The following is a 72,089-nucleotide window of genomic DNA, read 5'->3' as shown; positions in this document are numbered from 1 at the left end:
GCGCGCACGGTGAAAAACCCTTAAAAAAAAAACATTTTAAACTGTTTATAAGTTTATAGAAGATATTAACTATGCTGTTCAACTTTATCCAAAATAAAAAAAAAAGAGCTGAGCCATTCCATATTACAGGATACAGTCAATCTATAACTATAAACATAGGTAGTTTATTGTAAAATAAATATATAAAAAATATAATAATACATACATAAATTAGCATTTAAAAAACCTTACAAATTCACAAAAAAAACCATAGGTTTCACACACGTTCTAGTTAGAAATTAGCATTTAAAAAACCTTGCAAATTCACTGAAAAAACCATAGGTTTCACACATGTTATAGTTAGCTGGACATTTCACTCGTAAAAAACCATTGAAATTCCCCCGTTATAGTTAATTCAGCTAACTATAACTCGCGCGACCGCAATCCACTGCTGATGACGTCACATATTACATCTCTCATGACATGGTAAGTGACATCACTTATGACATCACTGATGACATCTCAAATGACATCACTGATGACATCATCCAGTGAATATGTGTCTTTCTGAAAAATAAATATTTTTTATATTTGTATATCTAAAGGTTAATGGAAGAATAAATGGGTAAATAAGTGTCTAAATGGATGTTTTTTTTTGTAAAATTAATTGTATAACTGACTTATTAACAGTATCTTAGTGAATACAGTGATGTAATATGTGACGTCATCAGCAGTGGATTGCGGTCGCGCGAGTTATAGTTAGCTGAACTAACTATAACGTGGGAATTTCAATGGTTTTTTATGAGTGAAATGTCCAGCTAACTATAACATGTGTGAAACCTATGGTTTTTTCAGTGAATACATATATATATATATATCCACGCCGTCTTGAGTTCTCCAACCGGACGCCGTGCTCTTTTTAATGGTGGTGTGAGCCCACCGGCAGGGTCGAGCTGGTAATAATTCTCAGAGTCTCGCACAATGTGCGATAAACGGTAAACACACTCACTGGGGTTCTGCTGCAAACTTCTTTATTTGTGCAAAAGAACGGTTACCATGCCTAACGCTTTTCGGTCCTTCCCTCGGACCTTGATCACAGGATGAAGAACATTTGACCTTGGGCGTCGTTTATTTCCATTCCCACAGTCCTTTCCTGTTTTGCCTCATTGCAAGCTGGACTGTGTAGTGGCAAAAACATTTTAAAGTGACAATGTGCTTAATATTAAATAGTAAATCAAGTGCCGAGGTGCTTATGTGCTGTTATTAATAGAACATTATAGGATTTGAAAAAGGCATCAATTTATCATTTCATTACTCGAGGCATATATTTTGATTTTGTAATGACTATTCGATTCACATGTCGACAATATTATCAGTTCTAATTACTTTTCATTCTCTAATGAGTTTGATAGTAAAATTCCAAATGTCATTAATTTTGGAGCATAATCCTGTGTTGGACGATTTGTATTTAAAATTAGTCAAAATACATCATACTTAATATCATTTTTAGCTCTTTAGTGAGCATAATATTTCTGTCTTTTCTTTTCTGTGGTTATTATTCACAATCTTTGTTTATATCTTGAGACCTTCCCACATTTAATAATATAACAGGACACCCAGTGTCTTTCGCATAATTGGTCATTGCTATTTCATATTATCAGTGGTCTCAAGATTAGAATCTTAGCATAAAGTTAAACTGGACATTGGTTTTCAGCATATGATTTAAATTTTTTATAAAAGAACATAATGTTCTGTCCTTATGGAGTTAATGTTCTCATTGATACAATTTATCTAGATTCCTTTTGTCACAGGAGTTTTTCCCGACTGCCACCTCTCTCTGAGGCCAGTATTTGTTCAATGGCATAATATTACAAATCCTCCCACTTGCTTTCATGAATATTTTCCATATGCTTTGCAATAGCGTTGCTGCGATCTTTTTTGTTTGTTGCTCTTATGTGTTCTGGTATACTCTTTTTGATCTCACATGTTGTACTTCCAATATATTTCATTTTGCATGGACATTCTACCACATAAACAACAAATTTGCTCTTACATGTTATATGTTGCCCTATTATCCATTTTGTCCCATTATCCAACCCCACTTCTTTTTTATGTATAGCAATTTTACAGGCTTCACACTTTTTGCAAGGCCAGAAGCCTTCAGATTCTGTCCACGTGTTCCCTTGTTTTTCTCTGAAGTGGCTATGAATTAATGTATCCCCTAGGTTTCATGTTCTTCTGTATGTTTTGTGGGGGTGACCCCCCGTATTGTTGAAACAACTATAGGAAGATGATTCTATTGAGTTAAAACCATCAGATAAGGGTGGAAACATCATTTTTCTAAATAAAATGGATTACACACGTGTGAGAAGTTGGCCTGGCATATGCTGGTCACTAGTTATAGTGGCCACCTTGCACCAGTCCAATTCGACTCTTATGGTAGATAGGTTTAAGACAACCTTTTAAAGAAAGCTATCCTAGTGGTTGCTGTGGAGAGCAGCCTTCAGGCTAAGACTCAGAGGAATGTAAAGCAGCTTGTTTTACCTTCTAATCTCTTGAATTACCAAATGAAAGGACACCACACAGGTATATATATCAAATATATATGTATTTATTTCTAGACACACTCTGCTAATCTCTTTATGAGATTAGAAGCCAGGAACACATTCAAATATCAACATTTCACAATAAGTTAAGCACAAATATGGCTGGGGCCCTAGGGGCGTACCAGACCATATACTAAAAAAGAGGTTTAGGAAAGTCGACTTGCAGAATGACAAGGCCTAGGGCCTGTAGAAGTGCTGGGGCTTCACTAATGCAGCAAAAACAGGTAAGTAAAAGACCCACGGGAGACGCGTGCAGTGTGGGAACACAGCCGCGGGTTCCCTATTGATTACAATGGAGCAAGTCGCGGTTGGATTTTTAAAGTTTTAGGGTACTTCGAGGAAGTCTACAATCAAGCCACTTACAAGGTAAGTAATTCGAGGGCCAACACACACAAGGGCACCAGAGTGCACGAGTTACCTCACCCAGGGAAGCCGGGTGCATAGGTGTCTTTTGGTGTTGGGTCGTGTCGCTGTTTTCTATGGAGACCAAAGAAGATTTGCTGCTTGTGGCGACTGAAGAAGACGCCTCTTGAGGAAATGCTTCAAAGGTTCAACGGTCACTCGGGACGGGGTAGGCCTCTGATTTTCGCTGCAAAACCTGCTGGAGGCTTGAGCCTGAATTGGTCCAAAGCACAAGTTCGTAGAACGTCGTGAAGGGGTTGCACTCGACAATAGTGCACGGTTCCCAGGTATTGCGGTTCCTCGTCACTCGTGGGGTCCACTCGCCTCAGCTCTGCTGGAGACTCACAATGGCCGTCGTGAAGTCAGGAAATCCACTTCCGGGGCTGCAGGGACTTCGGCCTCCGGCGGGAGCGAGAAAGTTTGCGACCGTTGATTCAAGTTTTGGTGCCTGCCAAGCAGGGGAGTCACTCCTTGACTCCAAGGGAGATTCTTCTGTCTTCCAAAGGTAGTGGAACGTCGAAGGACCAGGATTCTTCTTGTAAAGCGTCGTCCAGGGTTATCTATCTTGCAATGGCAAGGTGTACCTATCTCATAGTAAAAGAAAGGGAGGGACTAGCTCTATGACCACTCCTCTAGGAGGGTCAGGGGGGTAGGTGGTTACACCCACTTCCCTTTGTCCAGTTTCGCGCCAGAGCAGGGGCTGGTAGCCCCTGAACCGGTTTGAGCTGGCATATGCACAGAGCAGCCTACTGCTCCCCCAGTGCAGGACTTCAAAGCACTCTAAGAGTGCACCCACCCAGCTCCAATACACTAAATCCTGTCTGGAAGGTGGTGACACCTCCCTGTGACAGGATGCCTATTGTTGGGCCTCCTCCACTGCGAGTTTCAGTCAGCAGCAGTAGGGCAGCCCAGTGTCTGTGCTGGTGGCATCCATTTTGTGATGCCAGGGTTCTTTCAGATTTCTACTGTGTTACCACAGTAGGTACATGTCATCCCCTCTAGAACGGTGGGATCATACTCCCACACCAGTTACGGGTGTGGGGGTATGATTCCAAGATGTTTGACACCAAACACGACATGTTTTGATGCAGTCATTCCAAAGTTAGCATTAACCGGGCGGTTATAATGCACTTAAGAGTATATGGTTTAACCGCATCCACAAACAGCCACAGGGAATAGACCCTACCAGCTGCAGAGAGGCCCTGCTCAGGCAGAGGCACCCCCTCACATTGTAAACCAAGCACCCTGCCCTCAGGATTGATAGGGCCTGCCATAGGGGTGACTGATAGGTTTATATGTGTGTGTATGGTGAGATATAGGAACCTATACCTCTGTGAGGAGTGCTAACACTACCTCACCCAGGCTGCAGTAGCAGGCCTGAGGTGTCAGATTTAGTCTGCTTCCCAGGGGTGGCATAATACATGCTTCAGCCCCTGGTAGGCCTGTAAAGTACCTATGCCCTTGGTACCTACGGTACCATATACTAGGGGCTCATAAGGCACCACAGTAACCAATCACTAGTGCATCTAATATGCACTCCAAGTCGTTTAGAGAGAACAGAGAGACTGGGGCCCTGATTAGCAGGGGCCCAGCCTGACTATAGCCAGAAACCAGTGTTAACATCAGAAAAAAAGTGGGGGCAACATAAGTGCAGATCCTACTCTCCTACAACACGTCAATACTGATTTGCATATGGCTGGGTCCAAACTGGGGTGGCATGGTGAGCAAAAGAACAATGGATTTAACCCGGATCTTTGTGCCTGGGGGTGAATGTTTTGATTTGTTCTGCATTCCATCCACCAATTGTGTGTCTTTTGCTTTCTTACCCTAATTGTGCTGGGTATGCCCAGAAGTGGGTCCCGGGTTCCCTGTGCCACTGGAGTCAAGCTATCCTGGCTGATGAGGGAGGAAACCCCCAAACCGGTCCTAGGATGCTTGTTTACAGTCCAGGGAGGACCTGGCTTGGCCATTCGGGCTGGACTGTTCTCATGAGGCACAGCGTTAAGACTGATTTGAAATGGCCAGGTCTAAACTGGGGTGACATGGTGAGCAAAAGAATGATGGATTTAAACCAGACTGGGGGTGAATGTTTTGATTTATTCTGCATTCCGTCCAACAATTGTGTGTATTTAACTTTCTAAAAGTGGCATTTTCACAATTATGACTTAAAATCTTACTTTACCATTAAAGAGGATTTTAAATTGCAATTCCCTAGGCACCAAACATGATATTCCTACCTGCTCCCAACCAAATGTTATCACTTATTGAATGTAATAAGGTAACCCAATGTTATCCTATGGTAGAGGTGGACCTCACAGTTTTTCACTATTAGGACATGCAAAACATAAAAGAACGTGCAATTTTTAAAATACAATAAACCCTGTCATATGGGCTGTTTAGGGCCTATCTTAGGAGTAACTTGTATGTATTAAAAAGGGAGTTTTATGGATGGCAAAATGTTTATTTTGCCAATTTTTATCACAAGTTTTAGACTGCATACAGACTACAATGGCAGGTTTGAGACATGTTTCATGTGTTACTTCAGTGGATGGAAATATAAGTGCTGCAGGTGCCTCTAGTAGCATTTAATTTACCAACCCTGGGACATCCTTGTCATCCAGGGACACTAGGGTAACCTCTGCTCTCTCCCCCACACTAACTGGATAAATCTCCTTCCCAAGTGCTTCACTAGTCAACCTGGGGGTCTGCCCACCAGTAGGGGGCTGTGCCCTCTTTGGACACTTAGTACCCCCTTTCATGTGCCCAAACTTGTAGCACTCCTGGCACCTGAGGACATACTTACCTGTCTTCTCATCACAAAAGCTGTTGCTCTTTTGGTCAGAATGGGGTTGGGTTCTCTCCCCCCAAAAATTGGTTTGGGGGCCTTGAGAGGGTTCCTTGCTTTTATTCTTCTTTCACCCCTCTTTCTTCCGGTGGGGACCCTGACCACCCTTCGGGGAATTTCCCCCCTGATGCCTTTTTGGCCACTGTGGTGCTGACCCAGAGGTCAGCCTCCTTAGGAAGCTACCTGGGGTCAGCAAGCTTACCGTCAACTAGGTGATGGTGCTTCTCTGTAAAACAGGTTTTGAGCATGCAGCCTCTCAAAATCAGATTGAACAGCCTAATATAGTCATTAACTTTGCTGCCCCTCTTCCAGCTGCTCAGTGCCATCCTGGACTAATACAAGAAATCCACCTGGTTTGGGAGTTTGCAACAGTCCCCGAACTTATGGTGGTATCTTTCAAAGGTCAACCCAAATGTATCAATTTAAATGGACTTCATGAGAGCATACTGCATCTGTTCACCAAGCTTTAAACGGGTGTAGCTTGCTCAGCAGTGTCCTTCTGAGACCCTGTTCATTCTGCTGGAAACCATTTATCTATATCAACCCCACTACCTAGCTGGGTGCCTGGTCTTTTGGTTTGCGGACTATCACCTCTCCAGTGCACACTTAGGGTATGTTGCCACCATTGTTGCTGGTCTCTATTTGTCTGTATCAGAAGTCCAGGTCTCTGAGACTTAGTTCAGGGCCATTCTCCTTTCCTCCATGGCCAACTTATTTTCCTCAAGGACCCAGGTAGCTTCCTTTCCCAACCTCTTGGCAGGAGCCTCCTCCTTGGCTGTCTCCAATTGGAGCTTGGCCAGCAGCAGCTTGAGCTCCATCTCAGCTGTACTGTCCTCCAGCTGCTCTTAGGAGAGACCTCAGGAAGACACACTGCTCCCAACCCTGACAAGGGGCTCCACTGCTAGGGGTGAGTTGTCCTCCTCCTCTGAGTGCTGTAGCTCAGGACCTGCGCCCTGGTCCTCCTCTTGCTCATACATTGTTGCCTCCTTTTTGGAGCTCTTTTTTGTTGGAAGCCACCTCTCCTATCAGAACTCTCTGTGCTCATCTGCAGAGTAGCTTTCCAGATTGCTGAGCTCAAACTCCATACTTGCAGATAGAGGAACAGTCAGGTAGGATGGGAGTACATTTGGAAAAAAAGAAAAATGGCCACTTAAGAAGAATTTAAAAAGAGATTGAATCTGGTATCCAATTATTTATCTGGAATTTTAGTGATCTACTAATCACTGTATAATACTGCACAAACACAAGTCCTGGATCCCCCACCACTGACCACCAAAGTGAGAAATCGGGTTGTTGGTTGAGGGGGTGGCGAAACACTACTCAAGCAACAGCCACAATCCTTGCCAAGTGAAGCACAAAACAAAATCGCTAAATTAACTTGTGCTTAACCCTCTGGTAGCAGGGCACAAAACAAGTCAGGCTTAACTTAGAGGCAATGTATAAACAAAAATCCAATCAGTAGAACTGAAGTTAAGAATTTTAAAAATTTTAAGTGACATCTAGGGCCTAAAAAATCAAAGGGCCAACAGTGGACATCTAGTTACACAATACTGAGAAAAAAGCTAAAGTTATGGCTGATGCGATGGAGTGCTGTTCGGATACACAATGTGGATTGGGCTGGGTATCCTCTTACCTTCGGGCTTAAAAGAAATTTCAAAGTAAAATGTCCGAGAAGGTAAAGTTCAGCAGTGCAAGGCAGATGGCGGTGTCCAAGGAGGGGATGTCATTGTTGGGGAGCTGCTGAACAAAGTTGCAGGGAAGATTTCTATGTTGGACTTAGTCGCTTTATTTGGATGTTGAAAATCTCTAATGGGACGAAGCTGCAGGCTGTAGCCAATGAGGGCTCCACAATGCCATCCACGAGGCCAGATACACCAGTGCCACTAAACAGGATTTGCTGCTGCAGAGAAAAGCATAACATGAGCTGCTGCAAAGTCAGGCCGACCAACGATGACTCTTGGGAGGATCATCCAGCAGGTAGGTCCTAGTCTCCTCTCAGTTCTCAGAGCACTTTTTGGCAGAAACTCTTCCAAGTCCCATGTTTTTGATTGGGCTCATTTAGCACCACTTCTAAGGGTCAAGTATTGGGGGGGTACCACATGGTGGGTCAGGATTCACTCATGCTGGGTCCAGGTGCAGGTCAAATATGGTTGGAACCTTTTCTGTCCCTTAGGCTCTGATCAGGAGGCTAGCCAACTAGTACTTGCAGTCACTCTTGAGGTTTTGGGTTCAAGCAGGCAAGCAGGTCTCCAGTAGCAGGGCAGTCTTCTGAGGGTACAGGGCAGGCTTCAGGCAGCAGGGCAGTCCTATTGGTGCAGAAAATAGGTTCTTTAAAATACACAGTAGGCAACCGGCAGCAGGGCACTCCTCTGGGAGTCCTTCTGCAAGTCCAGAAGTGAACTGAAGAGTGGGTCTGAGGGTCCTATTTTAGAACCTGGTGCCCCCTTCAAAGTGGAAGAAACTTCTGGAGTTTTTCTCCAACAGAAGTGTCTGGAATTTCCTACCTCCTTGCCTTGGTCCCAGTCGGTCTGCAGGCACAAATGACTAGTGTAAAGTCCTTTGTGTGAGAGCTGAAGCAGAGGCTTTGAAGTGCAAGTGGGGCTAAGCACAGCCCCCCCATCCAGTCTTGGATGGCCCATCCTGACATAAGCAGGCTCTCTTATCTCTGTCTGGAAATACAGCTGGCACCAAATGGTTAGGACAAGAAAAAGCCAACTTTTTAAAAGTGGCATTTTCAGAACTGTGACTTAAAATCTGACTTTGCTAGTAAAGAGGATTTTAAATTACAATGCTTTAGACACCAAACATGATATTTCTATGTGCTCCCAACAAATATTATCGCGTATTAAATGTAATAAGCAATGTTCCCTATAGGCTGCGTGTGTGCGCACGTGCACAGCCTTGACTTTTCTTGCGCCCAGACTGTCTCTGGGAGCGCCCTGACCACTTCCAGGAGCAAAAGGGACAATAAAAAGACATTTTGCCCTCACCACCTGGCAAATGTTTTTACACCGGTTGCGTGGCACCAATGAAATGTCCTTTCATTGTCCCTTTTGCTAGGTGTGAAATCTCACTCTTGTGCGGCAGGCTGCACTGCAGGAGGCTCAGCCCAGGACATGCACTGAAGACAAAGGAGTTGAAATAGCAGCTAAGAATTGAGCATTTCGGGGAGTGGCCAAGCGCCGGAACGAAATGGCCGCCTGAAACCTCGGCTCCTTCGGTGCCGTCCCCCTAACTGAATATCCTGACGTCCATCCTGCCCCATCAGGTCCTTGATCGGTGGTGGAAAGCAAGCGGAACCGCCCGCTGTGCCTCGCACCCCTGGACACCACCCGGGGCCGGAGATAAAGGGCCCGTTTACCTAGGCCTGGCTGAGCGTTGCGGGCCGGGTGCTGGAGTTCAGCAGCGGCAGGCCGGAAGTGAAGTGGAGTCGGCCGCCCAGACCGGAAATCGCCGGTCAGCGTTGGGCCGGCGGAGCTGGGGACATCGCTGCTGCCTGAGGCGGTGGGGCTGAAGACGTTCACAGTGACGCGGTGGGCCCCCTGCCTTCCTCGAGACCCTACACAGTTGCAGCAGCTTCGACATTGGTGGCGGCCCGGCAGGGTCGGAGATTGATGGCCCAATCTAATAAGCGGCGGTGAGCTGCGCGCCCCCCTGCCTTCATCCAGTGATCTGGTGGCGTCCTCTGGTGGGGGTGCCTGGAGCTGGGCCCGGTTTGCCTCTCTGTTCATGAGTGCCTGCTGGCCCCCCCAGCAGATTGTTGACTGGAACAATTCCCGGGTGTTGGAGCACAGCATTGGGGGCGTGGCCCTATGTGGGAGCAGTTTCCCGCTGGGGCAGTGCACCTTGTATTAGTGGGGGCAGTGGTGCAGTAATTTAAAACAGGCTACAGTATAGTGGGTTTGCACCAGGGCTGTCATCTTCGCTTCCTCACCTGGGACTGCTCGATACACAGTGTGCCCCTGGGAATTGCCCACTGTGATCCTGGGTAGTGCCGCAATGACGGGGTGAATCTTGGCCCAGACTGGCATAGTAGGTGGGCGCACCTGTTGGATTTGGAGGTGATTGGCTGGCGCCCCCCCTCCCCTGCACCTGCAGCTCCCAAACTGGTCATCTGTAGGAAAGAGGTCAGTTCATGCACGGAGGGTTCTCCCTCCCAGCTGTCACCCTGGGTGCCCACAGCAAGTGACATTGTCCTTATTTTACTGGAGAATCAAGGGGCACTAACAGAAAAAGGCTAGTAAATTGGACGCGGACAAGTGTCCTGCCAGGGGTCCCAAGGGCACGAGACTGATCCAATCAAACAAATTGGACCGCTACACCCTGCCAAAGGGCTCGCAGACAGACGCACGCCAACCCCTCATGGTGGTGGAGGATTCTGTGAGCCCACCCTGCGAACTGACTCTGCAGGATGTTATGGCGGCCATAGGGGGGGTCAAATCATCTTTGGACACTATCTCCATCGAAGTAAACCTTATTCGGACCCATCTTACTAAAATCAACAAAAAAGTCAAATCCCTGGATATAAAAACGGCCAGCTTGACGGACAACGTGTCGCAGCTCCAGCAAGAAGTACAGGATCTTAAATCTTTCTGCGCCACGGCCGAACACAAACTAGATGACTACGAAGGACGATCCAGACGCAATAACATCCGCATCCTGGGGGTGCCCGAAAAATCAGAAGTTCCAGCCCCTGACCTGTTCGTCGAGGACCTCATCCTAAACCACCTCAAACCTAAGGGTCTTGGAAAAATTTTCACCATTGAACGTGCGCACAGAATCGCAGGTGGGCGGCCTAAGCCCGGCGCGCCTCAGCGTCCCTTGATAACCCATGTCCTAAATTTTAGAGACAGGGACGCTACCCTGCAAAGTGCTCGGTCTGCGCCCCCAGTGCGAAATGAAAACGCCACCCTTTCCTTTTTTCCAGATGTCACACAAATGGTTCAGAGACAACGCAAATCGTTTCTGGCTGTCAAGAAGAAACTCAGAGACAAGGGACTGAAGTATGCTATGATGTTCCCGGCCCGCCTCCGCGTGGAGGTTGGGTGCAGGGCCTGGTTTTTCGATAATCCGGAGGTGGCCTCGGACTGGCTGGACAGTCGACGGCCCCGAGGGAGGAGCGGAGGCGAGGATCAAGATCTGCAGGACCAAGAGTGAACTTTGAGGGACGCCCTAGCCGTCCACATGGACATACTAAGGTACCAGGGTCAGTGAGGGCCCATAGTTAGACATGAGTTTGCCTATAACAGTAGTGCACCAGGGAACTCCTGACCTGCACTTTTTGAGGGTTGGGGGGGCAGAGGGACGGAGTGTTGGCCTTCCTCCTCTTTTGTACCTTTAGTTATTTTCTAGTGTTCGTATATTGGGTGACAGGCACTCTGCCAGTTTGTGATGGGCAGTTTTAAGTCCAGAGGGCAGGGAATCAGGGTGGGGGGTTGTTGGCAGGGGAATTGGTGGGGGGAGGGGTTTCTTATTGTTATGTTTCATCATCAACGCACGACCATGGACATTCATAAGGTACAAAACGCTCACTATGGTTTTAACACACACACACTGGGGGAAAAGCCTTAAAATAATAAGCTGGAATGTCAACGGGCTGGGGGACAAGATAAAACGGAGTGTAGTCCTGCAGTATATCAGGAAGCAGGGCCCGGATATTATGCTCCTTCAGGAAACCCACCTCATGGGGCACACCTGTAAAGCAATGAATCGGTACGGTTACAAACTAGCTGCACACGCGGGATTCACGACTGGCTCCAGAGGGGTGGGCATCATGGTTAGGAACATATTCCCACTTAGCATTAACTCCTCTTGGACTGACAACAGGGGGCGCTACGTAGGCATATCTGGCTCCTGGGAGGGGCGGATGCTCACCCTGTTTTCTATCTCTAACCCACCTGGCCTTCAATCGACCACGTTCCAAGACCTCCGTACTGCGATTCTCTCCCTACCGGAGGGTCTGTTAGTGTTGGGGGGAGACTCCAACTCAGTGTGCTCCGGGGCGCTCGACCGACATCCACCTCGCGAATTAGGACCCTCTTCCCATGGGCTATCAGACTTTCTTGAGGCCATGGGCCTAATAGACGCCTGGCGCACCTTCAACCCCAAAACAAAGCAATACACATTCCACTCCAGGGCCCATCACAGTTTCTCCCGCCTTGACCATATTCTGGTACCTAGCTCTCAAACGTCGCACATCCGGGAGGTCCGTCACTTAGCTAGAGGCATCTCTGACCATTCACCGGTTTGGGCTCATCTACTCCTAGATCACATGTGGGTGGGTCGAATCGCCCCAATCAACCCCTGGCACCTCTGCGATCCCAAAATACGTAAAGACCTCCTGGTCGCCACAGACAACTACTTTACGGATAATGTGGGCACCGTGTCCTCTTGCCAAACACTCTGGGAGGCCTTTAAGACTGTGGTCAGGGGGGAAGCTCTGTCTTTAATATCAGGCCATAAAAAAGAACAGCAAAAAGCAGTGACTGACATAGAAACTTATATCCTTCGGCTGGAGGGAGAGCTGGTTAACAGTGACTCCCCTGATGCGCTCCATTTACTGCAGCTTAAACAGTCTGAATATGAGGCCCTGGTTACTGACGCAGCCGTACCCTGGAACAGGAAAAGCTTGGGCAACTTTATGACTTGGGGGACAAGGCGGGAAAATTGATAGCTTGGTTAGATAAGTGGGAGTGGGTGAGTAGACTGGTCCCGTTCCTCCATGATGCATTAAACACCGACATAGTGGACCCTCAAGATATAGCTTCCCGTTTTGCTACACACTTCGAGGTGGTTTATAGGGCGGGAACGCCCTATACAGAGGCGGACTCTATCGACCTACTAAAAGATATCACATTGCCCACCCTTACCTTAGCGGATAGGCAACTCCTGGACAGCACTCTAACCACGGATGAAATTGCCCATTCCATTAGATCGCTTCAATCTGGAAAAGCCTCTGGCCCTAATGGTATACCCATAGAATTATATAAACTCTGTCCGGATAAACTATCAGCACACCTTAAAGTCATGTTTGAGGAGAGTAGGGAGCTGGGGGACCTTCCACTACACTAGCGCATAGTTAACATCGTCGTAATCCATAAGGAGGGCAAGTCGAAGACCGACTGTACTTCGTATCGGCCCATTTCATTTCTTAACTCTGAACCGAAAATCCTTGCGAAGGTTCTCGCAAATCGCCTGGTCAAGGTTATATCAACTCTTATACATCCTGATCAGTCAGGCTTTATTCCACGCCGGAATACGGCACTAAACCTTTGCCGAGTCCACGGGGTACTCGGGAGAGCAAACGCAATACGCAAACCGGCTATTTTGGTCTCTTTAGACGCTATGATTACGTTTGATATGGTTGAATGGCCCCATCTCTTTGCTGTACTCCAAAAGCTGGGATTTGGCCCGACTCCATTGGCTGGGTCCGCCTTCTGTAAGCTGCGCCATTAGCAAAGGTAGTTGTTAATAACAAACAATCAGACACCTTCGCCCTGAGCCGAGGCACCTGTCAGGGTTGCCCGCTCTCCCCCCTCCTATTTGCCCTGGCACTAGAGCCACTAGTGGCCTGGATCCGACAGGATCTGATGATCCGAGGATTCCGCAAGTCGGCGGACTGGGAGGACAGGATATCTCTGTACGCCGACGACATCCTACTATATCTCACCAACCCTCGAAGATCTTCAATTGTCCTAATGGACATATTGGCAATCTTTGGGAGGTATTCTGGATTCAAAATCAACTAGACCAAGTCTCACCTGTATCCACTTCATAGGGGAGTGCCCGCTCTGCCCTCCATCTGCCCAATTCAAATCAGTACATCGGGGTTCAAGTATTTAGGGATCTTCGTATCCTTGAATCCTGTACTCCGCTATAGCCACAATCTCCTTCCCCCTCTCCATCGTTTGCAGAGGGACATCGCAAGTTGACAAACTCTCCCATTGTCCCTATTGGGGAGGGCCGCCCTTTTTAAAATGATGTCCCTCCCCCGCTTCATCTATGCCCTGCAGAACTCATAAGAGGCCGTTCCCGCCACCTATTTTAAAGAAATTGAATGACTTCAGAGAGAGCTTCTGTGGGATGGGCCACCGCGAATAGCCTTCAGTAAACTGACACTGAAGTGGTATGACCGAGGAATCGCCCTTCCTGACATTAAGAAGTACTATTGCGCCGCCCACCTGGCCGCCATCAACCATGGCACCTATGGAACACCTGACGACCCCGGCTATCGAATGGACAGGTGGCTACTCCCGGGGGGTAATTATAACAGAATTCTACATTCTAAACCTGTTCGCCCAGTTTTAACCGGCCCCACAGGGCACTCAGTGTCTGTCTGGCATGCTGCCACCAGATCTCTGGGCTGGGAGGGTAAACTGATGCTGGCCACCCCCCTTTGGGAGTCTGCAAAATTGGGAAACCTATGGCAAACAAAGGGTTTCAACAAATGGGACATGATAGGCATCTCCCGTATCCAGGACATGTGGGATAAGGGAGACATTAAAACGTTCGCATCCCTACAAGAACAACATGAGCTAGCCAACACAGAACGCTTTCGCTACATACAAATAAGACATGCCTTGCTATCCCCATGGGTTCCTCCCCCCCTGAGTCCTCCCCATTGGAATCTAGGGTATTAGACGGGCACCTCCCAGAGAAATCGATCTCCATGATTTATAATAAACTAATACATAATATGGAAGACCCCCTTACACAGCTCCGGCAAAAATGGACGGCGGACGGTATCGAACTAGATGATGAGGACTGGCAGGAGGCAGTGTCCAACCCCAGAGTGGTGGGTATCTCTGCTAGACCGCGCCTGGTCCAACTTAAAATCCTACACAGAATATACATGACTTGACCTAGACTGGTGTTGATGGGCAGGGCACCCACGGGGGATTGTCGCAGGTGGTATGTTCTGTTGGGCACGTTCCTACATATCATCTGGGAATGTCCAGTTGTTCAGTCCTACTGGAGGGAGGTCCACCGAGTAGTGGGGACGGTGTTGGGAGTCCCCCTGCCACTGGAGGCACGAAGGTGCTTGCTTAATGTGTGGGAGCCCACAGACTTGAACACGCACCAAGAACACTGGGCCACGCTTGGTTTTATGGTGGCCAAAAGGAACATAGCCCAAGCTTGGGGGGCAATTGCTCCTCCTTCACTAAAAGACTGGAAGACCAACATAGATTGGAGTATGTTCTGCGAAAAAACTGTTTATGTGGCCCGAGGCTGCCCTAGGAAGTGATCCCGGATATGGGGGCAGTGGAACCAATATAGAGGTGGCATCTGCACCCCACCATTGCAACCAACCTCCGAAGACATGCACTCTCCTTTATTTATCTCAATGACTGTGATGTGTTATACTGTGAATCAAAACTCTATGTACGTGATTGAACTGTCTGTATGATTATACTGTGTTCTATTTCCTCATTGTAGTTGATGATTGTTAATAAAAAGAACGATGGTTTAAAAAAAAAAAAAAAGAATTGAGCATTTCAGGAGGCCAATCCATGGCAGTTAGAAATAAAGGGTTTGAATAGGATTATATTGTTTAGAGACTCTGCAAATACTTTTTTACCGATCCTCTTGTTCCTTCATTATCGCATATAAGAGCTCCGTCAAATACATGACATCAGGATGCTTGTTGAGCAAGTCTGGTTTTAGTGTTGTGCTATGTGCTCAGCAGTTTTCAGGCAACAGTAAAATGTCAAAATGACTCTGGTGATTAATGTTCCTGTTGGAGAGAGATGGATCTTTGTCTAGTGGCAGTTTTGATTTTCATAAAGTAGTGTAGAGGGTTAATGTGCCTGCCTGCTGCAAAGAACTTCTACCATGCAAATCACAGAACTGTATCTATGTGGAAAGCTCAAGTGGTTACTGCTTTTTCACAGAGATCTTTTGGTTACTTGCAAATCATAAGTCTCACAGTACTAATATAGCACAGTGACCTATAAATTGTTCTCAAAGAGCTGCATGCAAACTGCATGGTATAGGTTAGAACTTTATGCTTTTTTTCCCCGGGCTTTCATTATCCTAATTTTGCTAAAAGGGTTTGTTTGGCTGGAAATAGTCTTATTAGTAATGCTAACCCCATCCACTGGGGCCAATCCCAAACCACTGGGGTACGTTTTAGATCGTGAGCTTATGCTTCTTCAGACTAAACACTTTTAAAATATACTGTCTACTGGTATCGATAACATGTGATTCCTATATCCTTTAATCCTCATTGTCTTATGTAACATTTTCTATAGAGTGACACACACATGATTCATTGTCTCTGTATAATGTACATGTATGACATAAGTGCTCTAACACCCAACACTGGTATGACGGAAAACTTCCATTACAACGCAGTCATTGAAACGACCTACCTTTACAACACAACTGTAACAACACAACTGCCTTTACATTGCATGCCATTACAATGCATGGCATTACAATGCATGTCACTACAACGCATGCCATTACAACGCATGCCATTACAATGCATTATAATTTTAGTATTAGGGTGGGTGTGGGTTTTGGGGTACATCGGAATAGTAATCCAACACTTTCCCTACTGTTGCACTCACTGGAGTTGGAATAGTAATTGTTACTGCTATACTATCCAACACTTACCCTACTGTTGCCCTAAAAGTATTATGCGTTGTGATCGAATGCGGTGTAATGGTAGTTTAAAATAATGCATTCTAATGGTATGCGTTGTAAAATCATGCTATGTAATGGTAGTTGCGATGTAAAGACTGCGTTGTAAAAGCATGCATTGTAATTGCATGAGTTGTAACGTCATATATTCGGTATGAGTAGTGCTATACTAAAAAATTATGGTGTGTGAGAGAGGGCACTTTAGAGGTGAAGTACACTGTTGCAGGGTGGTAGTGAGGGAATCCATTGAGAAGTAACCCTGGGCGGAGTGGTGCTCCACGTAGTTTCACAGAGTTTTAAAAAACTCAGTGGGACTACGCTACACTCCGCTCCGCACCCTCCCCCCCTCCCAAAGTTATTAAAAATAATTAAAAAGGCACTTACCTGACGTGTCTGCCTCTGCTGCCTCCTCCTCGCAATGGCTGCTCTCTCCTGCCTCCTCCTCGCACTGAATAACCCCTATGTTGTACGTCTTGCACATTCGTAAGAATTATTTTTAATAACTTTGGGAGGGTGGAGGAGCTGGCTAACTACGCTCCACCACAGAGTCGTAGTTTTCCCTGAACTCTACGTTGGCAGCGGAACGTGGAGTAGGCAAAACTACCAAACTCTGCTGGTGGAGCGTAGTTACCCACCCGGGGTTATTGAGACGAAGGTCATTAGGGGAATCGCTAAAAAAAATTGTCGCATGTGCGCCACCACAGGTGCTATGAAAGTAGTGTGTTGCTCATCATAGAGACGTACCATATATACTATGAGCTCAGTGCTGCTTTTTAAGGATTTGCCTAGTCTCATTCCCATTAATAAGTCAGTTTTTATTTTATTTTTTATAAACACAATGTACTTAAACACTTTGCAAATGTTTTAAAAGTGAGCCCATAATTGATATGTGAATTTTTCAAACATGTGATTTTTTTTAAACAAAATATATAATTTTTACATTTTAAATTGAATAACTGTTTTTATCTCAATGTAAAATAATCACTGTACTTGGCTTTGATCCAGGTCAGGCCCTGCACTTCTGTCAGCAGCCGCAGCTAGGGCTGGAAAAGCACAGCTCTAATACCTGTTTGTGCTGTATGCCTCTGTTTGGAAGGGGCCATGAGGTGTGATCAGTCAATGTTGAAATGTTAGTGTTTTGTCTGGAAACTAAATCATGTTTCCCAAAGAAGTTGCCCAGAGTGAAGGAAGTGACCCGATTAGGATCACCCGGGTCACTCCTGACCACCTCTCAGCCTTCCAAACAAATGAAGAGTCGGTCAGACAGTAGAGAATACAAACCAAAGTTATTTATTTTAGTCATACACTCAAGTGGAGTCCAGACTAGCCAGCCTCCTTGGATTGCTGCAGAGGGACTGACAACATGGTAAGGCATAAAGTACATTTCCAATACCCCTGAAGACACGCCCAGACAGGAATTTTTCAGTCTGATAGCTGGTGAACAAAGGTGATACAGAAGGATGAGCTACAATCCTGGGACCAGGTACACATTATCTTGCCTTCAAGGTTACTCTGTCTGCCCACACCGCTCTGAGCTGTGGGAGCAAGCCTATCTAGACGGAAAGGTATGCAATTATATGAACAGTCTATTCATTAGCACAGCAAACTCAACCTTGAAGAAATACACGTACAGAGGGCACATTGGCAGCTGCTTTTCAGTGAGGCAGACATGAGGTGAGACAGAAGTTAGTTTCGATCATTACTCAAAATGGCAGTTTATACAAAATGGTGCAGCAAATGCTAACTTAAGTCATACAATGCAAAGGGAAGTCGATCAAATGTTTTTTTCATTCCAACAGACCCTCCCTTTAGCATTTGCTAACACCTTTTTTTTACTGTCTTTAAGCTTGAGGTCTTGTATATCCTGCATCATCATGGCTGTTGTTTTACTGTCAGGTACCAGGAACTTCTGTTGTTAGAGTCTTTGCACAGTGAGCACAGCAAGCAGGGAGACAATGTATGCACAGGCAACAGGTGAAAATTATACCGGCGACTACAGCTAGGAAAATAAGAATCTTCCAACCCCTGGATGCGAACAGACCCCAAAACCATCCAGAGAGAGACCAAGTACCATTTTCTTGGTGGATGTCGGATGCAAGCCTGTGTAACTTTTGAATGACAGAGTATACATTAGGGACGTGGCCAGGTATGTACGCGCAGCAACTGCTGCCAATGATGCGACAGGCCCCTTCCGAATCAGCAAGGATGACATCTAACACCATTCTGTTTTGTAAAGTAACAAGCCTCGTAGCCTGGAGCTCAGCTGTAATATTTGTCAGAATCCCAGCTATTGTATAAATGACAAGGGGTCATTAATACAACTCTGGTGAGCCGACAAATGTTAAGACTATTTGACATAGGACCCCAAAACGATATAATACCCTTCATGGCATCTGTAAACTGCTGGAAAGTGAGGTCTGTCTGATCGATATCTTCTGTATTAATAACCCTTCTAATGCGGGGCAGTTGTGCACTCCTATGCTGTAATCAATGGTCTTTATGGTAATTGGATGGTGCTATATACACTGGGGGAAGAAGGAAAGAGCGGTAGCATGTACCTGACCATCCCCTTGGAAGCCAAACATAAGCTTGGGACCCACAAATGAAATAAACATTATGTGGTGGGAGCAAAGGGGGATGGACTACAGGCCGTGCTCAATATATAGGTGTAACTGCGATGGCTCTCTCCTACCTTTACCTTTCCTGTTCCCTGGACACAGAAACCAGCTGTTGTGTTGACTACTGGTATTGGCATCACTTCATCCTCAGTAATGTTGCGTGCTCGGAAACAATTGAAGTATTCGGTAGCATTGAACCTCTGGAAGTCTAGCATTTCATTTCGAAGCCATGTTGCATTTTTTGCTGTTCATATACATTCATGCAAGCTGACAGGGAAAATGTATCAGGGACCCCGTGTTCTCCTGGAGTAAACCCTTAGTGAACATGTATGTATTCTAACACCGTGTGATAATCCGCAGATGTCATATTCATAACAGAAGAATGAAAATGAATATATTTCATAGTAAACAGTTCAAACCACCCCTCACAGCTCCCCAGATATGATAATGGCAACGATAACAGGGTATCGCTTCTATGCGTAGGTGAGGGGAGTAAGCCACAGATCCGACAATCAGTGACATTAGACATACCATGGGCCTGGTGTAGCATTTGCAGAAAAACATTGCCTACATAGGTTTTGCAATGCTCTCCTTTATGAGGGGCCAAATTAACAAACATGTGTATTGGGGGGAACAGGCGTTGTACCCACCAGGGAATGTACTGGGTATTTCTCTTCCAAGAACCATGTTACTCCAAGTTCTGTTATTAAGAAACTAACAATGATCAATACAAAAACTATTTTGCTCTTTATGGACCAGCCAGACCAACTAGACTCATCCCGTTGTAAACACGGTGCTGCAAATGGATGCTCCTCCTGAATAATGGGTCGGCCAAATGGGTACATGATGAAATCAAGGGCGAAAAGAGCACAAGAAACTAAGGGCAAGAATCAAATGTCCCCAGTGTCCGTTAAAGCCTCACTGGCAGACTCCTATTGTTCATCAACATTGACGCTGTTGAGCACCGGTGGTGGAGCTGTCGGACCAGCTCTTGAAGAAAATCCCACATCGTACAGGACAAAGTACCTCCTCCAGGGTAGCACGTTCAAACAATCCTGTCCATTGTCCGAACAATGCACCAATCTTGTCTGTCCCTATGCTACTGTTGCCTGACTTGTCGAGTCCATGCCTGCTAATCTGGCTTTTCCTTTGGTGCACTGTTCCTCCGTCTGGGGCGTAGATTGTACCTAGCTACTCCAGGCACAGTAGTGTCAGAAAAAAGGGGCTCAAGGGGGTCACACACAGAGGGGCCAATAGACTGGGGCTCAAGCAGAGATGGGCCAGTAGAACAGGGTTCCAGGATGGCCCTGACCTCAGGGGGCACTACTGCATTCAACACTGCATCATTCTCCTCCTCCGTTTGGGTCCATGTTAGCTGGACATCTGAGAAGGGGACAAAGCGGCGCAACTGCTCCCACTCTGAATCCCCAATGCCGTCGAGGGCCCACTGGTCGTAAGGCAGAGGGAGAAGCACTTTCCGACAGTGTTGGCAGTGAATACAATTCTTTCGGCCAACAACCTAGACCGCCGTTCGGGTGGCGAGGAGCACTTGGGCTGCCCCTTCCAGCGTGGCTCCAAACTTCCTTTCCTCTGGAAGTTAAACATCAGGATAAAATCCCCAGGCCGAATGTTATGCTCGGACCCCTCAGATGCTGACGGAAGCGCTTGGTGGATCTGTTGGTGAATAGAACGCAGACTATTAGTTAATTCATACAAATAATCTACCAACAGAGGATATTCAATTTCAGAGAACCTTCGAGGTCGCGGGACGCCCAAACATTTGCTGGGCGCCCAAACACGACCTCGTAAGGTGGGCCGTCATCCTGGTGGACAAGAGAGCTAATGATAAAGCATCTGGCCACTGCAACCCTGTGCTCTCCTTGATCTTTGCCGATTTCAGTTTGAGAGTACCATTCTACTTCTCAACGAAACCCGCTGACTGAGGGTGATTCACAGCATGAAAATGTTGTTTGATATGTAGTCTCTCACACACCAACTGAATCACTTTAGCATTGAAGTGACTGCCATTGTAACTCCAAATCAAACGAGGCAAGCCAAAGCGAGGAAAAAACTCCTTCAGGAGTACCTTTGCAGTCGCTATCGCTGTGTTTTCTTTCGTGGGGTCAACCCATTCACTAAACGCACAAACAACCACCAACACATATTTCAACCCGGTCCATTTCTATATAATCAAGTTTGAGGACCTCAAAAGGGTAAGTGGGGGGTGCAAAATTCCCAGGTGGCGTAGGGGTACCTTTTCCAGGATGGTACATCATACACACCATACAATATTTGACTAAATGGGCGGCTGTCTTCGTGATGTTATCATTCTGCCATACAACTTACAAATACCCTTAGCACTGATATGAGCTGGCCCATGCGCCATGGCGACTACGGGAAGAACATATGCATCTGGTAACATCCATCTCTGTTTCCTGACTTATCAGTCCAACACCCATCTTCATCCAAACGTGCTGTGCTTTCCTGCCATACCGCTAGTTCCTCAATAGTTGCCTCACTTTGCATCTCCTTGAGACTTTCCAATGTGTCCTCGAACATGGTACCCTTGGGCACCCACCTGGAGGGACTTGCTACAAACATCTTTTTTTTATCTTCGTTCGGGCTGTCTCCTTAGCTGTCTGATCGGCAAATGTATTCCCTTTACCCACATTGTCAGTGATTGCCTTAAGGGCGCTGCACTTCACTATCGCTAATTTCTTGGGGAGTTTCAAAGCTAACAAAAGCCTATGTATCAGGGGCCATGCTGGATACTCATCCATGGGAAGTGACAAACCCCCTCTCTGCTCAGAGCCGTCTGAAATAATGGGCGACTCCGAAAGCGTACTGGCTGTCAGTATAAATATTGATAACCAGTCCCTCACTCACAAGCTCGAATAAGGGCAACGAGCTCTGCAGCTTGGGCCGACTGATAAGGGACTTGTGATGTCTTGACTACTGTGTGTAGTGTTGTGATCACATATGCTGCAGTTGTAGTGCCATCTGGTAACTTGAAACAAGAGCCATCGACATATAGTTCCTATTGGGGGTCAGATAAGGGGACATCAGTCAGGTCTACCCGTCCCTTAGTTTCTTCCTCTGTCCGAAAAATACAATTGTGTATATCAATTTCCTCACTCTCAGAAGGGAGGGATAGCAGCGTGGCTGGGTTCAGAGTGGCACATCTTTTAATTGTAACATGCGTTGCAAAAAGGGCCAATTCATAATCGGTCGGACGTGCACTGGTGAGGTGCTGTGTCTTGGTTTTATTCAAAAGTGTATCCACAGCATGAGATACCATGACTGTGAGGTCAGTATCAAGTAAAAGCTCATCCGAATGTCGTATAGAGATGGCCACTGCCGCGACTGCTCTAAGACAGCTCGGGAGGGCTCTTGCAACAGGGTCAAGAGAGCAGAAAAATAAGCACACGGCCGTTGCTTACCTCCAAAGGCATGTGTTAAGTCAGAGAGCGCACAACCGGCCGTCTCGTCTACCTACAGCATGAGTGGCTTCATGTAATCAGGCGTACCAAGCACAGGTGCAGAGCAAAGCGCGACATTTAATTGCTCAAAAGACTGCTGACATTCAGGCGTCCAAGGCAGAGGATCATGCACATCTATAGTGGTTAGCCCAAGCAGGGGCTTGGTTAGTAATGAATACTTAGGGATCCAATGCCGACAGTAGGAAGTGATACCAATAAAAGCACGCACATCCCTCTAAGTATTAGGGAAAGGCATTTTAACAATGGTGCTGATGCGCTCAGTGGTCAATTTCCTACCCTCCTTCGACAGTAGGTGACCTAAGTAGGTGACTTCCTGTCGACAATATTGAAATTTAGAAAGGGACACATTCTGTCTGTAGTGAGCCAAATGCAACAACAACTTTACCGAACTTTCTTTGCATCCCTTTTCAGTGTCAGAAGCAATGAGGATATCATCCATATATTGAAGCAATACGTTACCTGAGGGACGCATAAGGGAATCCAATTGGGCTTTTAAGGTTTGACTATATATACTAGGACTCTCAGTATAGCCCTGAGGAGCTCGACAGAATCGAAATCTTCTGCCAGCGAGGTTAAACCGAACAAGTGCTTGCTGTCGGGATGGATCGGAATACTAAACAATGCATTTTTCAGGTCAATCGCAGAAAAGAACTTAGCAGAGGAAGGAATCATCGTCAGAAGATCAGTAATGTCAGGGACCACCGGAAACTGAGGAACCACTATTTTGTTAACTGAGCGCAAGTCAATCATAGGCAAGATGGTGTTGTCTTTAACTTTAATGGAAACCGAGGGAATTTGCGATGGTCCTACATCCATGTCACCTGTTGCCCACAACGTGGGCGGCACATCATTAAATTCAGCAGGGAGGGGTGCATCTTTGGATAAACACTGGTTAGAGCTGACCATATTCAAACCTATTGTCATGTAAACACAGTCTGTGAAACAATAGATTATCGCATGCAATTTCTTTAGTAAATCCAAGCCCATCAAATTCTCTCCGCAATTAGAGGTCAACAGAAATGGCGAATCCACAATAAAAGGACCCATAGTCAATGTGAGTGGTTTGGAAATGGGGTTCACAACCGGTACACCAGAAAATCCTACCGAAACATTATTATGGCCAAACAGAGCTGCCCTGGGGACCAGTGAATGAGAAATGGAGCTATTCATTACACCCGTATCCACCAGCAATTCCTTAGCTGAGCCATGCAAATCCACAGTAACTTAAGGACCGCACTGATCTACAGGTATCGGAACTGGTCCCTCACTCTGCCCTTGGCTGTCCTAACTGTGAGACATCCCTGTTGCCTCATCCAAATCATAATCATCATGATAATACTGTCCACCCCTGGTATCGTCAAAGTAGTTACCACCCAAACTATTCTGTTTGGCCTTAGTTGAGCTCAGTCCTGTCCACCAGCTCCACGACCCCATCCACGAGAGCCTCGTCTTCTAGGGGCCGCAGCTTTTTACAACAACACTCGCTACACCAGTGTCCCTCCTCTTTACAATATGCACACTGATTCGGTCGTACTGGCGTAGTAGTCCGGCAGGTACACGGAAGCTGCCTGTCCAAACCACCACATCCTCTACCATTCCCCCTGGAAGTCTGCTGCATCACCTTCGTCTTCAAGTCTTTATGCTTTTTCCACCTTCTCTCTGTTCTCATAGTACTGTGCCATACTCTGTATTACAGAAGGGGAGGAGGTAGTCCAAGTGCTCTCCGAGGCCTGCAACAAAGTCGCAATTTTAAGAAGCAAGTTTGTAACGAACCTATTAATGAATAATCGGACACCCCCCTCCACCGACAAATCCTGTCCGCTAAAATCCCAAAATACACCTTCAAACCAGGTGTAAAATCTGACACACTTTCATCTTTCTTCTGACGACATGCCGTTAACTTATCCCAGTCTACCCTTCTCGGTGGAATAAGAGAGTGCATATACGTAATAATCTGGCCAGGCAAAGCTAGTATATTGGCCTTAGGCTTCCTCTCCTGGTCCCATGCTTTAATCTGATCCCAGGTACCACCCAATTCCACAACATAGTACTGTGTGTGCACCTGTCTCCAAATGTCCAGGGACACCAATAGACCAAAGAACATCTCAATATCCTCTAGGGTCATCATTGTCGATGAAGCGGCCTCTGTCAATTCATTATAATGGGCAGTAGGATTTTTCCTGGGGTTGGGTAACTGAGTGTTAGGGGACGAAACCTCACTACTCTTCCATGGAGCATAAACCCACTGCTCTTGGAATCGAGCCTCTACCCTTGGTCTGATAACGACATCATGCTGGTCCCGTTGCTCTGGTATTTCAGGGTGATATATGGGTTGCACCTCCCTCATCAGAAACTGAGACACCATCTTCGGTCTCTTATCAAGCAGCCTACTCCGATAGGCAACCAACGTCAAATAATCAATCAATCATAGCATTTGTAAAGCGCACTACTTACCCGTGAGGGTCTCAAGGTGCCGTTGGGGGGAATGCTGCTACTGCTCAAAAAGCCAGGTCTTGAGGAGTCTTCTGAAGGTCAGCAGGTCTTGGGTCTGCCATAGGTGGATGGGGAGGGTGTTCCAGGTCTTGGCGGCGAGGTGGGAGAACTATCTGCCGCCAGAGGTCGCTCTTCGGATGCGGGGGACTGTGGCGAGGGCGAGGCTGGCGGAGCGAAGCTGCGGGTGTGGGTGTAGAAGCTGAGTCATCTGTTGAGGTACGCTGGGCCGGTGTTGTGGAGTGCCTTGTGTGTGCGTGGGTGAGGAGTTTGAAGGTTATCCTCTTGTTGACGGGGAGCCAGTGCAGGTCTCTCAGGTGGTGTGTGGTGTGTAACGTCGCAACATTACCAAACACCTGACCATGAGCCATATCAGTTACGTAGACATGATCCTTAATATCATAGATAATATGTGGCGCTGCCTCATTAAAACACTGCTCATAAAGCCCAATCAAAGTAGCCGACATATGCTTATGGTCATGCTCCTGGACAAAAGACTCATAATCTTTCGTCACAACCCACACATCCTCCACACTGTAACTGGGTTACGAGCCCACTGAGCTGCCTGATTAGCCATTACCTTTTTCTCGGCCTCCCCCACATCGGATCATATCAACGTCCGTCCTAACCGGTCCTTGAATTTCATCCAGTCCTTGTCCTCTAGGCCATGTACTGGTGTCTCAATATTCTGTGAGATCGGGGAATAGGGGAAAACAGTGGGAGTGATAACAGAGTTACCAGGCAATAACGTCACTACTGGCTGTGTTGTGGGCGTAAGAGCTGGTGAGAGGGATGCCGAGGCAACAGATGTTGCCGGGACACCAACAGACGTAGTTGCCACAGACGGCGAAGGCAAAGAAAGGACAGGAGTTGCCATGGCCAAAGCAGACAGAGCAACAGTAGCAGAGACAGAGACAACAGAAACAGAAGAACCTGGTGACTGAGGCAGTGGGGGAAGTACAGGGTACACCCTCTGCAGGGCATATGGAGGCGGGGGTCGAGCATCCTACAATTCCTCCACAAAAGTATAATTCTCATCTCGGGCAACATAAGACTTATCAACTTGTAATTGAAACCTCCTATCAGCACACTCTATTCCTTTTTCTATGTTCTCCATATCATGCGCTATAGCGTTCTGAGTCAATGTCTGCATTTTTCACTTCTGGGCCTCTTTCTCTGCTTTCATTCATCTCTGCCTTGTTCTGAGGGAATCGAACATAGACTGTCTCCTTATTGCAGACAACTTATCCTGCAGGAAATTAATTTTCTGTTCATCAAAAGTGCCCGTCAATGGCTACTGCCACTCGGCATTGTCCCTCGTATATTTGTGCCATAACGTACTAAACATAATAGGGCCAAGGCCATGTTTGACATACATATCAAAGTTAGGGGTGCCTTCTGGTGGAACTGGCTTACTTTTTTCCAATTGAACATCAGTAGAACAACAACGACAGCCCAAACAAAACATTTTCATGGCACATGGAATCTTTCAAAACGAGAACAAGTTCACTATTGATGGCCGAGCAGATATTTGCAAATATCTTACCAAAATTGGTCCTGAGACCTCATTAAATGCAAACCAAAGTGGTACCATGTTCACAAGGAACTTAAACAAATTCAAGCACTTGTCCAAAGACGGTCCTCAGAGTGTGCCAAATTCAAACCAAAAATGGCGCTATAGCCACAAAGAATCAAAGCAGACTCACCTGGTGCACACAGGTTAAACGAGTTTATTCTCCACTGCTGACTCTTCGGACCAAACGGTCAGATCCAAGGGTTTCGCCGTCTAGGACCCCAGTTAGGATGATCACTGGACGGGGCACCGCCCGGTCAGATAGATGGGGCAGCAGCGAGTTCAAGACTCTCATGCAGAATTCTAATTTAACTAATAAATAAGTAGAGGGAGGGGAGAGGGAAGAGAAGAGAGAAAAAGAGAGGAAAGGCAAAAAAGAATGCAAACAGACAAAGGAGAAATCTACAGTTTAGTATGAATATCGCCGCCGTTCTGGCTAGATTAACATATATTTAACCTGTAATTTTGTTTAGTCACACGTCGGGTGGACCCTGCCAAAGGGCGTAAGCCCAAAGAATAGGGAGGGTTCCCCAGGGGGTCGAAGTGTGGGGGGGATGGGTAGAGGGGAAGGGAAGCACGGGTGGGGTAGCAGTGGGGGAGAACAAAAAAAAAATAAGTCCTCTTTCCATTTTCTCTTATTTTTTAAAGAGTAAGTTCTTTTGGGGGTGTTTAGTTAAAGGGGGGGAGAAGAGAATAGTCAGACATAATGACTGCTAGGATAGGGTTTATTTCGTGGAACGTTAATGGGCTACGATGTCCACGAAGACAAAGGTTGATCGTGACTTTTTTGGAACAATCTTCAGCTCAAGTGTGCCTCTTACAAGAGACCCACTTGAGTAATCTTGAGAGTAAGGTTGTCTTTGGAAAATATAGATGGGTTGAATTTTGTTGTTGTTCTGAGCAGGCAATACATAATAAGGGAGTAGCTGTTCTATTTATATTAGGAGCTGGTGGCTCCATAAAGTCCGTACTAACAGATCAATCTGGCAGATGGATTTTGGTGCTGGCAGATATCCGGGGTACCGAGATTGCTATAACATCTTACTGCGGCCCTAATGTTGATGACCCGGCTTGTTTGCTCAGAGTACAGACCGAATTGGTAAACGTTACTATTCCAGTTATAATTGGAGGGGATTTTAATGTTCTTCTTAATCCAGTTCAGGATAGGTCGAATTGTAGCCACTACGTGGCGGCCCCGCGTATGCGCCGGGCAATGACCAATATGATCTGTGAGCTGGGATTGGTAGATACATGGAGGGCCAAGAAGGGAATAGAACCAGGTTTCACCTTTTTTAGTAAAAAACATGGGCACTCCTCTAGAATCGGTTATATCCTTATGGATAGATTGGGGTTGGAGAACCTGGAGAATATTGTTACTCTCCCAAGCATTCTATCTGATCATGCCTCTATAGCTTTCTCATATCTAGGAAATAAGCCAAAGACTAACTTCACCCCTAGGTGGACATTAAAAAGGGTAATGTTATCCAACCAGGAAATAATTTGTGCCATTTAAACATCTACTATTAACAATTTTTTTGATAATACGGGCTCGACATCATTAGACTATGTATGGGACGCGTTTAAGGCCCAGATCCGTGGTCTGTTACACAGTCTGATATGTGCTAAGAATAGAGAAGAGGCGTCAGTATTCCAAAAACTGGAAAAAGAGATATCCAATTTGGAAAGAGTAAGGATGAGCTGTCAAGCTGATAGCATTGCACAAACTCTTAGAGACCTGGAGCATCTCCAATTGGAGTATAGAGGAAAGTTAGATCAAAAATTAATAGCACAATGGTTGGTCCATAATGTGGAAAATTATGAATATGGAGAAAAAGCTGGTGCTATCCTGGCAAGGAAAGTAAAGGCGGACCGAGTAAAAAATAACATCAATAAGTTGATTATAAACGAGACGGGGAAAACCTCTTATAATCAAGAGGATATGCAAAGGTGCCTCCTTTCTGTGTTTTCTAATCTTTATCGAGAGGAGACATCTTCAAGTCCCAACAATATTTGAGAATGGTTAAAAAATAAGGCCTTACCAATATTGACAGCAGAGGGGCGCGATATGTTAGATGATCCCATCACAGAAGAGGAAATTAAACTTCATATTAAGAAGATCAAGAATAATAAGGCTGCTGGGACGGATGCTCTACCGGGGGAAGTCTATAAGGTACTCCAGGAGGTGTTAGTTCCTAGGTTACATGAACTTTTTAATTACATCTATTGTTCAGATGGTAGGGTTCCCCCCTCGTGGAAAGAGGCAACAATAGTACTTGTCCTGAAGCCGTGAAAGGACCCTCTTAAGGCAGACTTTTACAGGCCAATATCCCTGCTTAATGTGGATTATAAGATCTTTACCAGCATTTTGGCGGGGAGGTTGGTCAGGATAGTCCCACGGTTGATTAATGTCGACCAAAAGGGGTTTATCCCGGGTAGGTTCATTCAGGAGCAAACTCTACAGTTGATAGGAAGCATTGATTTGGCATTGGCATTGGCACTGTCGGAGCTCTTGGCTGTGGCTGCATATAACGCAGCCAAGGCGTTTGACCGTGTTAATTGGGCCTTCCTATGGGAAACCTTAAAAATGATGGGATTTGGTGCAATATTCATACAAACCCTCATTAAGTGCTATGAGGGCGCCTCTGCAGTCATTCTCTTAAATGGTCTATTGACAACCAGTTTTAGTATAAAAAGGGGTACCCGACAGGGGTGCCCCATTTCACCCCTATTGTTTGATATCTATATCGAACCCCTTGCACAAGCATTGAGACTAGATATACAAATCACCCCCTTTCAAGTTTTAGATTATAAGTGCAAATTAGCCCTTTACACGGATGATTTGATGGTTTACACCAACAATCCAGCGGAGGTGCTTCCCAGGGTAGAAGTTACCCTGAAGGAATTTGGTCTGTACTCTGGGTATCTGGTTAACTCCTCCAAGACTGAGGTAATGTGTTGGGGTGTCGATAATTGGCCTGAAAATAGCAGTAAGGAGTTTAGGTATCTGGGGATAACTATAGTGCAGGACTCATGCAGTATTCCACTGATTAACTTGAAGAAAGTGGCTAAGGAAATTGACCATCTTTTTTCTAGATGGCAGAATTTACCTCTTACCATCTACGGCCGTGTACATTTGGTTAAGATGGTAATTCTGCCTAAACTGACGTATTTATTTAGCACTATTCCTCTTGAGTTCCCAGGTAAACTTTTGGCAAAAATCCAAAGTAATATAGGCAGCTTTATATGGGTTAATAAAAACTCCAGATTATCTTGGAAGAAGCTAAAACGAAGACTGCTAAAGAGTGGATTAGCCCTTCCAGATGTGCTTTTGTATTCCTTTGCCTTCCAGTTTAAAAATATACGGTGCCTCCTCTTTAGTCCTGCTGATACTAATTGGGGGAGGATTTTGAGGGCTATGGCTAATTTAGAGGGTGGGGGCATTGGATTCCTGTATAAATTTGGGGCGCCAAGGTTTTTCAAGAAGGTCCGCTTAAAGGCTTTAAAATCAGCACTTAATGTGTGGTATAAAATCAAGACGAAATGGGGGATAAGATACTACTCAGACTTTGCTCCAATTTGGGACTCCCCGGGACTACCTGTATGTCTGAAAGACAGTTTGGCTTCCCCAATCAGAACGGCAGGAATCAGTATTTGGTCTGACCTCATTTCGTCAGATGGAGTTCTTCCCTGGGAGGTGTTAAGATCAAGAATAGGTGACTCCTTTTCTAGATTCAAATATCTGCAATTGTGTTCCTGGTTTTCAGCAGAGAAGGAGCTCATAGGTGGAAATTGGGAGATTGAGACTATACTTCAGAATGTAAACTCAAGAAAAAAGGAGGTCGGATTTTGGTATAGGAGCCTATTAGACGCCAAGGATTAAGAGCTTCCCCCCTCTCATCTGGTATGGAGTTCCACTATAGTGGGAGATGCATCAGCCGGTTTATATACTTTGTCTCTCCAAATTTTATATAAGTTTGTAAAGCCAGCCTCTCTTAAAAAAAACATATCTACGTGATTAATAGGCTATATTATACGCCTAAGAAGATTGCAAAATTTGTTTCTTGTCCATCTCCTAGGTGTCCCAGATGTGACTTGGTTGAAGCCGATGATATGCATATCTTCTATGATTGTACACACATGAGAGACTTTTGGCGTAATTTGGAGTGCGCTATGGAAGGCGTTTTAAAATTTAAGCTGCATATTAACTTGGTTTGAGTTATCTTTGGATTGGATAATGACCTTATAAGGCAGCTCTCTACGATGCAGGTGGGTTTATTCTTTAGTTTGATTTTGATTGCGCGTAGAGAGATTTGTAGGCTAAGGAAGGATCCTAGACCTCCGTCTTATGAGAGCTGGTTGGGTGTAGCACTGGGCACAGCAAGATTGGATCAGGGCATGTTGGACAATGAGGATAATAACATCTGGTCACCATTGATCCTTTGGGGCAAGGAAATGAGGCTGGTTTAAAGCTTCATAGGTCCAATGATTACACCAAGCCTCGAACAAAAAATGCTGGCCTGGTTGGCCTAATGCATAGGCAATAACATAAGCCCAGGGCACCTAGGTTGAAACTGGGTTTTATTGTTAATTTTGCTGATGCAGATGGTGAAATGAGGACTTAGGAAAAAAAAAAAAAAAGAAGACTCTCATGCAGGGATACACGGTCTGCCCGTCTGACCTGACGTGGCCCCAACCTCCTCACCCGTCCACAGGCAAGGAAGGGTCACTCACCCGATGGGGTCCCTGTTCGGGCGCCAACTGAAGGATGTGTCCCAATTAGGGTCACCCGGGTCACTCGCGACCTCCTCTCAGCCTTCCAAACAAATGAAGTCGGTCAGACAGTAGAGAATAAAAACCAAAGTTATTTATTTTAGTCATACACTCGAGTGGAGTCCAGTCTGACCTTGGATTGCTGCAGACAGCCAACCTTAGGCAACATGGAAAGGCATAAAGTACATATTCAATACCCCCGAAGACACGCCTAGACAGGAATTTTCCAGTCTGGTAGCTAGTGAACAAAGTAGATACAGAAGGATGAGCTACAATCCTAGGACCGGGTACACATTATCTTGCATTCAAGGTTACTCTGCCTGCCCACACCGCTCTGAGCTGTGGGAGCAAGCCTATCTAGACGGAAAGGTATGCAATTAAATGAACAGTCAATTCATTAGCATAGCAAACTCAACCTAGAAGAAATACACATACAGAGGGCACATTGGCAGTTGCTTTTTAATGAGGCAGACACGAGGTGAGACAGAAGTTCATTTTGATCATTACTCAAATTATCAAAATACAAAATGGTGCAGCAAATGCTAACTTAAGTCATACAATGCAAAGGGAAGTCGACCGAAAACATTTTAATTCCAACAAGAGTCTAGTCACTTTAAATAACTGGGGATCCATATCACGCCCGACTCCGAGGATTTCATGACATTAAATCTCCTAGAACCCCTACAGAGGTTGCGTAGAGACACCAAACATTGGCAGGCCCTACTGTTGACACTTCTAGGAAGAGCAGCACTCTTCAAGATGATGGCACTCGCCCGTTTTTTATACGCCCTACAGAATACCCTGTTCCTGGACCCGGCAGCCTACTTTCGAGCCATTGACTCGGATGTGACCAAAATATTGTGGAATGGGAAACCGGCCCGAATAGCCATGACTAAACTGTTTCGCTCCTGGTATGATGGCGGCATAGCGCTACCCAATATAGAAACGTAATATTGGGCTTCCCAACTGACCGTAAAAAAACAATGGATACATGTCCCACACACCTATCCCGCTTACCATCTGGACAGGCTTACGCTGGGGATAGAGGGACTTAATCGGGCACTGTACAACACTAACCGGCAGAGAGCCCTGGTAGGACCGACTAAACAGATGGCCCATATATGGCACACAGGAAGCTTGGTTGGAACAAAAAGATCACACAGGCGACACCCCTCTGGGACACCGCTGTGTTGGGTACATTGAGAAGTAGTAAAGGATTCAAACGATGGGATGACATCGGGATATCGCACATGGGCGACCTCTGGGCCAAGGGAAAGGTTATTCCATTCACACAACTTCAAGACCAATATTAGATGGCATCTACAGAACTGTTTCGCTATCGCCATATTTGTCACGCACTAGAGGCAGTTCTGCCACCTGACACCGTCCTTCCAGAGGCTTCCCCCCTGGAGGACAGGCTATTGACTGAACACATGCACAAAAAAGCCATGTCCCTAACATATCAGAAACTTATCAATAATCACCCCGACCCGACACTTTCCCTACGTGAGCGGTTGCAGGAGCCCTCACTCCTAAACATGAATAGTTTCTAAAGTCATCTAACCTAAGTTCTAAGTGTAAGATGCAAAAGAGCAATTGGAGAAAGGCCTCAAGGAATTCAGAAGTGCGGGAAGGTGTCAGCAAAATGAAAACTCCAGTAGACGTTTTCTAAAAGAGAATAAGTTCTTAGTGCAAAGCTACACACTTGCAAGGGAAATAGAGAGGTCTGTACCCCTCAGAGTCGAGAAGGATCTGATCTGAATTCTAATGGTCTGAAATTAATCAAACAAAGAAGTTTCAAGAAAAACATATCTTTCCACACGTCATCAGATACCCAAATATTTCTCTTCCTCACAGTATCAGCAACATTCTTCGACTTTCCCATCCCACAGACTTGTAGAGTCTCTGCAACCTTGACTATCTTCTTGATCCTGATACGCGATTAATAGGAGGCTTCTTCTGCTCGTTAGTTATACACATCCTTGCCAAGATTTCTCTTCTCAGACCTCCCTATCAATAATACAGCAATACTTCTCTCTCTAGCTATGAAATCATGACAACAGACCTGCAAAAGAAGGAGCACGCAAGGCAAGCAAAATACATTTCAAAGTCAAGGCCGCTAGTCAAGCTAAATTTAGTTACGTATTTCAATGTGCATTTTGAACATATGATGATACATGTGCACGTGACTTCAGAATAAATGCAAACTAGAATAAATAAGTTCATGATTACATATGCAGAGCATATTAATAAACGTAGTGTAACCCGAAACACAAATGTAAAGGCGAATTAGAATTACAGGTCTTCACAGTTAGAGTACAATTGAACCTAAACGTTTATGCGTCTCTAGTTTCTCCAGTGAATACATTTCAATAATGTGTTTAAATGCTACATTTCATGTTTATAAAGTTAAATCACACACCGTATATAGTGTTAGGTGTACATGACGATTGCACTTCTGTGATGTGTAAGGGGGGAGCCTAAATTGAGCAGCTCCAACTGCTTTAACAGGTCTATAAAGGCTGCCTTTTAAGACCCAAATTTTTGGAAATCAGATTACGCAGTAACCTATTTTTAATGCAGTTAGACTGAAATGATGATGTCATTGCAAACCATGCAAGCTTTTATCCTAGACAATATTTACTTGCTGAACTTTGCTACAAAAGAATCTGACAAAACATATTACTGACTTGTCTGGGTATATAGATTCTATTTTTTTAAAAAGATGCACAGTTTCCCTTCCTTCTGTTTTGAAATTACAATGAAACCGCTCAATGATACTGAGTTGATAACTTGCATAAGGATTCGTATGCAACTGCTTTGATTTTATAACGATAACAATGGTTCCTATTTAGATGTGGATATTAGATGGAGTCACTGGGATACAACATTTCTAGCTCTGGCCTTTTCTTTTTACAAATCATCGTTTCCAGGAATTTTAATCTAATTTATTTCATGAAACTGAATCTGAAATACAAATTCTAGCTTATACATTAAAACGTGAGGGAGAAAAAGGGGCCTTCTGATAACATGAAACCTTTTGATTATTCTATAACAGACCCTGGTGCATCCATATGACTGAGTAAAAGCAAGTACATGGCTCTAGAAGAGTAAACAGCTAGTCTTGGAAATGATTGAAGCATCCTTCTTATTAGCCTGCTCTTCAGATATGCAAAACGCCAGAGCATTTGGTGAGGAAATGACAGCTTCATAATGGGCCTCTCAAGTCGCTGTGTCTTGGCTCTTGGTAAAATGGAGTTTCATGTGTATTATGTGAGCCAAATTAACTTGGAAACATCCCAATGTGCTCTTCAGTGCCAATTAGGACATTTAGACCTACGAGTTAGTGACCCATGAGTTAGTGCTGCTTGGGTGCAAATGGCATTTAAACCCGTTTTAGCACTAACTTCGCATAAGGAGATGGGTGCTAATCATGTTCACTCCTTGTTTACAGTTGCTCTTGATGGTAAATGCCTATTGAAATATGTGCTAGGCATTTACATTTAGAACGCATCTTAAGCATATATACAGAAGCCAGGAAAAGAGTTAAGTTTCACTGCTATTTAGACAGCCACTTGTCAAATCATGCTCAGGGTCTGTTGTTTAGCCAGCAGCCAGATGAATAATGATGTTTCTTTGCTGTCTGCACAGCCACCAGTTAATGGTGCATGTCTGGTATTTAGTCAGTAGGGGTTAAATAGTGAATTTTCTTTGCACCTTACTTGACCGCCATTCAAATATTACAAAGTGTATGTTACTGATAGAAATGGGATTTCTGGTTGGCTAAGGTTTGCACCCAAGCCAGGCAGAAACCACCACTCTAGTCAGGACAAGGGAGTTACACTCCTAAAATAACCCCTGCTCACCCCCTTGGTAGCTTGGCACGAGCATTCAGGCTTATCTTAGAGGTAGTGCGTAAAGCATTTGCACAAAACCAACAGTAATACAATGTAAGCACTACAAACGGACACCACACCAGTTTTAGAAAAATATCCAGTATTTTTATATAAACAAGACCAAATACGATAAATATCCACAATACAGTACTTCAGAAATTGTTACTTCTCAAAATGTCTTTAAGTTGCAAAATATGTTGAAAAACACAGTTCGTACGAGTCGGTAGCTCGGTCTGAGCCTACCGCGATGCTGAAAACAACAGAGTCTCGCAGTTCCAGCTGACCGCGTCGGTACGGGCCAGCAGCAGCGGGACAGATTAGTTCACAGTACCTTTCTTAGTGTGACCCACACGGCGGTGCGAGTCGGTCTTGGCGTCCGTTGCGGTTGCGATGCAAAGTGGAAGTGGTGCATGGTAAGGTGCCTCTCGATGCGGTGCAAGCAGCGGCTCGGTGACAATCGTCCAGAAGGCGTCGGTGAGACCAAGGCAGGCGGTGCAGGGCGAGACGGTGCTCGATGCGGTGCTGGCAGGTTGCGGTGCAGGTGACAGAGCCGGTCGTGGCGTCCGTCGCGGTTACTGTGCAAAGTGGCAGCAGTGCATGGTGCGGTGCCTATCGATGCGGTGCGAGCAGCGGCTCGGTGACGATCATCCAGATGGCGTCGTTGAGACCAAAGCGGGCGGTGCAGGGTGAGGCGGTGCTCGATGCGGTGCTGGCAAGTTGTGAAGCGAGCGAAAGAGCCGGTTGGCGGGAAGTAACACTGGCCGAGTCAGACAGCTGTGCGTGATGAGTCGGTCACGGGTGTTGAGCCAGCAGCGATCATGTCGGTGAGTCCAGGCCAGTGAAGTGAAGCGAGGCGATGCATGTTGCGGTGTCTCTCGATGCGGCGCAGGCAGCGGCTCGGTGACGGAGTCGGTGAGGCCAAGGTTTACGGTGCAGGGCGAGTCGGTGCGGCTTGCGGTGCCTTCAGGACACAAGGCCAGCGACGGAGTCGGTTGACAGAGTCGGTCGGGGTTCCCTCTTCTCTGTGGCAACTGAAACAGCGGTTCCAGGAGCGGTACCCAGAGGTTGGTGAAGTCTTTGCAGTCCCTGAGACTTCTTAACAGGAGGCCAGCTAGGTTCAGGCCCTTGGAGATACTCAGCACAAGTAGAGAAAGTTCAGTCCAGTCCTTTCACTGCCCAAGGCAGAAGCAGCAGTTGCAGGCCAACCCAACAAAGCAACAACACAGCAAAGGGGCAGTACTCCTCCTGGCAGCTTTTCCAGCTCTTCGTCTTGGCAGGTTCCTTGATTCCAGCGAGATCTAAAATTCTGGGGTTTGGGTCCCCCTTTTTATCCTCAATTTCTTTTTGTCCTCTGGAGGCAGAAGGGCCTTTGCCTGGTCCAAACCAGTTCTGGTCAGTCCTGGAGCACTTTGTTGACAAGCCTCCTTCCTTCCTTTCTGAGAGTAGGCCATGGACATCAGACACACCACAGGAAGTGGAGCCAGCGTTGTGGAGGGAAGGCACTGTCCTATTCAGGTCCCAGGTGCAACTCCTCCTACCCATCTACATGTAGATGTTGCTATTCAGCCCTGTGCTGACCCACCCTGTCTCCTGGAATCCCCCAGCCCCTGTCACTCACACTCCAGACAAGGAATACACAACCTAGCAGAGGCGGCTTGGATGGTCAGACAAGAAAATACCTACTTTCTAAAAGTGGTATTTTCAAACTCAGAATGTTAAAACCAACTTCACTAAAAGATGTATTTTATCATTCTGAGTTCAGGCATACTAAATTCGAATTTCTACCATGTTCCCTGGGTCAGTTAGGATTATAGGATGTAATAATCCAACTGCCCATTCTGGCCTATGGAGAACAGATAGCCTTGCACCAGTGAAAAACGAAGTAGGCTGTAATTCACTATCAGGACATGCCACACACACCAGGGCATGTCCCGCCTTTCACATACAATGCACCTTGCCCACAGGGGTACCTTGGGCCTACCTTAGGGGTGACTAACATGTAGGAAAGGGAAGGTTTAGGGACTTGCAAGTGGGTGCACTTGCCAAGTCGACATGGCAGCCCCAGGCTGCGCACAGGCTCTGCAATGGCAGGCCAGAGTTACACATTACGGGCTGTTTGCGTGGGTGGCACAATCCAGTGCTGCAGCCCACCAACAGTATTTGATCTATAGGCCCTGGCACTCGCAGTGCACTTTACTTGGGACTGACACATAGATCAAATAGGCCAATCATGGAAATACCAATCCATACACATTTTATACAGGAGCACTTGCACTTTCCCACTGGACAGCAGTGAGGAAAGTGTGCAGAATCATTACACCATAAAACAGAGTCAATTGGTTTTTTCTTCCATCTAATTTGCGGTCATGCCACTGTATAACCTGATGCTGCAGCGGTCTCTGGGGTACAGAGCCCTGCGTCTATTGTGCAACTGGCAATAACATTTGTTTAAAAAAAAAAAAAACGGGAGATCAGAAAGCAAAAAGTCAGGGGAAACACGCCAAAAGATGCCAAGTCTAACAGTTACTTAGCTAGACGCTGGGAAATAGTGAAGTTTATTTCCTCTTTGCATGCCTGCCGGCCAAACAGTACTTCATTTCTGCTATTTAATCAGCAGCTGGGTAAATAATTATGTTTCTTTGGGATTTGGAAGGCTGCCATCCAAGTAGGGTATAGGGTTATAGGTGCAGTGTTATATGTACATGTCACAGGTCTAATGGTACAGAATACAGGATCAAAGACACGTAGTTTGGGCTGTGTAGTGCATGTTTATGACTAAAGGACCATGGATACAGTGTTATGGGTACAGCGTTAATAGTTAGAGTACGGGATATAGGGCTAAGGGTGCACAGCTTGATTATAGGAACAGGGATAGCAATACATGATAGAGGATTCAGAGTTGTGTGTGGGGTGATGAGTATAGGGTTATTGGCACAGGGTTTTGGATGCAGGGTGCAGGGTATTGGTGCATGGCTATTTCTAAGGGTACATGGTCATGGACATAGCCTATAGGGTTATTGGCACAGGGTTATGGAAGCAGGGTTATGGGTGTATGGTTACAGATATGGAGACAGGTCATGGATACAGACTAAGGGTTACTATGGGTACATGATACAGCAATAAAGGTACAGGGTTACTGATGAAGGACTATGGCTAAAGTGTGCAAGTTACCTGGTTATGGCTCCATGGGTATGAAAACATCGTTAAAGATGCCAGGCTAAGGGTACAGAGTTATGAACACAAGACTATGGGCTATAGAGACAGAGTTATTACAACAGGGTGAATGATTATGGCTAAAGGCCTAAAAGTGCATGCTTAATGGCACACAGTTATGTGTTCAGGGTTATGGGTACAGGGATAAGGTGGTTTTGTAATGTAGCACTGAAATACAGCTGCGCTATGGGGTGCGTGGTTGACAGATTGTTGTATTTGTTGTGACCCTACGTGGGAAGTGTTTCAGTGTTGCACGAGTCAGGGGTACATGCAGGTACACGGCATCCACCCACTCTTTTCACAGGGTGGTCGCCGTCCCCACTGCCAGGAAGTTGGGCCCCACGGAAATATGTTGAACTTGTCCCATTGTCATTTTCAGACACCCGGACACGTTCAGCAGCTCCTGCAGGTTGTCTGCGTTTCATTCTCAGCAGCAACGTGCAGGCAGCGAGGGGGATTTTTGTCACCTCCAGCTGTGCCAAAGATGAAGGCAGAAGTTAAGGGGCTGTCAGGCCTCCTTTTGATTGAGTGTTGGACTGGAGAAGGTCTGAAACCTCTCACTTAAATGCAAATGCACAGGAGAGAAAACAAAAGCACACAGCTAGTTATCTCTTCACAGATACTTAAGAGATGCATACTTTTTACTTTTTTCAGTCCCTTTATAGAAGTGCACCAGGCGCCATTTACTTGTTAATGAGTTTGTTGTTCTTTTACCCCTTCTTAGAGCCCCTGCATTTCCACTCTGCTACTTGCTGGAAGAATTAGCCACCCCTCCCCCGAAAGTTTTATTAGCCCCCTCCAAAATTTCACTCTAGTTGCGCCTCTGAAGTGCATGCACTGTAAGAATGTCAGAGGGCTGGTCTCTCCCAGTATTTACACAAATAACAATATAAATAGCACTATTTTATTTCTTTTATAGCGCTACTCATCCTAATGCACAGTCTTCCAGTGAGGTCACTTCCTGTGATGTCACACGTCGTGACATCATGTGCTCTGTTGGCTTGCGTCATGATGTCACTTGCATACTGCCTAACTTAGTCAGTCCCCCCACTTCTTTTTATAGGACTTGTGCCCTGGGTATACTTATCATGTCTAGGGGCACAGTGCCTAGTAATGTGATGAAGGAAAATGTGGGAGAGATAAGCAAGTACATTATAAGTATAGTTAGGACTACAGCATATAGGTAGCTCGTTTGCAGCAGCATACACTAAGAAAGGGGTACTCAGGGACCGTCCATTATCTATTTTGTAAAATATGCAGAGCAGAGATGTTAAATAAGTAAAACGATGCCAAATGTGCAAGAATGAGAGTTAGTGACGTGAGCTGTAGCAATGACCCTTTTCTAAAAGTAGGCATATTGCCTACAGCTGTATAAATACACCTCATGAGCAAGGAAGGAGTCAGAGCAATCGAGGCTGGCAACCTGAGCAGAAACAACAAAGTTTTTGACAGGCCCAGATTCCTCCCCTTGTGAGGTTGGTATTAAGACACAAAGGAAGCCAATATTTTGTGCAGGGGTTCACGCTTCGAACCGCTCCCATGCTTGCGAAGGCTGCCAAAGATGGACAAGCAATCCCAACCCAGCATTTCCCCTGATCCCAGGTGACCAGGCCCTCTCCCAGTAATTGTAGATTTAACCAATGTATTATAGGTGTGGTTGGCCTTTGTATAGCACATACTATTTTCTCCCAATTAGCTCTTTTCCTGAATTTCAGCACAGTGAGCCTACTTAATTTTTCCCTCTCAGGGTATTCTGCCAAGATAACCAAATAAAGGGGCTGAGCGTCCCGGGTAAGATTGGAGAGGGGAATGGGGAATGGGGAAGCTAATCCTAGCTAAAACTACCTATCGGAGGGACAACATCAATTGCATTGGATTCCCAGGGGTAGTATTAAACAAGCATTAGTTTAAGCTATTGGCATTGTAAATGGCACTGCCTTTTATTTACGTGTTGGTTTTTAAAACATAAACAAAAAGGTATTGTCATTTACAATGCAACTACCTTAAACTCTCGCAAATGCGAGACCCATTGCATTGCATTGCATATTAAGTGCTGCAGCTGATTGGCTTCCGCAGTTTATTTCTCAGGATGTGAGAGTCATATCTGTTAATCCATGAGTTTAGTCTTTGTGCCATATTTGTAGGATACAGCTAGCATTTTGTATCATCAGAGATGTCGACACAGGTGTTGAAAGATATTTTTTTAAAGGAAAAAATGTGGCAACTGCTAAGCAGCAACTCAAAATATCTCTAATTGCTTAATCTCATGTTGCTAATTGTGCACAATATGCAAATCAAATAACACCTCCAACTATATCAGCATCTTACACAGTATATCTGAATGTGCTCTGTTCTGTCATCGGAGGGAAGTATCTCAGCATCTGATAAAGACGAAGGACGGCATTAAAATTATCGCCGGTTAAGCGGCAGAAAACTGCAGCTAAAGCGGCGATAATGGGCTTGATAATATGCCCTTGAGAATTCCCATAGAAGCCCAGGTTCACACCAGAACATGGGCTTCTATTGGAATTCTCAAGGGCATATTATCAAGCCCATTATCGCCGCTTTAGCGGCAGTTTTCTGCCGCTAAACCGGCGATAATTTTTAACGGGGTCCTTGATAATATGCCCCGAAATACTTCCTGCAAACGTCCTATCATCCGGGGTCTGTGATGTGAGGGGGTTCTCCTTTAAATTGCCTGGGTTACCTAAGGTAGATGGAGTCCACGGGTCTCTGGCCGCCAGAGGCTGCTGGTTCAACACAAGATCAACTAAGTCGTCCTGCTCTTTTGAAACATTATGCAGGGTCAGGCAGCTCCGAATGATTAATTCCACTTGCACGAAGGTCGTTGTTCGGAAGCGCCTGCAGAGGCAGCACAGCCGGAACCTCCAACAGGCTGGGAGGAGCAGGAATTGAAAAAAGGCTTCCGCAATCAATGCAGGTGTGCTGTTTAGAGAAAGGATTAGAAATATAGGGGCATATTTTCAAGAGAATTATCGCCGCTTTAGCGGCCGTTTTCAGCCGAAAAGCGGCGATAATTCTATTGCAGTATCAACAAGGGCACGCTAACAGGCTTCAGCGTGTGTTCCCTTGCTGTAGCACCCGTTTCACCAACGCCTTGCATCTCATCGCGAATGAGATGCAAGGTAGGCGTGCCTCACATTCACATCATGAGAAAACATCAATAACGCAGCTTCGCGCTATAACCAACGATGCCCCATACCCGCCTAGCGAGAATAGAACTCATGCTAAATCCCCATTTATGCAGGAATCTAACGTCAGAAAAATAACTGACTTAGAAGCATTACCCTATGGGAGGTGAATCGTCCGGCTAAATCCACCATGGCTTATTTCCAAGCTATTCCCTATCGCAGAAATATTAACGCTGGATTACCAGCGATAATCCAGCATTTCGCCGCTTTCTCTGGAATTTTTATCGCATTGGAGATAGCCGTTGATAACGCGCTATCTCAGCGATCAATTCCAGCGATAGCAGGCGATAGCTATATTCGCGCTAAGCGCACTTAGCGATATTTATCGCTCCCAGTGGATAATATGCCCCATAAAGGTTATAAAAGTCTGGTATTACGTTACTCCTCATATACCCGAAAAACAGCACCCAGAGATAGTTAAGACAGGAGACAGTGATTCAATCATCCTAAACAATGCCCATTTCTTTCTAACTCGGTGCGGTGGTATTTTACAAACACTTAAAAATAACTGATAAAAAATTGTCACAGAAAATTGGACAGAACTCCAAGTGACAAATGATATAAAAAAAAATTAAATAGTTCATAGATAGATCTCCAAGTGAAAAAAATGGATACAGTTTTAAAGATGAGACAGTTTACCTGTGCTCACACCCCTCTGGGGGGGATATGTACAAGGAAGTGGCGGAGCATGTCGTTAGCTTCCTTGGCTTAGTGACATGCTCCGCCACTTCTGAAATGCAAGGCGTTTCACCCTGCGATGGCGCTAAGTTTAGCAACTTAGCGCCAACGCAGGCACCCTTGCACCAGAGTGCAAGGGTGTCTGTGCGCAGGGGAGGATAGTCTTATGTGTAGGAAGGTGTCCCTTCCTGCACATAAACAATCCTAGAAATGCCATGTTGTCACTGCCATGTGTGCTGCTTCGTGACAAAATGGATTTTTTTTTAAAAGGTTTGTTTATGTACAGGAAGGAATACCTTCCTGTACCTAAACAAACCTTGGCATTTTACTTGTTCCATGTGTGCTGCACAAGGCAGCACACATGGAAAATCAAAAAAAAAGGAGAAATAATGCATTTCTCTTCGTTTCGCCAACTTAAGACCAGGGTTTTTATGGTCTTAATTTTGGCGCTGCCTCCTATGTACGCCACCCTTGTACAAAGGAGGCAGCGTCAAATACAATGGGTTTGCGGTGGAACGCCCACCACAACACCCACTGCACGCCCCTTTCACACTAACCATACCGTGAAAGGAGGCCTTATGTACAAGGCAGCGTTAAGCCACGTTAAATGGCTTAACGCTGCCTTCTACATAAGGCGCAGCCCCTATCGCCACCACAATGTCAGTAAAAGTGACATTGTGGTGGTGATAGGGGCTTGTACATATGCCCCTGGGTGCCCTGTATGCTGCCTGGTGTGGAGTCCAGCCATGCTGTTTTGCGCCACAGTTAAGGACGCCTCCGCCCGGAAGTGTCACTTATGTTACATTACACAGTAACACATTGAAGGGCCTGGAGATGAACCACGGTCCGATTGATCTGGGAACACAGTTGGATGAAAACAATTGATGTAAAAAATGAGCACACACATCGTACACCAGGGGCAGTTTGATCCATTAACTGGTGATTCTAAATAAAAACACAACCGTCGTTGTTAGAAATGGGATCTCTGGTTGGCTAAGGCTTGTGCCAAAGCCAGGCAGAGACCACCACTCTAAGTCAGGGCTGGGGAGTTACACGCCAAAGATAACCCCTGCTCACCCCCTTGGTAGCTTGGTACGAGCAGTCAGGCTTATCCCGGAGGCAATGTGTAAAGCGTTTGCACGCGCACACAGCAACAACACCCTAGGCCCACCACAAAGGAAACTTCACACAAGGTTATATATAAAAAATAGCCTTCCGGCGCACCCGCCCACAACCAGGTGGGCCGCGGACGGCAGACGCGATCTCGGCGGAAAAGAGGGGTAGGCTCCCTCTCAAAGTTTAAACAAAAAGCGGGGTAGGCACCCGCAAGTCAAAATCAAGATACCGGCGGGGTGGGCACCCGCCGGGACGGCCAGTAAGCAGGGCAGGCACCCGCCAGGACAGACAACAAGTGGGGTGGGCACCCGCCAGTCAAAATACAAAAATAGGCAGCTATGCGGGGTGTCACCCTCTCGACTACGGCAATGTGGGGGGAATCCCTACGCTGGGGATTCCCTCCGGAGCGATGGGCAGCTTGAGGCTGCGAGGCTGTAGCGCTCCCCTCTCCTAGGGGAATTGAAAAAAAGCACGCACGAGGCGCTATATGCAGTCCCAGTCCTCCAGGCCATGGAATATCAAGAGCAAAGCGCTCACAGGGCGCAAGGAGCCCCAGCCCCAAAAGCACAAGTCCTCAGCAATCAAAAATGATGAGTCCCTAGGAATGAAGGGAAATGCAGGGCAGAAGGGTCCCCCAAAAGAAGTCCTCCAGGCATCCAGGGCATCCAGGAGCTGGGCAGGGCCCAGGGAGGCAAGCCTTCCCCTGAGCCCCAGCAGCAGCACGCCCCTGGTAGTTTCTAGTCCAAGAACAAGAACATTTTCATGGGGTCACAGCCCCTCTTTTATGCACAAAATCCTTTGTCTCCAAAGGTGCAGGGAAGGGGCGAACCAGATGCAACTGGTTCTTGAGCACTTTGTTTTGCTCAGCCCCTCTCCCTATTCACAGGACAGGCCAGGGACATCAGACTCACCACAGGGGGTGGAGCCAGCATTGTTGAGGGAAAGCCCAGCCCTATTCAGGTCCCAGGTGTACTCCTCCCTGCCATCAACATGCAGATCTCTCCATTCACCACCGGGGCAGACCCATCCTGACTCCTGGAGCCAGGCACGCCAGCCAATCACAAGCCAGACAGTCACTTCACATTTATTACACAGACATGCCAGCTTCTAGAAGTGGCACTACTACACTAGACACAGTAACGCCGCACACATAATCGCGCAGCATTCAATCTCACGAGTTCACACATACCAAACTCGACCCTGCACTCCTCTCACATCAGGACTTAACCCGGTCACTCAGATCCCCCATGCATTCCTATGGGAGGGCAGGTCAGTCTCACTAAAACATACACAGAGCGCACGCACTGTCCACTGGGACACAGTGTAAAGGCGCCTAAAACCACTAATGCAACATAGGAAAAAGGCTAGGATAAATGTAAAAAGTTCTAGGGGTGAACTTGCCAGAAGGGCCAAGTCCAACACTACCCCCTTCCAGCCAAAACGCAGGGCAGACCATTCACCACCGTGATGGTCTTCCCTGCTTGGGGCGATAGAACACGGACGCAGGCCCGCACTGCAGGGACACCCTCCGGTTCCATGCCATTCTAAATCAACGTGGTTCCATCTGAAAAAAAAAAAACTCAGGCCCAACTAGGCTACCCCACTGGTACTACCTAGTTGGCCAGGACCAGGCCCTAGGCCCCCCAGATACCACTGGTCCTTGCCAAACCACAGAGTGGGGGGCAGTAACCTCTGGCATCCAATAGCAATTCTCCACTCTCCCTCTCAGTGTAGTTCCAAACTACCACTGATCCTTCAACCGAGGGTCCGCACCCTCAGGCTGACCAGAGGTCACGGGCAAGAATGCCCCACCCTACCTCTACTTCTGGGGTTGCGCGCCCTCCCAGGAGAAGCACCCTCCAGAACACAACTCTCCCACCAGTTCAGGACCTCTCTCCACCAACTGGTCTACCACCTGGGATCCACAGGGGTCAGAGGCGAGGACTCCCTCCCTCTGCACCCCCTTCCACTGTAGAGCAGGGTCTCTTCACGTACGATGAGCCCCACCTGCCCTCAGGACTACAGCTGCCCTTACGTCCAGATCCAGAAACACCGACTACTGGCTCCCCAACCGAGGGACGTACCCTTTAGTCAGATGCCTGGCGAACCAGGACTTACCGAGGGTGACACATAACTAATGGGTAGTGTGACAGTCTGCCTGCCGCTGATCTCAAGGCCCCCTTTGTCCATCTGACAGTGCGTGCAGACCCCCCCAGGACAGAAGTGGCGACACCATGGTCACTGACCTACTGGTTCCCACTGGGGACTCCCTCCCCCTCTGGACTTCCGTACCCTCCCAACTGGAGCGGTACCGCCAGACACCAGAACTACTGGAGCTCTGCTTACAGACACTACACGTCCTCTAGACACTGGGAGATCTTACACAAATTGAAAATTAAGTACACACACAGTTCCTTACTCCTTTCTTGGGCAGTCAGGCAACCACTGCAGGCCACTTCCCCCAGTTTCAGGGATAGCCTCTCCTAAGTTTCATCTGGTTCCTCTACCCAACAAAAGCTTCTCCTTGTTTCCTAAAGTGATCACTCCCAAATGCCTCTTCAGATCCTAGAACACGGGAAGATCCTCCTCAAATGGCTTATTAGTAGAGCCTAGGCTCTTTTTCCTGGTGTTCCCTTAAGAAACCTGACGGGTTGAGGCTCGGAATACGGCCCAGTCGCACACCTTCCTCACAGGACATGATGTGGGGTTTGGCAACCCTCTCACTATACCGGGACCTAGCTGGGCTACCCTGAACCACTTCCACCACTCTGGCTGGAAGACACCTCAGCCACTTCTTTTGGAATCACTCCCCAATCACCTAACACGGGGAGATCCCCCTAAAAGAACAGTCCAACCAGACAGACTAGGCACCCAACGTGGTGTTCCTTCTAAGAACCATCCAGTGTCGGAGACAGGTTGAGGCTCGGAATACGGCCCAGTCGCACACCTTCCTCGCAGGACATGATGTGGGGCTTGGCAACCTTCTCACTGTGAGGGTACCTAACTCTGAACATCTTCCAGACCCCTGGGTAAGAAGACACCTGCACCATTTCTCGAGGGTCACTCCCCCATGTAAGCTCCTTATTTCAGAGAACTCACACCAAAGTATTCAGCAAGCTCCTTATTTCAGAGAACTCACACCCACCTGTCCAGTGCAACACACCATTCATGCACACCCACCCCCTCCCCGACTGGTAAGACAGTTTCTACCGCCCCTGATTTCTCAACCTGACCACCACGTGACACAGGTACCATTACTCCGGGAACTGGGAATGGGAATACATGCATTGGACACACATCTGCTGCCACCACTGGATCCCACCCTTACTGGTGAATCCAGAAAACACACTGCACTTAGGGGATGATCTACCCTCCCGAGCTAGTGACTCCATACCAATTAAGTCCCCACTGTAGGCCAACCCAAGAAATAGCAAACAGCACAGGGGCAGTTATCTCCTCCAGCTTCTACTGCAGGCCAACCCAAGAAATAGCTGTCTGCACAAGGGCAGTTACCTCCAGTTTCTGGTTTCTGTCCTTGGCAGGACACCCAACTTAAAGTGCACAAGAAACCCATTTCCACAGAAATGACACTTAAAAACAACCTTAGAACAATAATCCCTTTCCATGTGACTATCTAAATGCAGAGTTTTGCAGTGCAGCCAGCTGTCGCTGTGGTCCTGCGCAAACGCAAGTCCTAATCCCACCGCTGATCACCAATGTTAGAAATGGGATCTCTGGTTGGCTAAGGCTTGCGCCAAAACCAGGCAGAGACCACCACTCTAAGTCAGGGCTGGGGAGTTACACGCCAAAGATAACCCCTGCTCACCCCCTTGGTAGCTTGGCACGAGCAGTCAGGCTTATCCCGGAGGCAATGAGTAAAGCGTTTGCGCGCGCACACAGCAACAACACCCTAGGCCCACCACAAAGGAAACTCCACACAAGGTTATATATAAAAAATAGCCTTTGTATTATAGTAAACACATTAGATGATAATCACATAATTTACACTGTGCCAACTGGCACTGGGCAGAATTTTACAGGGGACTATTTACACAAGACAGGGCCACATGGACCACTGTCAGAATTAGCACAAATCACCAATGGTAACTGTAGAACATATACCAACTGTAACACAAATTATAACTGTAGAGCACAACCAGTAACTACTGGCGCAATAATGACCTCAGCATTATCACAAGAATCAGGTATAAAACCTATCCTGTATACATCACAGGGGCATAAACACATTATGCAATTTCTCACAAGTCTAACGCATTAGACCCTACCTCCTAAGCATAATTACACTAGGGGCGTACATCACACAGGGAAGTATACTCTCCCCAACATAAACCTAAACAGGTAAAACAACCTCCTATGCAGAAATCATATCTAGAGGTATAAAACACAGGGTGCGCAAAACATATTACCCACGGTACATTTCCCAACACCCAAAGCATTAAAACCCAATAGTACTTCAATCACATTTAGGGTCCAGGTTGCACCAGAACCTAAACGTAGCAGCTGCCCACTACTTGCTGGGCAGCTGGGGACAAGAACAGGGCCTAAAGGCTGCAGCTGGCACTAAGTGTTGCGCAGCTGTGGAAGTAAAATATGAGGAAACCAATGTGCCCTACGTTGGAGCCATCTGGCTCAGAAAACAAACATGTCCCCATGGAGCGCACGGGCTCCTGAAATCAATATGCGCCAATACAGAAAAAGAAGGACTGGCCCTGAGCACTGGGGCGCACACTGGCATTTTAAATAAATGAAATGTGCATTTGTGCGAGCCATGGAGGCTCTAAAGATAACATGCCCCCAAACGTTGGAGCCATCTGGGGCTCTAGAAACAATTATGATGTCCACGGTGGAGCAGCCCTGGCGTTCAAAACATCATGCCCCCACCAATTGACCATGTCTCCCAACCGCTGGAGCGGCCCGCTCTCAGACGGGGCCACTCTGACTCTGTGCCTCGCATCAGCAAAGAAACCAAGCAACACCACGGAGCCCCACTCACCGGCTCTTCTTGGAGACTGGACTGGAGGCTGGACTCTTCCGGTCTCCTTCCTCGTGGTGCGGGGCTCTCCTTTCCTCACGGGAGCCCCGCATTGACTATCTCTGGGTCGCGGCCTGCTCCGGCCGCCTTAGTTCACCCGGGCCCCCTCCTGGGACCCGGGACTTTTACCTCACACCCGGAGCCTGCAAGGGTCCACAGGACTTCCCTCCGGTGCGGCGCGCGGGGCTTCCCTTCGCACACGGGAGCCCCTGGCGACCCGGCACTGCCTCTCATCTTCCGCTTCCGTCCGGCGGCCCCGTCCACAACCAGGCGGGCCGTGGACGGCAGCAGCAGTCTCGGCGGAAAAGAGGGGTAGGCTCCCTCTCAAAGTTTAAACAAAAAGCGGGGTAGGCACCCGCAAGTCAAAATCAAGATACCGGCGGGGTGGGCACCCGCTGGGACGGCCAGTAAGCGGGGCAAGCACCCGCCAGGACGGACAACAAGCGGGGTGGGCACCCACCAGTCAAAATACAAAAATAGGCGGCCATGCGGGGTGGCACCCGCTCGACTACGGCAATGTGGGGGGAATCCCTATGCTGGGGATTCCCTCCGGAGCGATGGGCAGCTTGACGCTGCGAGGCTGTAGCGCTCCCCTCTCCTAGGGGAATTGAAAGAAAGCGCACACGAGGCGCTATATGCAGTCCCAGTCCTCCAGGCCATGGAAAATCAAGAGCAAAGCGCTCACAGGGCGCAAGGAGCCCCAGCCCCAAAAGCACAAGTCCTCAGAAATCAAAAATGATGAGTCCCTAGGAATGAAGGGAAATGCAGGGCAGAAGGGTCCCCCAAAAGAAGTCCTCCAGGCATCCAGGGGCTCGGCAGGGCCCAGGGAGGCAAGCCTTCCCCTGAGCCCCAGCAGCAGCACGCTCCTGGTAGTTTCTAGTCCAAGAACAAGAACATTTTCATGGGGTCACAGCCCCTCTTTTATACACTGAATCCTTTGTCTCCAAAGGTGCAGGGAAGGGGCGAACCAGATGCAACTGGTTCCTGAGCACTTTGTTCTGCTCAGCCCCTTTCCCTATTCACAGGACAGGCCAGGGACATCAGATGCACCACAGGGGGTGGAGCCAGCATTGTGGAGGGAAAGCCCAGCCCTATTCAGGTCCCAGGTGTACTCCTCCCTGCCATCAACATGCAGATCTCTCCATTCACCACCGGGGCAGACCCATCCTGACTCCTGGAGCCAGGCACGCCAGCCAATCACAAGCCAGACAGTCACTTCACATTTATTACACAGACATGCCAGCTTCTAGAAGTGGCACTTCTACACTAGACACAGTAACGCCGCACACATAATCGCGCAGCATTCAATCTCACGAATTCGCACATACCAAACTCGACCCTGCACTCCTCTCACATCAGGACTTAACCCGGTCACTCAGATTCCCCATGCATTCATATGGGAGGGCAGGTCAGTCTCACTAAAACATACACAGAGCGCACGCACTTTCCACTGGGACACAGTGTAAAGGCGCCTAGAGGCCTAAAACCACCAATGCAACATAGGAAAAAGGCTAGGATAAATGCAAAAAGTTCTAGGGGTGAACTTGCCAGAAGGGCCAAGTCCAACAGTCGTTAATACAAGTTGGGTTCAGTACAGCACTGAGGAAAAAAACAAGCATGGGGGTGGAGGGGGGCTTTGCAACATTAGTGGGTTCGCGGTAAGCATGGCACTTTCCACATTATGCAAAATACTCCATTCTCAAAAATAAAAGTTCCCGTCTGCACATTATCATAGTACTCAGTGCTTTTGGCTTCTTTATCTATTGATTGACCATTAAGTAGCAAAGAGAGTGTCTGCTGCGTGTATCTCCAGGGCGAGCAATGCTTCTTGAATGGCCTGTCACAACGCCCAACTGATTCCCCCCCCCCCGCCAAAGAAGATTCTGTCAGGCCCTGTGAGCGGGACCGTCTGAACCTATGTCCCCCCCCACCCTCCTTTGCATGCACGTGGTTCCTTTGTGGGCCACATAAACAAGCATTTGCAATGCAATCAGTCTCGCCTTTGGGCCCTTACATGTATTTAGCTATGCAGCACATTAGCCTGGGTGCTGAAACATCTACTGTTCTTTAACATGAAGGGAAAAAAAGCACCAAACTGCGTGACACGTCAGGTATGGGAACACATGGAGAGAAGTATTGCCTTTCAGCGAGAAATGGTATAGTCCAAAGCTCTGTTTTTAATATTAAATCAGGGCCTTCGGTGGTCATATCATTGAAAATACAAGAATTGAAAAAAATATTGTCTACGGGTGCTCGTCAAAGACAATTTCTATGGACTGGAATCTACAGAATGCTAAAGTGATGCTAGTATTTTACTGACATCTGCTGGTCGTTTTTTATCAAGAAAGTCAAATAGAGGCACTTGCCAGAATTTATTTATTTTTTAAAAAGCAGAAAGCAATTTTGGTATTTTACTGACCTCTAGTGGTCGTTTTCTATCAAGACAGTTAAATAGAGGCAGTTGAACAGAAAAAAAGTCCCTAGGCGGAAGCAGACAAGTCCTAGGGCTGATCTCCAGAGCCCACAGAGTACATACTATAAGTATATACTAAAGTATATACAAGAGGTCTTGAATGCTCAACCTAAAAATGGAGGTGGGTGGGGGGCGTAAATTCCCAATGAAGCATAACTCAGATAAACTGTCATTCTTTCTCCGAGTAGCATATTTGATTGGGACAACAGCGGCTGATTGAAAACTACAGAAATCGCCCTGTTTATTATCAATCAATCAGGGAATTTGTATAGCGCACTACTTACCCGTGAGGGTCTCAAGGCGCTGAAGGGAGGGGGGGAACTGCTACTGCTCGAAGAGCCAGGTCTTGAGATGTCTTCTGAAGGTGAGCAGGTCCTGGGTCTGCCGTAGGTGGGTGGGGAGGGTGTTCCATGTCTTGGCGGTGAGGTAGGAGAATGATCTGCCGTCGGTGGTCTTTCGTTGGATGCGGGGGACAGCAGCGAGGGCGAGGTTTGCTGAGCGGAGCTGGCGGGTGGGGATGTAGAAGTTGAGTCTGTCATTCAGGTAGGCTGGTCTGGTGTTGTGGAGTGCTTTGTGTGCGTGGGTGAGGAGTTTGAAGGTGATCCTCTTGTCGACAGGGAGCCAGTGCAGGTCTTTCAGGTGGGGGGTGATGTGGCTGCATCGGGGTACATCGAGGATCAGACGTGCATAGGCTTTTCAGATACGTTGTAGTCGATGCAGGTGTTTGGCTGGGATTCCTGCGTAGAGTGCGTTGCCGTAGTCCAGCCTGCTGCTGACGAGGGCCTGTGTAACAGTTCTCCTTGTTTCAGACGGGATCCACTTGTAGATCCTGCGGAGCATGCGGAGGGTGTTGTAGCAGGAGGAGGAGACGGCGTTGATCTGCTTCGACATGGAGAGGGAGGAGTCGAGGACGAATCCGAGATTGCGTGCGTGGTCGGTAGGTGTGGGTGCTGTTCCCAGCATTGTAGGCCACGATGAGTAGTCCCAGGCCGAGGGGGTGGAACCGAGGATGAGGACCTCCGTCTTGTCCGAGTTCAGTTTCAGACGGCTGCTCTGCATCCATTCGGCGACGGCCTTCATTCTCTCGTGGAGGTTCGTTTTGGCGGTGTGCGGGTCCTTGGTGAGGGAGAGGATGAGCTGGGTGTCGTCGGCGTAGGAGATGTTGAGGTTGTGCTGGCGGGTTACTTGTACGAGGGGGGCCATGTAGATGTTGAACAGCATCAGGCTGAGTGATGATCCCTGAGGTACGCCGCAGATGATGTTGGTGGCTTCGGATAGGAAGGGTGGGAGTCGGACTCTCTGGGTTCTGTCGGACAGGAAGGATGTGGTCCAGCTGAGGGATTTCACATGGATCCCGGCTTCTTGAAGGCGTGTTTTTAGGATGCGATGGCAGACCGTGTCGAAGGCCGACGAAAGGTCCAGGAGGATGAGGGCTGAAGTTTCGCCGTTGTCGAGTTGTCGCCTGATGTCATCTGTGGCGGCGATGAGGGCTGTTTCCGTGCTGTGGTTTCGTCTGAACCCGGACTGGGACGGGTCCAGGATGTTGTTGTCTTCGAGGTGGCGGGTTAGTTGCCCGTTGACGATTTTCTCGATGACCTTCGTCGGGAACGGGAGGAGGGGGATGGGTCGGAAGTTCTTGCTGCATCGGCTTATATAAAATATATGAAAAAAAAAGGAAAAAGAATCTGCAGTGCACACTGCCTGTGCACGCACCATTGCACCACCGCCTCTTCTACCAAAAAAGCAGGGAGGGGATGTGGTAGAACTGCTAGATCTGCTGACTTTGGAGCTGGGGAACCAGATTCAAACCTCGGTGTCAGCTCAACATCCTGTGATTCTTTGCAAATCACTTAATCTCCCTGTGCCCACCATGAATGAATGTGACCTTGTGAAACACAACTGGTGCTCATGTAAACAACTTTTTTTTTGCAGATTTATACAGCGCAAATTCGACCCGGAGGTATTGGAATGCTTTATATAGCGCAAATTCGACCCAAATGTATTGGAGCGCTTTACATGAGCACCAGTTACGTTACACAAGGACACATTCATTATTGGATAGGCGCAGGGAGATTAAGTGATTTGCTCAGTATCACAAGGTGCTGAGCCGACGCGAGGCTTGAACCCTGTTCCACAGCTGCAAAGCCGGCAGCACAAGCCGTAAGGCTACATACATCCTCTCCTTTAATACCTCTGGTCAAGTTTGCACTACATAAATAAGCACAAAAAAAGCTGACACAGTTAGTGTGTTCAATGGGCAAGGCTGCTAGTTTCTGAAAGTACTTTCAGATTAAGATTAGAATAATACCGAATGAAGCACACATTTCACAAGTGCCCTGCGTGGTGAAGAACAAAAGAAAGGTCCGGCTGCCATATTTCAAGATAACGCTTGGCATGCCACGCTGCAACGTTTAGAAAAAAAGAGTTGTGTGAAGCAACATATGAACATTAGAATCAGAATGAAACTGAACTTGGGCAGTGCTCTACTGCAAAAAACAGGGAGTGACATTTCGCTGCCTACACCAGTTAGGAAGCATCAATGAAGAGGGATACTGTACTACACCAATAGGAAGGCAGCAAACGGACTACAGCAGGTCTTCCAGACAGTGCATGCGCGCTGATGCTCGACCTAAAAAGTGCGGGTTGGTTCAACCCACTTGTATAAGTCATCATGTTTCTGCACCTTCTTGCATCCCCCTAAAGAGGTGTAGGGCAATTAATCAGGATGCAGCTCTCAGCTCAAACAAAACACAAATGAAATAGTTGCAATACAAAACTGTGGGATTTCGCCCTCATAATTCAGAGTCCGGTAATCTAGATGATGGTTTACTAAAATGGGTGAAAAAGAGTCCTCAGGCGCTCATACAGATTTACACTACAATATGAAGCAAATTGCATATATCCTGCTGTGCATTCAAGAGAGGAGAATATTCACCCAAATTCTCCTAATATTTCAATCTAAGATTGAACAAACAATTTACAGTTTCTGAAGCACACGCAATTTATAAAGATATGATAATACAAAGGCATGAAGAAACAAAGAATTCTCGTGTTCTTGGGCTTGTCCGGTCTTTTTATTTTTCAAAATCTTCCACTCCCTTACACCAACGCGTTTCGTCGTATACGGGTGTAAACCCCACGACTTCCTCAGGGCTGGAAGTAATATAAATAATCATATTGTAATGTGCCCAAAAAAATTATCATTCCTTTTTTCATCATGTAAGCCCAAACATCACCTTTGTGGAACAAAGGACTAGTCAAAAACCAAAACATTGTGCAATTGTTTCATGCTGACAGCAAATTCCATCAAGAAGCAAATGTCCACTAAACATATATTTGAACTGATATTCACGAATACATTCTAAAAACATCCAATTTCATAATATCCCTTAGTGAAAGTGATTCTGCAGAACAACATAGAGATGGCCCATGTGCAGTTAGAGGTTAATATACCACCAGTGGAATAAATATTCTATTCTCACAATAGTATGTTAGAAAATGAAAGGATGGTACCTTAAAAGTATATTCCAAAGACTTTTCTGTAAAAATTAAAACAAAAAAGAATCTCCTTAAGCTTGAGACGACAAAGGCATGAGGCAACAGCTATTCATTATGTCCCATTACAATCATAGATTGCCAAACTCTCCAAACTAAAGCTTACCTCTCAGTTTCATCTGTATTCAAAGTAAGAGCTCCTTACATAAAGTGATTTGAAGTCATAAAATATAAATCAAATACGCGACCCTGCAAGGGAACGCAATGACATTCTCACTACCAATTTCATATAATCTTTAAATAAACGTTTTACTCATACTAATGCTCACCCGTAGGTCCCACGGACTGTCACGCAAACAATTCCAATCAGGGTATGTATAGACCCATATAACAGAAACGGAACCAATCCTTCCGATTGTTTCAACAGGTCCCTGCAGTACGGGACATCCCGTGAAAGTATAAGGAGAAAAGTAGCCGAAATTTAGTACCGGCTACAGTACAATGCAATGAGTTTCAGTATACCCTAACCGCAATGATGCACATACCTGTGTGTATTGTATCCTCGCGTCACACCGGATAAGGTGAAGACCAACTCCTGTTCCCAACCAGGATTATATGATATTCGCAGAAAGTGAAAAGGTGACTATAACCTCCACAGAAAAGCAGCGCCATGTTGGAATGGCAAAATCAAATCTCTAGTTTCACAGTGAACGAACATAGCAAGATATTCAGTATTAAGAGTTGTGAAGCGAAAAACAATACAACTACAAAAGATTTAAGTTTCTAAAGTATGAAAGCATATCCCTTGAAGTAAATAGAAGGGCTATTATAACCAACCCATAAAATTAGCACCTACCGTTCAAGGCTAAATTATCATCCATAAAAAATGGTAGTCTGACTATCATGTCAGTATCGTAGGCGCTATTTTTGAAAGTATCCAATTACCATATGCTATCACTATGTCACTCTAGCCATGCCGCTAACCCTGCTGAGAACGAGATCCGACAATCATGAACTTATTTATTATACATAATCGTAGTAGAAGGCACCATACCCATTGGCACCATTAAGTTGCTGAAACTAATCCTACCACTAAGCAATGATTGAACATTCAACATTGATCACTAATGCCTTGTCTTATAAATCCTTTATTCCAAAATCTCACGCTTTCCACAATTAATTGGTGGCCAATAAGTTATTGTCTAATGCTCATAGACAATGTAAAGAAATATATGCCATAAATGCTACAGCCTTCAATCACCTAGAAAATATTGCAATTCCTGATCATATTTAAGCCCCTCCTCCACCGCTCGCAAACGCATGATCCACCATGCCTCAATGCCTAAAAATATTTGGATAGGCCGGTGAAAATTTAGAACCCATAGCGAAACCTTGGGTTTGTCTAAACCATTGATCTTTGAAGAGAAAAAAGTTTTTTGTGAGTATTAGTTCTGTCTTAGTCAGTATCATTTGTGTATGCTCCCAATGACAAGCCGGTCTCTTGGACAAAAAATGATATAATGCCTTAAGTCCCAGTTCATTACGAATACTGGTGTACAATGACACCACGTCAAGAGTCACCAGGATCATATCAGGGTCCCATGTAAAATCTCCCAATAAATTCAAAATATGTGTAGCATCCTTTATATATGAAGGTAGATTCACTACTATTGGTTGCAGAAATATATCTACAAATTGCGATATACGTTCTGTTGGGACCCCAATACCTGATACAATGGGCCTCCCAGGTGGAAACGGGAGGACCTTATGAATTTTCGTCAGAGTGTATAAACACCGAAATCTTGTTCGAGTCACTTTAAGGTACAAAAATTCATCATCATCCAGCAGACAGCTTTCATGCCATTTTTTAAGATATCCATTGATAGTTGCTATTAGAGGGAACATAGGGTTATGAGCAACCTTCTCATAACACTGGGTATTGTTCAACTGTGAATAAATTTCATTTTCATAATCACAAGTGTTCATTTCCACTATGTTCCTCCCTTTGTCCGCTTTTCTAATAGTGAGGTTCAAATTTTCCATTAAGACCTTTAGAGTCTGTCTCTCTTGTGAAGTAAGGTTATCTCTATAGGGGCTTTTAGAAAGTCCCTTTATTAGGTCTCGCCCGGCGTGGGCTGCGCACATGTGTAGTCTCGCTGGTGAGATTTAATGATTTTGGGTATTTTCTGTAAAGGGCATTAAGCTCCACCCCTCTTTTCCATTGGTCGGCATCACTGTTTATGCTAAACGGTGGCCAGCCATTGGAAAAGAGGTGTTCGTGATGTTTTTGTTCGGCTTTTTGAGCCGTCCCATTTGGACGGGCTCGTCTGCCTTCTGTGCATCGTGAAAGCTTTCGGTATCTTTATGGGGCCATGTGTTTCAAAAACATGGCCCCATAAAGACAAGAAAGCTTTCACAACGGGCGAAAGTGAAAGCGGACCGTGCTTGTTTGAACCAATGCTTCCAGGGCGGGAGGCACCACGCTCCGAATGGAAGGGACTCCAGTGACTAAGCGTGGAAAGGTGTAATCTTTGCTGCGCGGCTGAGTCACCCCGTCAAGCTGTGAAAGTTGAACGGAGTGAAACTTAAGTCGAGATTTCAGGTGTTTCCTCGAGGTCTTCGTTGCCGGCCCCTGTGTGTGGAGTGGACGTGTTTCAGGTCTCTTTTAAAGAAGGGCAGGCTGGCCCGGCTCCGAGAGAGAGCAGTCTGTCGGGTACCATTCCTAAGAGGCAGGTCAGGGTGGCCAGTCTCACCCTCCTTCCTCTCTGCTGCCAGCTCTCACGCGCCGGCGATGCTTGTCTGGAGCAGGATCCAGCTGCCTCTCTCTGCAGAGCCGCGAGGTCCCTCTCGGGAGCGCCTCACCTGTGCCGGGGCGGTCCGGCGGGATTCCTTTCTAGTGACAGCACCAAGGGCCCTGGCAGGTAAGCGTCGAGGCCCCAGAGAATGAGAATCTGAAGGCGCTGGGGAGAAGAATCCGACAGCTACAGAGGCGATTACCGTGAGTTCGAGGCATTATTAGTTAATGATATAATGACCTAAAGCGCGCAGCAGCGATCTGGTGTGATGGGCTGTTAAATAGCTGCAAAATACGCTATAAAGCTGTAGCCACAAAGCGCTATGAAGTCTATCGCGATAGAATGACGCTAAAACGTGTGACAGGACTGTAAGGGGAAGTGACATCTGGTAATGGATTTTGCTCTCTAACAAACCTGTGATTCCTGATATAGAAGTTCCTTTTTTTCTAGCTGTCTGTTAGTCCTGGGTACTCTGCAAGCAGTGCTTCGTATAGATAGCATTTTTCTTAAGCGAACTAAGGTGTGGTAACTAACAATCCTTTATTTACGAGTTTTCACGACCACACAGGACGTTTCACCAGGCTCAATTAGCGCACTGAAAACCAAGAAAAGTCCAGTTTTGTATCAAAGAATTGGTAAAACTAAAGTATCACTCGCCGTGTCATATAGCAAACCCTACCTTTCCCCAATCCACTGTTTGTTTTATTTGTGTTTTTCGTGCTTTTTAATTTAATAGCGCTAATTGCCATGGAGCTAACGCAGCCTTCTGATGTGATAAAGTGTATTCAAACCGAACTCTGAACATAAACCAAACAAAGAAGCAGTTAACTGGCTGTTAAGGTATTTCTTAACCGTGGGCTACTTAACAAACCTATAATTGCCAGACAATGGACATTTGCAATAATGACTGACAAATGCAAATACAATAAAATTACGGTTCATGCTTGATTAAACCATGAAATACAGAAGAGGCTAATATGCCCTGCCCAGAGGACTATAGAGGATCCACGTCCTCTCACTGTCCCAGAAACTGCGAACTGTCCCAGAAGCAAGCAGGCCTGCTGCAAGCCAAGATGGCGTTGATTCCTTCCTAAAGTCGAAAGAAACAGATCCAAGGATGGACAGGCAGTTTAATTCCGAAATTGTGCCGCTGAGAAAAGTCTTACAGTGATATATATGTGAAAACTTTAGTAGGGTCAAACCTTGAAAGATCATTGTTTCTTGTTAAACAGGACGTACCTGCCGTCACCAGTTAGAAGACAGATAAGGGAAGTTTGCTTGAAGTGTAACACGTAACACATTATAGTGTTATCTTTTCTATTGTGCACAGTGCATATAGGGAAGAACAGTAATCACTATCCGAAGGAATAACTGGGCTAGTCTGCCTCATTAGTACCCACAAACATTTATTTCCCCAGGAGCCAAAAAGTATGCTTTGTGGTGTGACCCAGGTCTGCAGTGACGCCAGCAGGGCCTCGGGAGGTGGGTTTAGGTTGGGCTTAAGGGGAGCGGAGCATGTACATGTATTTTTTTTTCTCGCACTTTTGTAGTGCGCAAATTCGACCCAAAGGTATCAGAGCACTTTGCATGAGCACCAGTTACATTACACAAGGACACATTCATTTTATTCTTTTTGGGCATGGGAAGATTAAGTGATTTGCATAGAATCACAGGATGGTGAGTCAAGATTTTCATTCCATACCAAAATTATACAACTTCTGTTTAAAAGAGACAAATGTGAAACTACTGTGTCAATCTGTATCTGAGTTTCTATTTCGTTACTGCTCTCTGGAGTAAGCCATCTCTGTTTACTATTGCTAAGTCTGGCCAGTCAAGTGCACAAAAAAGTAGCTTGATTATTGAAATCTAATGAAATGGAATCTTAGGACTCTGGCCCCGCACTGTCCATATGCCTTCCGTAGCTTATCTGTAAACATTAGGAGGACTTAGAAACAGGCTCAGTTAAGGCAGCAAGTGCTATAAAAACCCTTAACAATGCCCCCCACACCGCTACAAGGTGTATAGTTCACTGAGGTGGGCAGGCACAAACACTCAACCTTCACCACTAGACCTGGTACAATGGGAAAGGTTTAGCCATGGCACTAGGAGATTTGATGTTTAATGCTGACTTTTACAACTTCTCCAAAATATGCTGGTTGTGAACTGTATTAAAAATGTCTGGCCGGGTTCCACAGCACAGTGGCATTTTTTTGGGTGGGAGTATTCCTGGAGTCTCACCATTGGAACCACTCACACCCAAGGTGTTGTGTAATGTGCAAGACGGAAATCTATGGACCCAGGAGACATGTTTTTTTATTTATACCCTGCCACCCCTTTTGCAAACTGTGTGCTCTTGGGCAATAACTTTCTGAACATAATCAACTCCTTTATTATTATTGGTATTATTTTTAATAATAACAACAGAGATACGGAGAACCTAAATCAAACTAAACACTCGTAGGAAGTATGTGAAAAGAAAACTGCCAACAATCATTTGATCTTATAGTGGGGGAGAGAACACCTCGTCTCAAAGTTCACTCATTAAAATGTGGTGTAATTAGACATTTATCGATCTTGAAACAAAGAGTATTGGTACTCCTGCTTCACCAAATTGTTTGATCTTGGTCAAATCATATCCTTACTATGCATTTCTCACCTTAATTTCCATTATGTGATAGAGCTGGCCGAGCCAATGAAGGCTTGAGCCAAGCACGAGCCAAATGCCTGGTTCTGGCTCATCTCGAGGTCCTTTTGGATCTTCATGCCTAAAAAGAACCGAGTCTTCATGTGGTTTCTGTCTGATACCCACAGTCTTCCCAAAGTCTTCCACAAAGCATTAACTTTTGACATAAAATGAGACCGGGAAAGAGATACGCACATAGTGGCTTAATGGTTTAGTGTGAAACCAGAAAGCCTGGAATTTATGCCGGCTTCCCTTCTTGAAATTGTGTGATCCTAGGCAATTGTTGGTATATTTCACATTGCCTTCTTTTGAGGTCTCGCCTACTCAGTGCGCATGCGCTGCGTAGGAGGACGTTTAGCCGTCGCTCTGCTCTTTTTGGAAGCACATACTCGTGCTTGTGGCGGCTTCCACCTTGTGGGAGCGAGCAGGGACGCGCCACAAGCACAAGCATGTGCTTCCAAAAAGAGCAGACTGCGCGCGCACGCACCACTACCAGGCTGGTTTTAAACAGCGGCACGCGCAGGGGCCATTTGGTCATCTGCAGCCGTCGTTCTCTCTTAACCTCCTTTCCTATCCCAAACTCTTTCATCCCAGCCAGAAACCCTTGTTGTCCTGCCAGCCCCTCTCCCTTTCTCCTTCTATCCCAGAATCATTTTCTGAACCATCACCCATTCAGAAAACCGTGCTGAATCACCAGTAACCTCAACTTTTCTTTTTTCATCCCCAAAACCCTTCTTATATTTCTGCCTCTATTCTCCACTTCTTTCATTCCAGGATCACTTGCTGGGCCACCATCTCTTTTCCCTTGTTCCATCTGAGAAAGCCTTTTTTGTGCCACCCTCCATTTTTCTTTCATCCCAGAAACCCCTGCTGCACCGCAGGCCACTCATCCTATCTTCTTTCGTCCCATAATTCCTTGCTGTTCCACTGACCTCTCCTCTTTCATCGAGAAACCCTTGCTGAACTGCTATCCCCTCTTCCTCTTTTGCCCCAAAAAATCTAACTGTACGACCACACATTTTCTCTTCTTCTTTCACCCCATAAACCACTGCTCGACAGCAGGGCTGGCTGTTGTTGAACTGGGCCCATGCTCAGGGCGCCACTATTCAGAGGGGCGTTAGGAGCTGTATGCATTCAGGTCACGCAGACAGCAGAGTCCCTGTCACCTGCCTCCAGTGGTTCTCCGGGCGCTGTTTTAACACCCCATCAGCCTGCTTTCTTGCCCCTCCATCCCCTCTCACCCCCTGCTGCCACACACTATTAACCCTCCTCCAACAAACATCTTGGCAGCAGCGTGAGTTACAAATCTGCATAATCAGGTGGGTGGGTGGGTGGTTGGAGGTGCAGGGAGGTGTTCCGAGGCCAGTCACTACTCTGATGCAGGCAGCCATGGGCTGACTTACGAGCACAAATGCTGCTCTCTGCTTCCTCGTTTTATGCACCAGCAGCAAGGGCGCCAACTTTCTTTCCGCACAAGGAGCTACCTTGGCAAAGGCCGACTCTGCTCTACAGCCAGCTGCTATTCTCTCCCATCCTGGCATTCACCCGTGTGGTTTTGGTATGGAACCTGGCATTCCCGTTCTGGCTGCAAATGGTCCTCACTCCAGACTGCACCAGGTCACCGGTATACCCTCCCAAGAACATGTGTGTGTGCCCAGTTACCCTGCTCTGCCCAGGTCCTTGCTTTCTGTGCTCTTCCCTTCTGTTTAACGGTGTCCTGTGGTTTCTCCTCTCTCTCTCTTGCCTAACTCTTCCTTGTTCATTTCTTTCCTCCAACCCTCCGTTTCATTTCACTCTCATCCGCCATCTTCTCTTCATATCTTTCTCCTACACCACCCCTCTCGCCCCCACCCTCTTGCAGCCTTCCCGGTTCTTCTGAGCGCAACCAGTCAGGCTCACACCCCCTCCAGCCCCCTTCCCCCCCACCAGGTTCCCACCACCCCCACCCCTCCCTCAGGCTCCCCCCCCACCAGTCACAGGGCGGTCTGTGCTGCTTGTTACCTTGTAGGGCTGCAGCGCTGCTTTTCACACACTTCTGCTAAAATACCAATCATCACTGCCACTTGGGACCACCGCTCGGTGCCATCTGCAAGGAGGCCCAGGACTGCTCGAGCGCTGATTATGAACACCTTCATGCCCCACTGGCAGGCACTATGGGACACTTGTTTAGTGTTGCTGCTCATGCACTGTGTAGTTCCACTTTAGCTGCTCACGAGTTGTGTGCCCCCTTCCTACCTGCGCGTCAAATGTATGCACCTATCTCAGTTGTTCATGCGCCTGTCTTAGCTGTAACGGGGAAATTATATGATGTGACCAGAATCACAGGCTGTAGACCCGGCACTGAGACTCAAGCCTGGCTCCACAGTTCTCAATAGCTCTATCGTAATAACTCATCTTCTCCAGTTTTGTTTCCGATATTGGTGATAATTCTTGTTTTCAGGAGCAGTGCAGTTGTGCTACCGTGTGCTTTGCCTGTGACCCGCCCTATGGCCACCAATATAAAAACAAAGTGCAACACCGGGTCAAGGTACTGCCGGACAAACATCTTTAACACTCATATAAGCATTAGAACATTTAGAAGCATGATTTGTAGCTCGAGAAGCATGTGTTGCTCACCAAACCGCTCAGCACTCTGGGACTTGTAGTTTAGTATGAAAACAATAACGTGAATGCGAAGATAGGTCTCACCTTTGGGACCTTATAAGTGTTTAGCCATGCAACAGTTAATGTTGTTGCACCAAGGATATTGTGCTGGATAACTAAACACTTATAAGGTCCCAAAGGCGAGACCTATTGGCTATGCCAATGCTTGTTCATCATACTGCTGTCCAGGTCATCAATGACTAGCTTGTGGAAAATTTCCACATTGTTCCCACTGGTAAAGTTAGGAGACCAACAAGACTTAGTCTTGAGCCTGAAGAACCGGAATAACCCACTTACTGGGTCTTGGCGGCGGGGGAACCGCCTAAGTCTTCCATACCCTCCATACGTAGTAAAAGGAGACACAGGATCCTTCGTCTGCAGGAGGAACCCAGATGTATTCAAATAGCCCGGGCTATGGAACAGAGTCCCAAGCTAGTAGGAGACAAAACCCAGGAGGCTGCTGCCTTACTCCGCAGCTTACAAGCCTTTTATACTTTTTCATTGCAGTCTTTTGGCTGTTAGTCCATTGTTCAATCACGGCAGTGTTTGCAGTTGATAACCAGATCCAGATGATGTTTGTAGGTGGTGACCTGGTCAAGGCTTGGTACACAAATCATTGTTCACTCAGTGTGATCAAAGCTGGTCTTGCAGGTCATTGTTCACTCAGCTTGATCAAAGCCCGGTCTTTCAGGTCATTGTTTAATCGCCCTGATCAAAGCCCGGTCTTTCAGGTCATTGTTTAATCACCCTGATCAGGGCCCAGCAGACAGACCATTGTCCAGATAACCTGATCACGGTGTTAAGGATGTTTACCAGGCTGGGAGCAGGAGATGGAAAACAAATCATTTACCCAGAGCTTGAGTGTCTCATGGCTTTCTGTTGAACTGCAAAGAACAGGGGGGTTAGGTGTGCGACAGTTCCTGGGTAGAAATGCAGGCTGCAAGATGGTTTTTGTCATGTCAGTTAGAATTTTCCCAGGCATCAGCAGAAACGACCAGGTGGGTCGTGTGGAAGTGTTTTGACACGAGATGGCAATGAAAAGACAATGGAGTGTTCGGTACAAATTATGCCGATCAGAAGAACACTTTTCCTCAGACCCTCCTTTTGCCATTGAGTGGCAAATACTTTAAGAAATGTCAATGTTCATAAGGCCACCTGTTTCTTGTTGGAGCATCATCATCATATTGGTGTTGTGAATGTTAGAGGGTGGAGGTTTGATGGCCTGGACACACATTGTACAGAGCACTGGCAAGCACTGAAAGCACAAACAGCAGGAGACCAGGACAGCTACTCCCAAGGCATGGAAGATGAGGACCCTCCACCCCTACTGGGAAAGGAGGCCCCAGATCCAGCCTGTGAGGGACCAGTTGTCTTCATCCAGATGAATTTCAGAAGAAAGGCGATGCAGACGTTGGATGGCATCGTATACTGTAGGTGCATTGTCTGGAATGTACACACAGCAGCTGGAGCCGATCAATTTACACACACCACCACGATCAGCAAGGATGACGTCAAGGACCATGCGGTTTTGGAGCGTTATAAGGCGGTCCGCCCGTAGCTCTGCAGTGATGTTGGAGAGGGCACCAGCTGTTACTGTGATGGTGGCCTCAAGGACCCTGGTCAGTCCTCGTATAGCCCGACTGTTCGCCATGGGGCCCCAGAATGGAAGGAAACCTTTAAAGAAGTCCCCGGCTTCCTGGCTTGCTGTATCCTCGGCTGATATGACGCCCCTACGTGAGCGGCGCAGAGCGCCCTTCATCAACAGGTGGTAACCTCCATGGGTAGAATATGTTGGTGGAAGGAGGAAGGCCAAATAGCAGGTACCAGACCAGTTACGGGGGAGCCAAGTGTAGGCTTCTGTGCCACAGATGAAATAGGTTTTGGGGGATGCCACCAGCTTTGGAGGAGATGTAGAGTTTAAAGTTTTAGTGATATCACAAGTACCAGTACCAACTTTCTTAGTTCCTAGGCCATGGATACAGACACGGCCCTGCACTTTTATGACATTCAGAGTGTTTCGTTCATCAGGCAGTATCCTTCTGGTGCGGAATCTAGAAAATGTTCTTCGAGTGGTTGAGTTTAATACTACCATCTCACCGAGTTCATCTGGTGGTAGTAGCAATGTGGATGAGCTGGTCGAGCAAAAAGGAGCATTGGCATTGCCAGATCTGTTCCGCCAGAAGTCATCCCGAAATGTCCCAAGGACAGAATTGGCAGTACCATTGACAGTGTAGGCCTCCTGCATCAACATCCACCATGCAAGACAAGACCCAGAGATGGAATTCAGATATTATTGTCAAAAGGGCAATTTCTCCTTCCGCGGGTAGTCGATACTGCCGGAGGCGGGGGAAAAGTGCACCTGGCTGGATGCGTACCACATGAGGGGATATGTTGAGACACCCTACATCAGTGTCTGATGATGCCCAGAGGGAGGAAGGTAAAAACTGCAACTCTGGCGGGAGGGGACCGGACAGGTACATATAGGAAGCTGCGGTGGGAGAAATTGTTAGGAATACACCTTGGGGACTAAATTATATGGTCGCATACAGAGCTTTCAGTAAATCCATGCCTAACAAGTTTTCACTGCAACCTGTAGTAAGGACCAAGGGAGCGTCAACATGTGCAGGGCCAATATCGAGAGGGAGGGGTTCAGAGACAGGGCTGGTCACAGGTGTTCCTGCAAAACCCACAGAGACATTCATATTGCCAGAAAGGGGTGCCTCCGGGACTGACAGACGTGCAATAGAAGACCTGGTGGCCCCAGTATCCAAAAGAAAATTCTGATCGTTCCCCACAACTGACATTTGAACATACGGGCCCCTTTGATCCACTGGAATTTGCACTCTGGTAATACCCCTTTCCTGGCTGTCCTATGCTTGGTAGGACCCTGTCTCATCAACTTCGTCATAATCATCATTGTAATAAGTGCGTGTGGCTTCGTACCCATCAAACCTATTGGCTGGGCGCTGCCAGACGGGAGCATCATCCCTGGGCCTGCGTTCTTTATCCTGTGGATGGGGCGGGCCATGGTCCCTAGTTGGCCTCCCCTCCCTGGGAGCGCGAGGCCGAGTCTTCCCTGTTCGGATGTTTTCAGCTAACACGGGACACTCATCTATACAATGGCCGTACCGCTTACAATAAGAACACTGATCTGTTTGGAGGGCTCCCGTACGTTGAGGACTGGAGGGGGTAGACTGGGGAGCCCTCGGAGGGAGTTGGGGTCTGAAATTCCCGCGGGCATCGGGACCTCGGGGAGGGTAAGCCTGCTGCAGAAGTGCGTTAGTCTTAAGATCCCTAACCTTCTTACTTTCCTTGTCTCTATCTTCGTTCTCCCTATTCTCGTGATATTGTGCCATAGCCAAGATACCAGTCATAGTTTGTGCAGACCACGTACTTTCAACCTTCTTAAGCATGGCGGAGATCTCAGGAAGCAAGTTGCTGACAAACTTATCGACAAACACTGGGCCAGAACCTGGGGTCCGGGGATCCAAACCACTATGTCCCTTGTATTCTGTCTCGAAACGGGTAAAGAAGTCAGCCACATTCTCATCTTTTCGCTGCCTACAGGTGTTTATTTTATCCCAGTTAATGACAGTTTCCGGCAAAAGTGTTTTCATAAACGTCATTATTTTACTGGGCAAAGTCAGGATGGCAGCTTCTGGTTTAGTCCCGCCTACCCTTGCTTCTTCCATAGCCTCTAGGTCAGCCCATTTACCTCCCATTGCCACTTCATGGTCAGTATGTCGAACCTTGTCCCAAATTTCAGTGGGGACAACCGTACCAAAAAGTAAATCTATATCCTCAAGAATGAGAGTACCTGCAGATATAATCTGACCTAATTCTCTGTAAAAGGCAGCCAGATTCTTCCGGGGATCTGGTAATTGTCCTTTTAACTGTATTACTACTGACCTTTTCCAAGGAACATGAACCCAAAGCCTGCGCCAGTGTGCCTCAACAGCCCCTCGGCCATTATTTTGGGCATCGGTAAGTGCGTTAACAAAGACATTTCATTGGCATAGCTGTTTCTAGAGGGGTGTTGGGAAAAGCGGTCATATCACGGTAAGCCATTAAAGTAGACATAGAGACAAACATCCCCTCGCCCTGAACATCGCCTCTTTTTATTTGTGACGTAAGGTCCATTAATCCGGTGGGTATCTGCATAAGCGCATTCTCAAATCTTTGCATGACCAGGGTACACAAGTATTCAGCCCAGGTGGTCTGTTCCATAATCGTCCACTGGGAAAAGGTGGACCATATTTCTTTAAAAGTATAAATATTCCCGATGTTTATCCAACATTCACACTGTTGCTTCTGCAGGTCATTTTCCCGAAGGGATGAAAAACTGACTGCAGAGCGCAAGGAGGCCAGTCGGGGGGAATTCAACAATTTATATAGATCCTGCTTAACTGTAGACCATGGGGAAGTAGGGAAAGGGCGGGTAGGGGTAAAGCTACAGGGGTTGGGCGGATGGGGACTAATTGTCATTCCCGCAGCGAGGACAGAATTAGCGTGCGTGGTCGGTGTCATAGGAAAAATAGGGAGGGTTGGTGTGACAGGGAGACCAGTAGGAGGGGCAGTGGAGGCAGGAGTGGGCTGTGGCGGGTGGACATGCGGGTGTGCGGCATCAGGGCAGGGTACACTGGGGCATATGCAGGCGGGCTTTCTAGCATGGTATCAAGTAAGGAATCACCTTCTTCTCCCCCTTCCATATGGCCCTTTCCTTTCTCCTCACGAGCTGGACAACATTTTTGTACCAGGGCCCCATGCTCCCTATCGGCTATTTCTACCGATTTTGTCATTTGATTTGTAAATTTTCTCTGGCGTGGTCGGCAATTGACATACATTCCTGTTTTCTTTCTTGAGCCTTCTGCTTTCTAGCTCTCTGCTCTATCTCTTTCCTCCAAAATCGGACAGATTCGAACATAGACGGGCGCATTTTTCTTTTTATCAATTGTTCCTCTAAGTTGGCGAGAACTTGGGAATTAAAGGAGCCATAAAGTGGCCACTGTAATTCCGCGTTGCTTTGTTTCGTATATTTTACCCAGAATGAGGAAAACATTATGGCAGAAGGACCATGTTTAACATACATTGTATGGCCAGCGGTCCCTTTTGGAGGAAGCGGACAAGCCGCCTCCAGCTGGGAGTCCTGCGTACACATACAACAACATAATTTCTTGAACTTACTACTGACTGGCATGCTTGTAAACAGATAACAGACACCAGCGGGTTTTAAAAAAACTCACCTCGCTTGCTTGGCTTTTGCAAAAGTCAATAACAGCAGAATCATACAGAACAGACATCAGTGGGTTTTTAAAAATTCACCTCGCTTGCTTGGCTTTTGCAAAAGTCAATAACAGCTTGGCTTTTGCCAAAGTCAATAACAGAATCATACAGACTTGGTGGGTGATCAGTCCACACTTACCTTACAGGGGTAGTTCTCTTCTGCAGACGTAGGGCTGTGTCCTGCTCCAGAAATTATTTGCTGGAGGACTCCAGCGAGAACGCGGTCATGTGGCCCAGACCGGGTGGGGAAGAACAGCGGGGCGAGTCGTTCGGCTTTACCAGATTGCAAGAATCCCTCGGGTAGGGCGCCTCCGTCGGAGTCTCTCCGTGCACCTCCTCACATCACCGGGCCTGACCTTCATGCTCGTGGAGTCCCTATTCAGGCGCCATTTGAAGAACCGGAATAACCCAGTTACTGGGTCTCGGCGGCGGGGGAACCGCCCAAGTCTTCCACACCCTCCATACGTAGTAAAAGGAGACACAGGAGCCTTCGTCTGCAGGAGGAACCCAGATTTATTCAAATAGCCCGGGCTATGGAACAGAGTCCCAAGCTAGTAGGAGACAAAACCCAGGAGGCTGCTGCTTTACTCCGCAGCTCACAAGCCTTTTATACTTTTTCATTGCAGTCTTTTGGCTGTTAGTCCATTGTTCAATCAGGGCAGTGTTTGCAGTTGATAACCAGATCCAGATGATGTTTGTAGGTGGTGACCTGGTCAAGGCTTGGTACACAAATCATTGCTCACTCAGTGTGATCAAAGCTGGTCTTGCAGGTCATTGTTCACTCAGCTTGATCAAAGCCCGGTCTTTCAGGTCATTGTTTAATCACCCTGATCAAAGCCCGTGCTTTAAGGTCATTGTTTAATCACCCTGATCAAGGCCCAGCAGACAGACCATTGTCCAGATAACCTGATCACGGTGTCAAGGATGTTTACCAGGCTGGTAGCAGGAGATGGAAAATAAATCATTTACCCAGGGCTTGAGTGTCTCATGGCTTTCTGTTGAACTGCAAAGAACAGGGGGGTTGGGTGTGCGACAGTTCCTGGGCAGAAATGCAGGCTGCAAGATGGTTTGTCATGTCAGTTAGAATTTTCCCAGGCATCAGCAGAAACGACCAGGTGGGTCGTGTGGAAGTGTTTTGACACAAGATGGCAATGAAAAAACAATGGAGTCTCGGTACAAATTGTGCCGATCAGAAGAACACTTTTCCTCAAGCCCACTCGATATTCTAGATGATGTAGGTATTTTGACTCAATCTCAGTGGTGGAAAATGGATCAGGTCTCTCTGGATAGTCCCATCCCCGCCGCTAGTGCTTCCAACTGACAGTGGAAAAAAAACCTATTCAAAACTTTGAATGCCACCTCTGCATCCTCCTGCTGTAGTGCTGACTGGAAGGAACTAGGAATTATTTAAAAACAAATCAACATATGAGCTTTATTCTGACTGTTTTTTTTCTTTTATTTGTGTTATGCTCAACCAAGAGGACTCAATTGATGGTTACAACCTTGGGCAAATACTTCATGCAATGTGACAGAGCTATCTTCAACATTAGCATGACAAAATATCATAAGAAGTGGTGACTTTTAAACATATTAGACATACCCAAGATATGAGACCAAACAGCTTTTTATGGATTCAATACTTTGTAGGCTACTGACAGTGATATTTGAAAAGGAAAGTGAGTGTAATGGAAACTAAAACAAAGTTTCCACAGATTTTAGTACAAAGCATATTAGATTTGGTTTTCGCAAAAATATTTCAAGGGGGCAGGCCATTTTGCTAAATCCTTCTGTGGCAGGACAATGTGCTAATGAAGTTATAATCATTGCAAGTCCAAATACACTCCTGCACCCCTTTCTGACTAAGGTATTGCTGCTTATCGGGGCTTTGCAACATAGGTATATTTGAGGCTGAACAAATGCGTGCAGGTCTCCAAATATTGAGCTGTTATAGAGAACTAGTTGTCATGGTGTAAAATAATATATGAGGTGAACACCTCAGCTGACATGTTCTTATGTGAGGGAGTTATAAGTTAGTAGAGCTTGGGAGCTAGAAGAGCAATGCCAGCTTTTATATTTAACAGTTGCAAGAAAAATAAAATAAATATTTAATGTTCCACTTTTAGCACTTTTAATAAATGTCTCACAATGCAGTGATATAAACTGATGTACAAAGGTGAAATGCTCCCGCATATTACACAAATACACTTTTTTCAATTCTGGAGAAACTTTTTTTGCACGATTTGCAATTTTTTTTACATAATGACTTGCAAATATTTTGAGGGGTCAGCTCGGGCACAAGATCTTAGATCCCAGCCAGACTTTTTTTTTCAGCTCGCTTATTGCCCAGCTCTCCCTGTTAATTTGTTGGGCCAGCCACTTATGTGGAGCAAAGATCCGTGTCATATTCTTTGAGGAGTTCACCCCCGAGCAAGTGTGGCAGGGAGCAACCCATATGACTGAGTGTAATTCAGGACCATTCTAAACGCATTCCCCACTAGAGATGATAGCCCAACCCATTGAGTGGATGGCATTAAGAAAACCAAAGAGGGGGGTGTGGCTTGGCAAGCCAAGATGGCAGTCGCACTCTAAGAGTGCTCCCGGCCCCTTTATGATCCTTGACTATCCTGCACCCTATCCATTGGCATCCTTCAAGCTGGGCAGGACTGGACTGGCCTTAGCGGGCACCGGGCAATCCCCCGGTGCGCTGCACGGGTGGGGGCCGGTTTTGGGCCCCTGGGGGCCATTTTTGTTACAGGGCCGGTTTTGCAGCATAGCTGCAAAATCAGCCCTGTAACAAAAACGGTTGAAAACCGGCCCTGGCAAAGAGCTCGCGGCACCCCCAAGCCCCGGCCGAGCACTTTGCCAGGGCCGGTTTTGGTTCCCAGTCCGGCCCTGAAGCTGGGGCCCTTTCAGACCTGAGACCTCCCATCAAGAAGCAGCCCGTCAACATACAAGCCCCTGTGGCAGGCAGGGGAGCTGGCTGCAGCGTCCTGATGATCGGCCCGAGTGGGTCAAAATGGCCGCCACCCAACCCTTTGCCAGGGGGCCGGCTCCGTGAACCTGGTGGTGGCAGAGGGCTCCTCAGTAATCAATAGATGGCCCAGTCGTTGGAGGCAGCACGACGCGCGCTCCCTCCCAGGTAGCTCCTCCTCACCTGGCACTCTGTTGGGAGTCATATTCACCAGCCGTGAGTTGCCACTCCGAGGTCCAGTGAGCACACGTCTCGGAGGGCGGGCGCCGAGCAGGCCTGTTCCTCATGAGCACGGCGGGGGCAGCTCTCTCACTAGTCCGGCAGGCCCAAGGCAGCACGACTCCATCGCAGGGGAGTGCGCCGTCGGCACCGCGGATCTCACAGGCGAGGTATGGTGCCAAGACTCATCTCCCGCAGCAGCCGCCGATCTGCTCAAAGGCTGCGGCCGGGCAATGCCACACCTAGACTTTGGCTACGTACGCTCCCACAGGCCCTCTCCGATGCGAGCCGTCAAATTGGGCACACAGGTGAGAGCGTTGCTGATGCAAAAAAAAAATTTGTAGGGGTGCACCATATTCATTGTTAGTCAGCACCCGCATATAATATAAGAATGTTTAAAGAGTAACAGAAATATATTAGTTGAAATAGAAAAGTAGAAATGTGAACAGGCCTCGAGAGAAGAGAAAAGGCCACCAGTTATTAAGAAATGCATTTGTGTATGTGTAATGTTTAGTTTGTAGTAATGTCATGCATTAAGAGACATTAGGTCATGTTAGAAGAATGAAGAAGGCCTAATCATGTATGTAAAGTGAAGGCCTTCGTTTTATTTTAGCTATGTTTTATTAGGCCGACAGGATTTTAGCAAAGCTTAAATGAATGGAAACCTACTGGAGGAAGAATCTGCCTGAAGGGGTGTGCTGAAGGGCGTGTACAGCTTTTTGGGGTTTTGTATTAGGGACAGAGCCCCGTGGGTTGAGCAGACGAGACTTAGGAGAGGGACTGAAGGGAGCACTATAGATCGAGCTCTCATATGGTGAAGACTTTTTAGGAAGTTTCACTGCTGACACCTTTTATGCGATCCTCACCTGGAAGGGAATGTTGAGTAGGGATGTCACCTTAGAATAGAGTAGGGACAGAAATGATTTGATTCA

General features: G+C 46.8%; 1 long non-coding RNA gene across 2 annotated transcripts; it reads right to left on the bottom strand.

The window, feature by feature from the left end:
* Positions 1-17,745: 17,745 nt before the first annotated feature.
* LOC146870143 (uncharacterized) lies at positions 17,746-55,165 on the bottom strand. Of its 2 annotated transcripts, none has more exons than XR_014969582.1 (2): positions 55,109-55,165; positions 17,746-20,768 (listed from the first exon to the last, which is right to left on the bottom strand). It is a non-coding gene; the product is annotated as an uncharacterized LOC146870143 (long non-coding RNA). The 2 variants fall into 2 exon arrangements; XR_014969589.1 differs by lacking the exon at positions 55,109-55,165 and adding an exon at positions 26,791-26,960.
* Positions 55,166-72,089: the final 16,924 nt, after the last annotated feature.

The sequence above is a fragment of the Triturus cristatus genome, chromosome 1_1, assembly GCF_964204655.1.
Source record: "Triturus cristatus chromosome 1_1, aTriCri1.1, whole genome shotgun sequence".
In the NCBI taxonomy this organism is placed as follows: Eukaryota; Metazoa; Chordata; class Amphibia; order Caudata; family Salamandridae; genus Triturus; species Triturus cristatus.
The sequence above is the reverse complement of the archived record's forward strand: the minus strand, read 5'-3'. Positions and strand labels throughout refer to the sequence as shown.